Source organism: Tinamus guttatus, unplaced genomic scaffold (assembly GCF_059628265.1).
Source record: "Tinamus guttatus ecotype Peru unplaced genomic scaffold, ASM5962826v1 Tinamus_guttatus_pri_ptg000710l, whole genome shotgun sequence".
NCBI classification, from domain to species: domain Eukaryota; kingdom Metazoa; phylum Chordata; class Aves; order Tinamiformes; family Tinamidae; genus Tinamus; species Tinamus guttatus.
This window is the reverse complement of record NW_028289244.1, coordinates 6,428,490-6,500,578: the sequence shown is the minus strand read 5'-3', so window position 1 is coordinate 6,500,578 and position 72,089 is coordinate 6,428,490.

The window sequence follows — 72,089 nt, the reverse complement described above, 5'->3', positions numbered from 1 at the left end:
AGGATTGCTGTCTGCAACAAGAAGCCAAACATCTCAGGAAAACACTAAATGTATGCTTGAAGTGTAATCCCTTTCAGTATAGCAATTAAGCTGTTTAAATGATTTGTTCAATGGGGGTGGACATCCAATTACCATACAAAAACCTGGGGAGTTGTGATTTTCAGTTAAAAATAAAATCAACAACAAGGGATTTTTCCTTCTATGCTTCACATAAAAATACAAATTTATTAGGTCTCGTTTAAAGTTATTGAAGACTATCAAAAGAACATTATTCCAGCATTGATTCAAAACCACGGGGTGCACTATCAGCATAATTAAAATGAAACTATCTTGAACTATTTTCCTATCTTGCTTCCATATTATTGTCTAATTGTACAGAATGTCTGTTTGTTGCAGAGGCAAAGTAATTAAGCACAGCACGTTGCAACTATGGGGATCATAAAGGCAGAGCTGGCTACGTTACCAACACAGATACCAGCACAGGAAAACATCGGAGAAAGGATCGTAATTGTAATTGAAAATAATTGAATGATCCAGTTCGTTTGGCTGACAGAGCCATTTGCACACTTCAGTGCTTTTAAGCCCTGAATGTTCCCGGTTCACCTGTGCTTTTAAAATGCACGTTTTCAAGGGAAACTCTGGAACAACATTAGAGATCTGTTTGCATTATCCATGGCAGAAGGCCTGCACATTGATTTCAGTGTGATTATCAAGTCCACCAATATTTAAAGCTGCTACTTACAAAAAAGAACAGGTCAGAGTGAAAGCATTGAAAAAAAAAAAAAAAAAGGCAGCTTTTGATAAGGCCCAGTCCAGCATCTCTTGACATCAATGCAGGGATTTCCTTTCTCATTAGCAGATGTGGAGCAAGATCCCTCCCTAGAAGGTTCAGAAAGCTCATCACCTCATCCCCTAAAGTGGGAACATACTTTTTTTCCCTCCTCCTCCTCCTCCTCTAACGTAGTAATTACGCTGAGGTCTGTTTGGGAAGCAGTTACGAGAGCTTCCATAGGAAGCTGATGCCTGTCTCTCCAAAGCACCTCAGCTATCTCCATCTCTCAGCAAGTTGCAACTTCATAACCCGGTAATTTTGTAGACCATGACTCAGCAAAACCAAAACTCACTTCTCAGCACAACCCAAAGTTGCAAGTCAGCAATATGGAAATAGCCGAGTCACGACTTCCAGAACTGCTGAGTCGCACAGTAGCTCTGGCCTCTTAAGGAGCCTGTCACTTGCTAATCACCATTTCCCAAGACCTGCACTTGGGCACGCTGGGGGTCACGCTTGTTTGCTTCAAACCCTTTACAAGAACTCTATCGCTCTCAGAGTGCCACCACCAGCCAAAACTGCAACAAATGTGCAAGTAAAATGGGAATTTAAGTACAGGAATTGGGCACAGAGGAGATTTTAAAGGGCCATGCAAGCCTCTCTTGCAATGCAAATAATTGTTTCTCTAGTAGACGTTTTTGCTCAAAACATAACAAAAAGCTATCAAGACAAGTGCTGATATGAAATAACTACTCTGGGATATGATCAAGTCAGGGTGTATGAAGGGGAAAAAGGTAAAAGAGAAGGGGAAAAAGGAAAGTTAAAATTTTGAATCAAGTTGTGTTTACAACCTGGACTTGTGCTTCACATGGCCTGCACAAGAGTTGTTAGGGGGCATTTTTTAAGATTAAAGTGACAACTTGAGGTTCACAGTTCTTACGGGCTGTTAAGTGATGAAGTTCAGAGGTCCAACCTCACACAACGAGTTTCAGCAGCACGGGCATGTCTGCGTCTGCAGGACGCTCCTGCTTCTGCTCACAGGCCTTGCTCCCTCGACGGCACCATCTGCGAGAGCAGAGCTGGGTGCACACGAGAGAACATTGGTGCGGGCCCTTGGCTCAGTCATGGCTGCTGACCTTCCCAAAGTCAGCTTGTCAATCTGCAGCACTCAAAATTGCAAGTACTGTTTACTGCTAAATAATTTAAGTAGTCTCCTAAATTGTCTTCACAGTTTTATAGAATGAGCTCTCCCACATGGACAGTTTTAACACCCCTCTGGGATCCCTTCAAGCCAGCAGCCTTCTACAGTCATGCAAAGGTTAAAACAAGGTTAAGTCGGAGCATTTACATTAAGCGAGCTCCTTGGAAGGAGCTGGAGATGTCCCTTGCAGCGAGGCAGCATGAACTCCCGCTGCACTAGGCAGGACAAGCACTTCTGGTCTACTCCAACAGTCCTGAAGCCAGAACTGAACTGCTGGGAGCTGCTCAGACTTCATCAGCTGATACAGAAAGGAGTCATAAAGCATCAGGCATTTTAATGTGTTCTATCAATTTTGTTAGAGGATAAAGAGGGTTATAGAGCATGGGGCAGGGAGGACCTTGGGGCCAGAGAGATGCAGTGAGCCTGGATCAGGGCAGGAAGGAGGATCCAAACAGTGAATGAGGCCAATGAGGCAGCTCCAGGTCACAACAGAGATGGAAGAAGGAAAGCCACCATCCATGAGGGTGGTGAGGGCCACCGCCAGCTGCCTGAGCCCAGCCATGTCAATGAGTGACATTCCAGCTCTCCTTGAAGTACTGAAGAGCACCTTGCCAGGATGCCATAGTGACAGCAGCATGTCTGGAAACAAGTCGTCCTGTGATAACCCCAATGGGAAGGATCACGACTCATTGCAATGGCTTAGCTTCAAGTGCTACATGAGCCAATTCCTTTTTGTCACTCTCCAGAGATATTTACTATTGACCTTCAGGTTCAGCAAACTCCCAATCACTCAATCAGAGTCAACACACCAAGAGCAGGACACCAAGGTCAGCAAAGCACCAAGGTCAGGGTTTATATCCTCTCCAGGCTGTAAAACAAGCGCGACCTTGGAGAAGTCGCACATGCTTCTCATATGTTACAAGCTGTACTGCTGTACAAGTTCTAGTTCAGAAAGGAATGGTAGAAAAACAAAAAATGAAGGTTGAATTTAACAACTTCCTGAGACATCACTTGTTCAGACATGCTGAAAAGTGGCACGGTGCTGCTCTACCGTGCTGTTCTTCATTTCCCCAGATATAATATCTCAGCTACCACATTTCTACTCCCAACTCTGCACCTCTTACCAAGAGCTCAGGCCAGCTGTGAGGCACCTCCTCAAAGCTGGGGGAGCAGGACACCGGCTTCCAATTACATTATGCTGAACAGCATCTCTACACAGATAACATGCCCCAAAACCCATAGAAGGCAAACAGAACATTCGCTTTACTCAAGCACCTGAGTGTTCTGAAGTTTAAGAAATGTGACTAATTTTATAGCTTTGCCCTCTTTAATTTTAAAAAATGCCTTTGAGAGTCTCTAATTTTTTGTGGGAAACCCAGTCAGTTATTGCTTAGCATTTTTTGTCACCATTGCTGCTACTTTATCAATGTAAATTCTATTGAGCTTTAAACAGATGATACATCCCTAGGCCTTGGCTGTGTTATCCATCAGACAAAATACAGTTTGTTTTTCAATTATTTCTTACATTGTATCCATTTTTTTCAGTCCTAGAAAGATATGAAGTACTCCTTCACTTTAACCTTTTTTCTTTTTTAGGTAGTATTTTAAAAATATGTTTAAACAAAATAACCATTCATTTTGTGTTATAGAAAAATACATTCATTATAATCCTGCATAAACCAGCTTATTTATGTAGTTGTTATTAAAAGGAAGGATCTGTTTTTTTCTCTCTCTCTTTTAGCCTTTGTTAGTGTCATTGCTTGAAATCAAAGGTGAGAAGGCTGGAAAGGGGCAAGCTGTGGTTCATGTCTGCAGGGAAGGTTGTCTCTCCTTCACACTGTGGAGTAAATTCCCCAGGATACCTGTGTAAGGTGCAGCTCTTGGGTGAGGGTGCCAGAGCCCTGGAACAGGCTGCCCAGAGAGGTTGTGGAGTCTCCTTCTCTGGAGATCTTCAAACCCGCTTGGACGCAGTCCTGTGCCACGTGCTCTAGGTGACCCTGCGTGTGCAGGTGTTGGACTAGGTGACCTCGAGAGGTCCCTTCCAACCTTAACCATTCTGTGATCCTCATTTTCCTTTCACTTAAGCCAAGACAGTCACTACATATGGCACAAACTTTTTAAGATCATACAAATACATAAAATTGTCTCATTTCCTGTGCTCTGCATACCTGAGTCATTGCATGGGATCCTGAGAAAGGTAGGAACAGTCTCCCTGTCCATATTCCTGCTACCATGGAATTGTTTCTTAGCATACATTTTTCAATATCATGTCTGGTCTAGCTTTAAATGTGCCAACACTGAAATACTGGCATGTTTGTAGGGAGACCATTTCATAATACAATATATCTCACTATCAGAGTTTTGGCTGATATTTAAACCATGTTTTTCTTTACTTTCATGACCTTACCCCCCTTCCTACTTTCTACCTGTAAATAATTATTTCTCCTAGAAGCCAATATCTTAGAAGTACTTGGAATACCTTCTTTACTGACTGCTACCACTTAATCATTGCACCACATTACAGATACAATATTAATCTTTTTAAACAAGTACTTCTGTTTGGGCTCATAACTAATTTGTCACTCTCCTGTAAACTCTTTACCAAGAATATGTTAACCAGCATGGATGGAGAGGGCTGAAATTAGCCACACATTCCACCTAACAGGGCTTTATGGGGGAGTACAGTAAAACTCAAAAAGTTGTGAGAGTTGAGAATAAAGGAAGTTCTAAGGAATCTGTTTTAAATAAAATTGTGTGTTTTTTTATTCTGACTTTGAATGTAAATTTGTTTGAGTTTCCTAAGTTTAGACAACTCTTCAGGTAAGAAAGATTTACCACGTTTGGTATTGAGACTATTGGTGAAATCCAGCATTCTGGGGTGGTTGGATCTGTCAAAGATCAAAAGTCTGCCTTCTACATTTAAAACCCTGCTTCAGATCAGCACTCAACTCAAATCTGTCATGCGATGTGCACTGAAAGTATCTCTATATCTCCCAACAAGATTTTTTACTTGGTGTAAATTACTATTCCTTGTTCCAGTGAAGGGGAAGTGCTCAAGCTACTCAGGCAATAGAAAATTCAGTTTTCTGTTCTGCATCAAGCACACCTGGGACCTGGGTCCAGACGTGAAACAAGCGCCAGAACTATCTACATTCCTCACTATTTTGGAGCAAGTCTGAGTACACAACAAGAAAGTGCAAAAAGACTAAGCATAAAACACTAGTATCAGTGTCTACTGGACAAGACTGCTGCCCATAGTTGACTGCACTTGGAATTCTGCTAATAACGGCACGGAAAGAGAACACTCTTAAAACCAAAGTTAATGCACAGCCACTTTGAAGAGTCACTTGTGCTATTGTCTCCCAAGAGCTGCTGGAATTAACACAAAATTCTTGTTGAAAGCCTTCCTGAGGGCCTTTTTCTGATAGTTTCAAACACGACAGGTCCTGACTGTTTCCTTAGGAGGAAGCTTGCAATTAGTAAAAAACCTCCCCAGATCCTATTTGCTTATTGTTCATTTTCATCTGACCAAGGTGCAGAAATGCTAACACATGCCATCAGTGACCAATTGCCAAAAACAGCAAGTAAAATGAATATTTAAGAACAAATTGTAAGCTAAACAGCATTTGCAGAAGCCACTGCCAAATACTTTCAAATAATAAAACAATTTCTGGATAGGTTTTGATCATGTTTTTCCCACTGTGATCCCCTCACTAAAAAATGTAAACACCTCTACTTTGACTAAATCCTGCATGGGCAAAATGAGTGAGTTCCCCCACCCCCTCAAAAAAAAGGATACCTTTTGCTTTCTTTACTCTTTTTCACCCTCTTGACTTCAGTTCAAGTAATAACTCAAGCAATCACAGCCACTTTAGCTATATTATCTCACTCATGTTATGTCCCCTCCTGTTAGCACCATGCAGTGAAAAACCCATGATGTTACGTGACACTACAGGGTCTTGCTGGATGCAATGCACGTCACCAGAGCATTGCAGTGCCAGGCTTTAAGGGACCTAGCTGCATTTGTGAATGTAGCTAGCGAGGAGCATGCCTTGAGATGCATGATTTTATCCTCCAATAATCCCCAAGAAAACTGATTCTTCATTGTCTGTATGAAACATTTATGACCTTCATTCCTCTCATCTTCCCTATTCTCTTTTGCTCTGGCCAAATCAAACACGGCTTTTCCTGTTCTCAACCCGTCCATCATCTTTTCATAAGAAATAAAAGCAAGCTCCTCTTTCTTCACAGGATTTCTTTCAATCCAGTAAGACTACACTAGGAAAAAAGTTCTGTTCAAAAAAACCTGTTTCCTAATTTGAGGCTGATCACTTATGGAAAGGGCAGTTTAATTCATGGTGAGTAAATGAGGCATGGTGAAGACACAGAAGAGAAAGATTTTAAAAAGCTTGAGACCACTCCAAGCTAACCAACACCTGCAATGTACAGTTTGTGATGGTGAGATTCAAATAACATTTGGATAGATGGACTAGGAAAGAAAAAAAATAGAAGGTCTTTAAATGGTAAGCTTAATTGTGCATTTATGGATCTTATCAAAATCAGATGCCAAATAGATAAGCTACCATTGTAAATTTTCATACATCACTTTTGAAATAGTATGAGATTATCACTTTGCAGACCAAACATGTTCTGCTCCTCATGTGCAAACCCAGTGAAGTCTTCTGGCCATGAACAGATACTGGTAATGGTGAGAAGCACTAACACCACATACCTTTTTTCTTCACTAGAGGGATTGCATCCTTTGCTCCGAGACAATTCCAAGCCTACAGTGCACACTCGGTCTCCTGGTTTTGACACGAATCCTCTGCTCCATCCGACTAGTGGTTCACACCTTGTGTTGATCTGCAAATCTGTAAAGCAGAAATGGAAAAGGAGATTAAATAACAGCCCAGTCCTGAAATTGCTTCAAGCTGGAAGCACATTCTGGAGAGAGAATGATGCATGATTACTTTCTATACTCTTCTCCCTTTCCAACTGTAGGAAGGGGAGCAAAAAATCTATTTGAACTGTTCTCACAAAAGTTTCTTCATTGTCAAAAGGAATTAGATACATGTAAGAGCTTCAGAAGCTCTCTCCTGTTCAATAGGTTTTCAACCACATGAGTACTTTTGTACTGTAATCATCAGTCCATAGTGATGCCAACCTATCTTGTACAGCCAAGGCTCTGAGATCAAGATAACAATCGTGGGAGAATATCAGACCAGCTCATAGAGTTGGGAGCAGCACACATGGTCCTAGGCACAAAGAGCTAAGACAACAGCACAAGTCAAAAGCAATTGGTCTCGCTAGAGATATTGATCAAACCCCAAAAAAAGGAGTTGGGTAGCTGAGAAATAGTGACCTGATGTTACTAAAGGATGTCTCCCAAGGAAAGGGAACAAGAGGTAATTTATCATTCACTAAAAATGGAGAGATGAGCAGAGCGAAGGAGAGAAGTGGTTATAACTGACAGACATCCAGCTTGCTCACTATTAACTCTTCTGGCTTTTACCCAAATGCCTCATCCTGACACTTCACCAGGTTCATCCTCTTGGTGACAACTCCTAAAAAGACTATTTGTGTAAAGAAAAAAAAAAAAAAAAAGGAAATAGCTATACACTAGCACTCCAGTTAATGATACAATACCAACTGGTATCTATTTCCAATCATAATTTTAAATTAAATAGCTCTTGTATCACCAATGAAGTTGATATTAACTGAAATGCTACGTTTTTAGGTCTTTAGTACTTTCACTTCATAGCCCAGTAACTAAGATCCAACATTATCTGGTAACGATATCAGCTTTAGTAGGATTATGCTAAAGGCTGAGCTTTCCAAGATCACATCCCATCACCACATTCGCTACAAATATGGGGTTGTTAGTGACTAGAGGATATTGTGGTGATCCCTGTTTCGCTTTTGTTTGCACTTCTGTGCAAATATACGAGGTGAGTACTTGCAAGTCATTTTTATATTGAAGGTTGGTCAAGGAAACTCTCATATTACAGTAAGTTTCCTCACACAACAATGTGAATCTGAAATAGTGAACATCATCTCTAATGAACAAGTCCAAATTAAGCTATCTGGTTACATGCACCTCACTATGTACATATACAAAATCATTCATCACTGCCTCAGTAAGGGTCATCTACAAGTGTCACAACATAATACCCTTCCAACAGAGCAAGTCACTTTGAAAGTATTTTTTTTAATCATAGAATAAAATATGATTTACATTTGTCTGCATCTCAGCCGTGTTGTTAAGAGTGGCTAGGATTTTTTTTAAGAGAATAGATAATTCTGGATGCTCAGTAGGAGTCCCTCAAAGAGGCAAATGATTTTCATGTGGTGCAATTCCCTACTCTGTAACTTGAGTCTGTTATAAAAGCAACTTGGGTCGCCCATCACCTTTCAAAAACCTAGCTGTTCATCATCAGTGTGCTTTTCCATAAAGGGAAGAAAAACTATAGCTAAAGAACATGCAAATAATGTCAATAAACTTGGTCCTAAGATTTGTTTTTGAACTCAGAAAACTGTTACTGCCAGTCACTTTGCAGGAGCTGTAAGAGATGATAATTTTCCCTTGTAATGGTCCTAACATAAAGTGTGCGTCAAAAACTGCACACTCTTCATATCCATCCAGCTGTGTTGAGCAATAAACATGATAATTATGCAGATAAGGCTTAAATAAATTCCTATACCTAAGGGCAGCTGAATGCTTTTTTAAGCAAAACAGTAATTAACCCTCCATAGGGCTGAATGAGCACAGCCCTTTGCTCCTTCCCAAGGTGGAACTTGCATCTTGGCACCTTGTGGGCATCTGTCTGTCACGGATGTGAACAGGTCAGCATACTTAGAGAAAACAACTCCAGGACTCTTCCTTGGGAGATTCCAAGAAAGGTCAAGAACAACAAGATCTGCTAGTTTCTATACCTTGACACTAGGGCTTGAAGTTTGTTTCAAACAAATGTCAAAGGAATTACGGGTAAAGAAAGGAAAGGACATAAACCACCAGTAAAATTGCTAGCTGAAAAACAAAGAGGAGGTATAGGCTTGGCAGGAAAAGAGGAGCCTTGCAGTAAACTAAGAAGCCCAGAGGCTCAGAATGATGAAGAAACTACTGCAGCTTAATGAGTTATCACACATGGGCTGATCTGGAGTAACTGCTCATACATGCATGGGGTGCTCTTAGCTCCAACAAAGATGAAGATGTGCTTATCTTCACCTCTTCCATTAGGCTGAGGCCGATGTGTTTTACGCTGGGTTTGTGACAAGCCAAGCACATGGACGAGCTATTAGGAGCTCGTGACCAGGCTGACAGCAGCTCTGCTCCGGTGGGATAAGCGGGACCGGCACTTTTCCTACGCGGCCAGGAAGCCTATTGCAATACCTGCACGGCTCTCCTTGCCATCATTCCTGTTTTAGTTATTAATCTATTACTGCAGACGACATGTCTGTACAGTAGGAAAATTCTCCATGTTATTTTTACAAATGAAGCAAAGAACTGGAGAGTTTTGCCAAGTTAGATTATCCCATAGCAGATAAAGTAATAAATCCTGCATGCATTTACCTGTGCTTTTTTTCCAACATTCTTGATCAACCTTTGGGCTGAGAGTGAACACCAAAATGAAAACAAAATAATCCCTGTCCATATAGTTACCCCTTTAATGGCAACATAAGAAACCCAAGAAACATCATACTGGCTTATATGGATCTTACATGTAACCCAGTACCTGTCAGTCACCAGTTACAGACGTGCAGGGAAAAGGTTCAAGTCTAAAATGAACATTACCCTGGGAAGAGCGAGAAAACCCAGAAATTTCTGCAGTGTCATGCTTACTAGCGAGCACATTTTCATTCCATGTTTCCCAAAGGCTTTTGGAAATCACCCAAACGTTCTATCCTCCCACCCTCCATATCATATAGCCACAAACTGCATATTTCAGTTACATATTGTGTAGAAAAAGTGCTTCTCCTAAGTTTTACATCTGCTGTGTTATGCAGGTGGAAGCATCCAATGTTCCCCAATTCCCTTATTGTGAAAACTAGTGAGTAATCATCATTTTGCATTTCTACCCCACGTACAGTATTATTGGTCTCTGCAGGAGCCGTCTGAGAGAGCTGCCTCACCACAACTTTGCCCAAACAGAGAGGTTTTGCCAACAACGTGATGGACAGCAGGAGCCCTAAGCTGAAACTGTCCTTAAATCATCAGGAACATGGAGCCACGGCTCACATTCAGTGCTGTGACACGGGTGTTGGTGTCCAGAAAGCACTAGCAGTTCCCCTGTATTACAGCTGTTTGCAGCACAGCTTTAGAAGTCCCTGGTAAAGTGTGAAATGTGTTCGTTACACATGTAGAAACAAATTTTACTCTCCAAAGTAGAAGCCAGAACCTACTGTAACTTAATAACACAACAGAAAGCTGAGAGCAGCCAAGGAAAGCCCCAAGACCCACCTACTCCCTTGTTGCTCTTAATACTTTACAACTATGTTATTTACTGATAACCAAAGCAAACAATGCATTACAATGACCCATGTTTCACATTTATTCACTGATTTTATTGTTGATAAAGCTCTGTATACGCAAGTGAAAGTTGATAAGATCAGTAATACCATCTGCCAACTGAGTTAATATAACCAACCTGCTAATTACATGAAAAATACTAAGAAGCAAAAGTCACACATTTGCTTTAAAAGAAATTAATTCCCTATAATTAAATCTGCATGGCTCTAGCGGTCTAAACATTTCCTTTTATAGATCTGTAAAGAAATAACACAAAGATGGTTTATGCACAGTTACATATGAAGTCTGGAGAAAGAGGGAGTCAGCACAGCAATTCTCTTTTGTGCATTAATTAATCATTATGTCTCTCAAAAAAAATAAAAAAAATAAAAGAGAGAGAACTACCTCTCCTGCTGACTCTTGCACTTTTAGGATACAGAAACTATCTACATCCCTTTAAAAAATATGACTTGAAAGACAGACTTCAAAAAGAGATTTTGCTTTTCGCCTTGATTTGTAACAAAAACATTACAAGTTTAAGTTAAAAAAAAACAATAAAACCAGCGGGCACACACGTAAGTGCAGAGTTAGGTGTTGAATATCTGGATTTAGCCTCCACCCACCCACTTTTTTGTTTTTTTTTTTTTTTGTAATCCTTTACCTTAAAAAATGGCCAACTTGGACACACTTTTACAATTAATCTGTTCTTTCTATTTGCTCTCAGCCAAGTCATCAGGCTGCTTTGTTCCTGAGCTAACAACCTACTCTGAAAACTGAAGAACTTCATGGAAATGAGCTGGAATCCTGGGAAGTTTTGCATTTACAGCACTTCCTTTTCCTTTGGCCTCTCTTCACTATTTTCTTGACATTCTCCAACAATAACAAATCCTACCGATCTCTGAGCAGCAATTTCCATGCCTCAGCTTCCAGAGAGAAGGGCTGCAGGGAGGGAACGCTACAGCAGCCAAGAAAACAATTTGCAGTAAAACTTCTTTTCTGATAGCCATGTACTGCCTTACCTTCTTCTAGTCTTTAAGTTAATCCTCCCAAAAAGCAAACTATAATCGTCTCTTAGAGCGCAAGTAACCACACTAACGGAAATCCAAAAAACGCTCCTGCCTTGAAGCGTCACTGCTTACCGAGTGCCTCAAAACACACGTGTTGGGCAGCCCAGAGCTCTAAGTTGTGTTAGCTGAGAGGAAGGCTTGGCCTGGGGCAGAGAGGGGCAGAGATCCCTCTTCTGGTGCCAGTTCTGCATATCCAGTGTTTCCATAGCTCTCCCGCCTCCCTGAGAAAACCTAGAGGCAAATTCATTGCCTCTGTGTCATGGGAGCACGTGCATGGGATCTTTACTCTGAGCTGTTTTCACTTGCACTTTACACACACAAAAAATAAAGTTCTCCTCTTCTAATGGAGCTTAAAACCTTCTTAACTCCAAGAGCCAGTTTCAGCCCTGCCATCAGAGAATGGCAGGTACACAGCAGGGACAATACCTTCTAATAACCAGAAGCTTACTATCGCAGAAAAAATGATTTTCAGTAATTAAAACTTGCAAATAGGCTTCATATATCAATGGGTACTGACTAGTAAACAGTATCAATCTGCATTTTAACCATTCACTCATTAAAATACCCCGTGTTCTCCTACAAATGCAAAAATACACAGTTTAATCGGCAAGCTATGCTGCAGTGCTCTTTCCTAATTCTGCTTTCCTCTCCCCACCAAGGACACCCAAGTGCTGCACAGCAGAAAGGATCCTGCACCTCAGCAGAGAACATGCATCTATCTTGCCTTAATTTGTACTGCTTGTATCAGGAAGGCATTGCTAAGATTTAGACGAGGAGATATAAATGTAATCTCTCTGGAGAGAAGCTAAGATACCTGTGGGCCTGAAGTTCTCATAGTTTGCTTGAGGAAGACAAATGTTTCATCCTTATCTATGTATTTCTTGGCTAATTAAAATGCATGGACTACTTTAAACAGTATTCACCCAAGAGGGCTTCGGTAGTGCTCTTTCAGCATTAAAAGACAAAAGAAAAAAAACCACCACAGTAGCAGGTTTTAAAGGTGTCGCATCCAGAAGCCATTCGTTAATATTCCTGAAGAGTAACATCATCAAAGCGGGATATTAACACGGCAGGTCTATCTACACAGAAGAATTGCCAATCTAAACACATGGCAACAAATGAAATCAGAAGAGATACAGAGAGCGTACCAAGATCTTGTTGGCTGTTGTGGATAGCTAAGTAATTCCATGTCACAATTTGCTTTTTCCCCTGGGTAGTCCCTATAGCACACAGAAACCCCTGCCACAGGGAGACAAAATTATCCAAAGCAAACCAGGGAGCTTTGCAATGCTGCTAGGGATGATTCTGTTGTATTCTGGATTCAATTAGAAAGGTAGACAACTAAAAAAAGCAGCACCTTACTGATCAGGCCTAGCTTTCGCAGGCTGAAGGATAAAACAGTATTTCTGAAGCCTCTCCATGGAAAAATTTTACAAAGCCTGGCTACAACAAACTAAAGTACAACAAATTCTCCTAAAATGCTTTTCTTATGAGGACCCCAGGTCAGCCCAGAAACATTAATTTTGAGTGTGGAACAGTAATTACAAACAGTTAGGTTCGATCTTTCTGATTTTCTGTTTATCATCCAATGTGCCTTCCTTGTGCTCCATGATAACACAACTTCATTATTTGCAATAGTCTAAAGCTATACATAGGGTCAGTTAATTCAGTACAGCTAACAAGCAGAAAATTAGGAAGTGCAATAAATCATCTGCTTACACTTTCAGTTCCAGCAACTCTACAAGATGGTGAGGGCTAGAAAAAGTTAGCTCTTCTTCCTTAATTCTTACTTTAAGTAACATATCCCTTTTATTGGTAGGCAGACTGAGATGACAACGGGTTATCACATCAAGGTTGCACATCATGGCAGCAGAGAAGGGGAGACCAGAAAACTGCAATCCCGGCATCTGCTCCTGAGCTGCTCTCTGCAAACACAAACGCTCCTGCTTATTTTAGCAAATCACACTTTTAGCAGACTTATTTTTTTCAGTCAATCAGTTAGGAATTCTGCCTTTCAGAAACAACTGTGCTTGAAAACAAGACACTAACTTGTTCTGAAAGTGTCAGCGTTTAAGTCAGAAGGACATGTGTTTTTCTGGAAGATAAAAGCTTCTCTGGGATAGACAGTTTCTACCTGAAAGGCTCTACATGAGTGATAAGACAGCATCCTTATATTCTAGCAAGCTTGTGCGTTTCTCTCAGACGCTGAACAAATGCATTTCAAGAAGCCAAATCCTGTTTCCAGGGTTTGTGTTCCACGAATATTCAGCAAACACAGGGAACACATCAGTATCCCAACACCTCACTGAAGTGCTGTGGGATGCTCTCCTGCTGAAAGGAAAACAACCGTGAATAACCTTGGGATCCTGCAAATATAAAACAAAGCAAACAGCAACAAAAACCTTCTACCTGGACAGAGAGAACACCTGCCATGTGCAAGCAAGAGAAGACCCGACATCTGAAAGGGCTTCACTTTAAGAAGAAGAAAAAAAAAAAGAATCCCTTTCCGCAGCCAGAATTAACTGACAGCATATATGTAACCACTCCAGTTGTTTACCGAGTGAATGGTGCATACAAATCAAGGTCATTCAATGTCTAAACGCTAATGTCTTCATAGACTATGCAAGCACAAATTTGCACCTACAAGAACGGGAAGACACTTCCTCTAAACTTTAACAAACGTGGTTGAATAAAAGGAAAGAGAGCAAGGCAACATGAATATTTCAGGGCTTGCATCTTGAAAGCTTCAGTGCAGCTACACAACTCCAATTAAATTCAACAAGAGCCTCACATCTAAAACCCTGACAGTATTTTGATAAGTCCACAGTTCTTATGTCAGAGTGTGGCTTCAGAGTCAACTGCTTTTGTTCATCAAATGTTGACATAGGAGAAGCAGCACAGTCTCATCTAGAACAGAAGCATAAGGCTGAAGAGATGTAAGGAGAGGAAGAAGGTTCAGAGTCTATCCTGACATAAAAACCTGTCCAGCAGAGCTGCCAAGGGGCCAGCGCTGATGTTATCTATAACAGAAATTCCATTTTCTTTGAAACACCGAGGCCCAATAGAATGGAGAAAACTAGATAAGGGGAACCTCCACTGAACCAGTTTTAATTAACATGGTGATAAGTCTCTCCTGCCAGATCAGATTTATCTGAATGTCTGAATAAACAACTTTATTCATCTTTCAGAGAACCCAGATATCTTTGGGCATATCCGCAATAGTGCTTAAATGCAGATGAAGAGCATGTTTTTGACGACATTTGCCTAATGGTCTCCACTTGCTGGGCTTTGGTTCCCATCACAGAATGAAGCTGGAGCTCCTGACTTTGATTCAGGATAAAATTAGACTAGAAGACACACTCAAGCTGCTTGCTTAATGTCCTCCAACAACTGGGGAACAAACCACAGCTATTCAGAGTAAAACCCTCTGAAATGTGTGTAGCAGAGAGGCTGGACCTTCAGCACCGTTTTGCTCTACAAATTTGCGTCTGTGGAGATGCATTATTGACGTAGACGTAGCCTTCATGGCCTCTCCAACCTAGTGGTGCACATAAGCATAGCCATAAGCAGTTCATTTTAAAGGGTGCTACAGACTATGCAATCATCTTTTGTATATGACACATTAGAGTCTATTGATGATTGGGTTGATTTAAAAGTTCAATTATAAAACATCAGTTATACTAAATTGTTTCCAGCAGAAATCACACTGACATATTCCTTTCAATCCTAAATCTTCAAGTGACAACTTTTTGTCTGAGTATTTTTTCTCTGAAGATGTTTTCTTTCCCAAGAAATAATTTCCAGTAAATTATGTTATTTAACATAATGCCCATGGCATTGTGTCTACATATCGTTCTTTCAAGTTGTCATGTCACATTCTGCAAGTTTACTACTGCCATGTCCTAGTATCACACAGCAGAGCTCTCCTTTATCATTAAGGGCAGCTGTTACTCTGTGCAAATTGAAACATCAATACACTTCGAAAAGGGTCCAGGCTGCTGAAAACAGTTGCTCCTGAAATTAGTACACCAAATCTTATCTTTTTTTCATGTTTCAAGTGCTAACCTGTCCTGTTTCAACATAAAGAAGAGACATTTTGTTCAAAATGAAAGTTTTTCATGTACCCAGAGTCTGCACTATGATTGTCCAACCAGACCAAAATAACGTGAGAAAAAGGTCACAGTTTTAGATACTTTTTACAAGTTGAGGTTACGAAGCTATTAAATGTTGTCAGGGAGGAAGCTTTTAATGTAGCTGGGAATTTAAATTTGCATCATCTGCATCCTCCAATGCTTAAACCAAAAGCCCCCCATCCTGGCCAGCAATGGACTAGATGAAGAACAGAGAAAGAAACAGCCAAAGAAAGAAGTTGGTAAGATTCCAACATGCTGGGCACATTGTTTAAATATTACCAGCCTTTTCTCTAACAAATGCTTAAAGTGGGGTTGAAGAAAGAAGGATTAAGAAAATAAATTTCTTCTTAGATATTATTAAAAGGGTAATAAATTCACAATTTTGTTTGAGACCTTAGTCTTGAGTCTTAATTCAGAAGGAAAGACAGGCAAATTGCTGCCAAGGAAAGACAGAAATGGAGAACAGCTGCTGAAAGGAGATGCTGGGATGCACATGCAGGTAGTTTCCATATCCTTTTGAAAGTCATGGGTGGCCAGATAAAGTCTTGCACTCCCTGATATTATTGCTTATGTTGTCTGTCAGAGCCTACAGGAATATGCAGACACTGAACGCTGTAGACTATTCCCCTTTCGCTTCCTGAGCGAATAAAAATGCCAGAAGAGATGAAGTATGTTGTACCATGCTGCAGAGGTAATGGTTCTTGATCTGAAGTGGCCAAGAGTCACTGTGGAGCAGGAGCAGTGCAGGTCCCGCACGAAGCACGTGCTGGCTGTGGCTCTGATCCCAACACCATGTGCTTCAGGGCACATACACAGCTCTGCAGAAGTATTGGAGGCTTCGGTGCAGCTAAAGGATGGAGCAAGGACTAAAACTTTCCTCTCCATGCACAATCCATGCAAAATCCAAGCAATAAGAGCACTTGTAACAGGAAGAAAAGAAACACCAAAAGTGTGAGGCTGAAAAAACCATATATATATATATATATATATATATGAAGTTGCTTCTCTTTAAAGGAGAAAACAGGCAGTGAATATAGAGCTCGAGCTTATTTTTGCTTCCCTTTTTTCATACCAAAGCTATGCAGAAAATGTAGGATGAGGAAAATCAAATTTATGACCCATAATCTCCTCCCAACAGCTTCTTGAAAGGATTCAAATTTAGTTTTACATAAAGTGCATTGCAAAACTTTGATGGTAAGTTCACAAGGGCATGGAGACAGTTTGCATAAAAAACAAACAGCAAACAAAGCAAAAGGAAACTCAAGGAAAGAGACTTGCAAAAGAAAGTAGTATAATAAAGTAGAAGAGTAGCTTTCATCAAACAGGTTGACCTCTCTCTTTTCCCCTGCCCCAATCCAAGTTCAAAATGTAGGCCAAGCACTCACCAAAATAAGAGAGACTAAAACTGTATGGTTGCAGACTTCCTGCAGGAAACGATGGATTCGCACCTTCCTGCTCCGAACCCGCATCCAAGCGGGGAGCTCCGCAGCATTGCCCACCCTAGGGCTGCCTGGGTACCAGCTCCCTCGTGCCCAGGCGCTGGCGCATCCCATCGCATCCCAAGTATGTGCTGGCATTCTCAAACGGGGACACTTGCCAACCCGTCCGAGCCCTAAAACGCCTGCAAAGCATTTAGAAACCTCAGCAACATGTTGGGAAATTCCCAAGAAATTCTGTGCTGGAAAAATAAAATAAAATAAAAACAAGTGTTACACTAGCTGAGCAGCAAGAGAGATGATGAGATGACCCTGCCTTTTTTTTTTTTTTTTTTTTTTTTTTTTTACTGATTAAAAGTCAGCTCTACACACTGGCTTAAAGCAACCCGCTTTTGGAATCCTTTCCTCAGCAAAGAGCAATACTACCTTTGAAGATAACCATTCATGCATAAAATTACTAATAGAGACCATCTATCTGACAAATGTCTGTTCCTTAATAATTTATATCACTCGATCTATTTTCAAAGGTTAGCCTTACATTAAAATTAGAGTTCTGAATAGGTCAGCCTGTTACTTAAAGATAAATTACTCCACCTCTTCACGTTATAGTGTTGAGTTTTGATAACGACATACTTTTTATTGGCATGCTCTCCTCTCCCTTCTCAGGAGCAGCATAGCAAAGTGTAATCACAACCTACATTGCCCGTATTTTCCTGTAGTTCCATTTTGATTCTTTTGGACTCGGGCAATGCAAACATCTCCAATTTAGAATCTTTTACCTGCTTTTAACAGAGTCTTAGGAAAGACTCAGCCCTCCAAAATGAAAAGAGGAATCAATGATGCCTGGTGGGACAACACTAAGCTCTAAGCTTTGTCATGCTGCGTGTGAGCTAAAACACAGTATAACCTATGTTATTTAATTCATTGTTAATTAAAGGATAATTCTGTTTTCCTCTAAATAGATGAAGCAATAAAACAGCAATATTTAAACAGGAAATGCCAGAGTAATGCTCACGCATTTAACAGCTACTCTGGAGACACATATTGCAAATATATTTATAACACAGAAGTTCCTCCTGTTTTATGTATGGAAGCGTTCTGTGGTGGCAATTTCATATAACTGAAGTAGCCTGAATAGTTATTAGACTGCCTCTTCTGTTTGTTTGCATGTTTTTAAACATCTGGTATAGTTATTTTGTTACAACTGTGAAGAATTACCATATTTCTCATATGTCTTTGTAGAAAAGGCATCTCTGAATTACCGACAGTGAAAAGCTCTTCTCAGACTACACGGACATCTGTACAATGAATCAGCACACCAGTCTACAGAAGCAGGATAAAGGCAAACAAAAATTAATAATGTTAGGAGTCTGTGGCCCCTCCATCTTGTATTAGCTGTATAAGTGCAGGACTCCAGGGACAGTGTCCTGGGCTGGAAAGAGAACCAAAAAAGCAATGAATTCCTCCCAGGGCAAAGACAACATCAGGTAAGACGCTGTGTGAGGAAAGGAGAGTCCCGTTCTGCACCGAGACCACCCTGACAGGGAAATGGAGAGGGAAAGTCTCTCACTTTCTGATAACTGTAGAGTCTTAACGCAGTGTAGGGCAATTCTGAGGGATTTCTGTAAATTGTGCTCCTGACACTCAAGCACAATAGCTAGACGTCGCTTTTCAGGTAAAATTGAAATCATCACCATGTATTGGAAACCGATCCAGGGATCCATCATGCCTCCCGAAATCAGTGCAGTTCATGAAACCATCTTTATTGTTCCTAGCCAAAGTACCATCTTCTCCCCAAGCTAAATCAGGACAAGGTTGGATATGAATCCCAAGCATGGCCACCAGATTTATTTAAATAGTCATAATAGCTATGACAAGGCAGCTTTAGTTTTAAAAGCTTATGATCTTAGGAAACTTTGAACAACTTACTCGTTGAGGAACCAAGCCAAAGAGGACAAGTAAGTTCATCAGGTTGCTCTGAAAATGCCATTAGCACAGTGTTCATGGCAACTGACCTAGTGCTTGCGTGTGCTGAAATGAGTTTGATTATTGGACTCTATTCAGTTGTTTATGAGTGCACTACCATCTACAAGCACTGTGGATAAAGAAATAACCCATATCCTTCAAATGGAGCTTCCTCAGGCCCTTTCTGAAGTAAAGGCACACATAGAATGTACGCATGAATAGTAAGAATCCAGCAACTGCAACATAAATACACATACAACCATCCCCACCAACCAGCCCTAGATTCAATTATCAGCGTGTACCCAGAGACCAATTGCAACTATGCAGATTCAAAATTCCTTTTGCAGACGCTAACCCGTAGAAAAGAGCCCAATTCACATATGCAGACATTGCTCAGGGTCTCGGGACAGAGGAGCTTTGTTGGCCTATTCCATAGGCCAAGGCCACTTGGGATTCTTAGGAAATGTTGATATTACAAAGTGCAACAACAGGGTGTAAGACATGTTTTTGCAGCATTTAGCACCTACACAAGTGTTCACATGCAGATCCACGTGATACATGAGACAGGAGGAGGGGGGAAAACAAAACCCTGCAACAGGAAGGCTGCCTCTCCCCGCGACGCTCTCCCTTGGACCGTCGCGTTGCTCTGAGCGCAGGGATTCCTGGAACAAAGTGCTCCACAGTTCACACATCCCACTTCACCTGAGTTACAGAGGTGAGCAAGGTTAATGGCATAACTACAGCTCTTCTATTGCTAACCCTGGGCAACAAATGATTCACAAAGAAACTCAGCAAGCTTCAGATAGCCCCAAGGGAGGCTGATAAAGGAAGACCAAGAGGAAAAGAAAAAAAAGGGATGGGGGAAAAGGATGGAACCCTGCACATGTACCACTTTTTACTGACTCGGGGAGCTCAGAAGAATCAAGAATGAGATAGGGCAGCTCAGAGCATGACTGCACAGGACAGGATATTCCTTTACTCCGTCAGTAAGTTTGAAGTGTCACGTTTACTGCACTCATTATTATTTCCACATAGATAGTTGTAACATCTACTTGATTCAGGGTTTGCAAAGCATAGAAAAGCCTGTACTATATCGTGTCTTCACCACAAGTCAGGCGGAGCCAAATGAGAAGTTTTAAATTAATTGGATTACCCCAGATCACCTTTCCCAGCACTCAACTAATTCAACACTTCCTTAAGTTCAGCTGTCCTGGCAAACTATGACTTACACCTCACCCTTCCTCACTCCAGTATTTAGGCCCCCTTGCTGCCATAGACGGCTGAAGCAGCTACAGTAAAAAACACAACAGAAGAAGAAAAGAAATCCAAGTATTACATAGCATCTCTAGCATATGCCAGAGCCTCCCCTTGCTATTAAATTCTGATAAAAATTTGACAAGATCAATTCCAATGTCTGCAATTCTCCCAAGATTGGACAGAGTCCCAGTCCTCTGCCAGCAATCCTGTTTCTTGGATCTAGAGCTTCTTCTCATTCCCTCTCCTTGGGGGCTCTTTGGCTTCCCCTTTGCCATGGCTCTTGCTGGGTGATTTTATGCATTTGTCCCCTTGTTCTGTGATCAACCAGCAGCCACACAGTGGGATCAATGTTGCCTTAATATGCATCAAATCAAATCAGTTTTAGTGCTCTAACCAGCAGGGCCAAGGCAGTAAGATGCCAGCATTGTCTGTATGCACTGAGCCAATTACATTATCCTTCTGCCAAACTGGGTTTGCTCCCAGCTGTTAATTCTTATATTGGTGAAAAAAAAAGTTTCAAGTTTTTTGTCTGATTTACTGTAATTAGACTTTCTGGGATTTTTGTTGTTTTCTTTACAATTATCCTTTAATGCCTGGAGTTCTAGGCACTGCTCTCACCACTTCTCCAGTTGCCTTATTTTGATGCAGATGTAAATACAAACCATGCTCTCTTTGCAGGAGGGATGACATGGGCTAACTGCAGCAATTGCTGCAGCGATGCATGTGGCGACAGTCTGGCCTGGAAGGTGGGAGATAAACTGGAAAGCTGACCACGCAGCTACATTGGTTTCTTCACTTTGGAACATTTACTTGCAATAGCTCTCATTGGACTGAATCACCATTACTTGTTTGACCATCCCTTTTCTGTTTGTCATCTAAGCAGCTCAGTGCTATACCATTCCGTTCTGCAGAGCAGCTAGGAAAGCAACCATACACCATTCCCCCGTAGTGCTTGCCAAATCCTGCCTGACTGCTCTTGCGTGGAAAATCCTTTCTGAAATACAGACCCAGTGTGGAAGAGGGCCAGCCCTCACCATGAGACAAAACAACTCACCAAACACTTCTACTCAAGTCTACTGGCTTGTAGAAATACCTTCTATGAAAAGTCGTGGGAAGAGCAATACTCAGGGCAGGTACTCAGACCCCTTGAAAGACCTCCGTAAAGGACAGATTTACAGAGAATCTGAAAAGAAGGAAGAAGGCTTCATGTGAGGTTTCATTTGGGGTAGGCTGCCTCAGGACTGCAGTTTAATGACTCGTGAGGACAAAGTTTCTTCACCTCACAGGTGAGCAATCCCCTTTTGTTTCTTTGCAGAAAAAGAGGAATAAATAAATACATAAAAAATCCAACCCAGATTACTTCTGAGGTGAACCTCAGCAGAATCTCCCTGGTAGACAGCAAGGCCAACACAAGCCTACTGCCCCAAAGACGAGTTGGTGAAATCTGCTTTCCCTGAAGCTGCACCAGAAGATGATGTACTAGACCATACAATATCCTGCTGCTGGACTAGTTTATCAAGGACAGAACTCATTGCCTCTGGCTCAGACGTATTATTCCCTAAATAACCTAAAGTCAAAATAGGAGTACCACCAAAAGTGCTCTGAGGAAATGCTAATCACTGAATTTTCATTAAGCATAAGATAGAAAGGGTTATAGTATTTTTGGCTATATATATATTTTTGCTTCATTTTTTTTTCCAGTGTCCAGCTAAGCCTCTCAGTTACCATCCAGCTCAAAGTTATTCCATGACTTCAATCATAATACTTATTTCAGCTGTTGCACTTGGGAGCTCCAGGTGTAACACCATTAAACCTGCAGTTATCCCAAGCAGTTTTGCAGAGAACTTTATGGCCCTGACACCCAAGGGATCCTCAAAGCCCTCAGACAAGCAGTGTGCCTCATGCCACATCGCTTTTACTTCCTCGTACACTTCATTTCATTGCTGTATGTCCCATACAAGGTGTTGGGGAAAAGAGCCGTGTTCATACTCACAATTTGTTTCTCTGAGGCATTTTGATGCAACTGTCTCAGTCATTTCTCCTTCAAATGGCCCCCTTTCCACAGATGACTGGTCATCCAAAACACCAGAGAGATTTTCAGCCTCCTTGATCTAAAGGAGGTGGATGAGAAAAGACATGATGCAGGCAAATGTCACATTTGTGTCACTGGCTGAAACATTGCTGCCAGGATACATTATTCAACATCTAGCAGATCTACAGATATAACCCTGAGCTGAACCCTGCTCAAGAGATCAGCCATCCGCGGTTTTCCCACAGCAGATAGGTAGATTTATTCCTGCAGCACTGAAATAAGAAAAAGGGGTATCCATCCCACAAGCCCACGCAATGAGTGAAAGTCTCTGTTTTGTGCACCAGCAGAAAACACTGGACAAAGTGAAGTCTTCTCCCACCAACACCAGCAGCAGTGGTAAGCACCTAACACTAACACAAGAGACAGCAGAAGCAACAGCACCACCTTCCATTCCAGCATTACTGTGTGTCGTCATCTGGAGCTGGAAAGAGCATTGGGACCATCACAGCCATGACCAGCTGTCCCCTGGGTTGTGAACCTGGGAGAGCAGATCCCGCAGGATGATCCCGCAGGATGATCCCGCAGGATGATCCCGCAGGATGATCCCGCAGGATGATCCCGCAGGATGCACGTGTGTCTCCTGCCACCCACAGCCTCACTGCCCACCCGACCGGGAGAAAAGCTGCCGGCAGGTTCTGCACTCCTTACTGCTCTTAACTGCCTTCATACCCATTTTGAGGGTAATGGGAAGGAAAATTGAGTTAGACTTCTTTAGAGGTTTTGTTAATGAATTTATTCATGAAAAACTTCAAGACCTGAGTTTTCCATCAAACACCAGCATAGACTTTGTTAAACAATATTCACCTGCAGTCTTTTCCTACAAGAGTAAAGATGCTACTTCCTTGTTTCTTCAGGATTCTTTATACATCCTAGCCTTGTGCTGCCCCCAAAGAGCTTCAGTGGCGAACAGAAGGTGCCCTTTGTTTTACGGGATGCCAGCAGAGAGGTCCCCTCCTCTCAAAAGGCCGCAGCAAAACCCTTAGAAGGGTCCCTCAGAAGGGACTGAATCCACATATCCTGCCTATACAGAAGCGATGAAGAGTGCAAGGAGCAGCTACAGCAAGCAAGAGGACTCAGAGGAGAGTCACGCACCACCTCTTCACCATGTAATGTCAGCTTCTGAGATCCGGGAATTTAGCATCCTGCCACCTGAAGAAGATTCCGGGAACACACAGGGTGCTCTGGCAGCTGTGAATATCAGAGATGCCAAACAGGGAAAACAACTTCTCCTTGCATCAACCTAAAAGTTATAGAAGTACCAGGAAGTTATGTCTGCAATTATGAGGGGCAAAGCTGTCTGCCTATTAAAACCCAGAGCTAGAAACCAGACCTAAGTTACCTTTCCTACTGTCCTCCTTATTCACTGTCTGATCAGAATAGATCCTATGACACACACAGATAACTAATGAGAGCAGTAATTCAGAAGGTGCACAGTGTTCACACGTGGAGCCCTTGCCGCTCTCCCGCGGTCAGGTAACACCTCACGATCTCTGCAGAAGCGATTTATGTTTCCTTCAGCAAACGCGTTGGAGGCCTCACTCCTCCCTGCCAGGGAGTGCAGCCCTTCGCTCAACCAAGGACTTAGAGGGCAGCGTGTGCTTGGATTCAGCGTCTGGAAAAGGGTGGGACAGAGGGCAGGAAGCTCAGGGGAGGTTGAACTGAAGTTTCTCAAACTTATTGCTTGTTAAAAGAGATGGAGAGAATATAGCAAATATGTAAGGTTTTTACCAGTCCAAATCATCATCTTTAAGCACAGTAAGTTGCTTTATTCAGGGGCTGTTTAACACTTTTGGTGTAATCCTTCAACATGAAAAGACAATGTTTCAAACGTACCCAAAATTTACATTAAACATATGAGAAATAAAGCAGATTTAAGAAGTTGCTGAAAACAACAGGGAAGTGGAAAACGATATTATATTAACAGTCCAGAAATGCAGTCCTGCCAGGAGGGCTAGGGCGGGTGGCTGGAGATGGCAGGAGGTCTGTAGCAATATTAAGTGCGATGGCGCTTGCAGTCCGTTGTTCTCCAAACTAATAGATTCAGCTGCCTCAAATTCTTCCCAGGGATTCATCCATAAAATTCCCAACAACAGAGAGGTAAGACAAATCGGGAACAGGGAGTAAAGCAGTGAGCTAATGCCTCAAAGTTATCCAAACCTGAGAAAGGCCTGAATGGGATGCAAGATCTCACGACACGTCAGATACAATCACGGAGACCTCACGTGAAAGATGTAAAGGCAAATCTGAAGCTTCAGCAATCTCCCCTCCTCCAAAGTGGTATTGGCATCTGCTCAGACTTTACATGGCATTTCCATGTGTTTTTATTCAAAAGTGACTTTGAAGTTCCAATCTCCAATATTTGCTGATATTCTTAAAGATTAGAAGTTGGTAATAGTGACTTTTAATCAACAAAGAGTCACAATAGCAGAGACTTGGAGAAAGAAAAGGAAAATGACCGAGAGAGAATGAAAGGAAAAACACAGGCAACTCTAATAACTGTTGCAGGAACTAGCCAGACATTTCCTTCACACTGAGCTGTCAGCAAGTAAAAACATATTGTGGCAGGCTGTAATTTACCTATGCTTGCATGCAGACATTGGAGACTCAGGGGGACTAATTATGAAAATATGATTAAAATGGATTAGTAATTCTGGCAGAGACATGCATCTGGTAACAAAAACGCAACGGGTAAAAGTGCCACAGGACGGGAGAACTCAGTGCTATGGGCTAGTACCAAATACCTGTCTGGCAGGAGAGAAGTGATTTGAAGGATGGTGAGGGTGGTTTGCTGGGACTGCACGTTACTAAGAACGCATGTTTTCCAAGCATGGCTTTCAAAAGAAAGAGCTGTAAACCCATTTTTCCCATTCTCTCTACTTTAACTCACTTAAAGGGTAAGATTTCAAGCCATGCTAGAAGTCTGCAGGCAGAGCTGGCAAACATCAGCGTTAAACAGGCTTGTTCTGTCAAAGGAAAGAGTTGGGAATTTCCAAAGAAATTTATCTTTAAAACCATGTTCTAGAATCCAAGAACAAGAAAACCTGAGAAAGACGCTGAGATTTTGGACAAGCAGCATTGTTTTAAAACTTAAAAAGAAGATATCTTTGAATCCATTTTCTCATTGATGTCTGTTTTGCTACTTCAGGCCTCTGCAGCAGTGCTGGATTATGGTCAAGATGCTTTGGGAGAGATAGTTTAGGGTCTGTTTCCCCCCATGTCCCTTCTCAGTATAAAAACACCATAAAGTCATTTATTTTGTAAAACAATGCAAAGCTTGTAAATAACTGCAAGCATTGGGAACTTCATTCTCTGCTTTATGCTCTGCCAATTTGTTTCCTAATAACCTGGCCAACTCTTAGCATATTAATACATTTTATTACAATTTTTATTTCTCATTTGCTTGGAAGGCTGAGGCAATGCATACACTTATGGGCAGGTGTGGAAGCATTCCTCCAGAGGAAGATGCCACCTCCTGGCTCAGCCTCTGTAGCTGAGCAGCTGGGATCAGATCCCTCTGGGATCCCTCTGGGATCCCTCACCATTCACCGGGTGGCTTGGAGCTCTTTTAGCTCTAAAGTTAGGATGCTACAGCCTCCATCTCGCTCCTTTTTGTTGAGGAGTGAGCATTGTAGGCAACTAAGGATGACTAGTTTCCCAGTACATAAGGTAAATGTTGAAGAATTACTGTTGACCTGTCAACAAAAATACGACCTCTTTCTTGCAGTTAATGCAAAAGTCAGCTAGTTAAATTTCTCCTAATCCTAGATAGTGCCTCAGGTACTGTCACCAAAGCACAAAGACAAAGAATTTACGCAGAAAAGTTGACTGAAAGCAATGACCATGGAGCAGGGCTGTGACAAGACAGTGGAAATGATCAAATAGAGACAAAACTATCTGTGTATTCATGGCCTTTGCTTTGACCTGTCATTGTTGCCTCTTCTTTGCAGACCCCTCAGGCTAAGTCTTGGAGGCATCTCACTGGCAACCGATGGGACAGCAAAGGGAAACTAAACCATAAACTGAAACAGAGACTAATTCAGAAAAAAACCGCACTCAGAGGGAAGAAGGCAAATATGCAGAGAGCCTCCTGCTGTCAACATTGCTCTTCCTCAAGCACAGGAGTTTGTTCATTGAAGTGTCTCTGAATTTATTCTGTTTTAAGACCAGCACCAGGCCTTGAGCACGAGCCGGTGGCCCCTCTGCTAGTGCAGAGCTGTGGAGCAAACACCTGAGCCAGGGCCAGGCACCCCTGGAACCGCCGCTCCGGCCGGGAACGCCGCAGCGCCGAGCTGTGACCTGCTGGCACCTGTCCTGCGCGCAGCATTGTCACCACTAAAATCAATGAGGAACCTTCACCAGCCTCCAAAGCCTCTGAACCCTCAATGCGATCATTGCATCTACTGCTGTGGTAGAAACCAGCATTCACCTGGAGCCAGATTGTACCAGGCACAATGGGAAAACGCACCCAAGTACAACCGAGCTGATGGCCAAAGCCAGACTCGAGGGGCTCAGCTGCACCAGGAATACTGCTGCTCACAGCTGCAGGAGCGGCTGAAATGCTGGCATGTTTTTAGGGAAAAAAGGCAGTTTTAAGAACATTTTATTTTGGTACTTCTTAAAGGAAAATGGCAATATCTTAAAAAGAAATAATTTAATACAGAGATAACACAGCAAACATCACAAAGGAAAATTACTGAAAATCAAGAATGAAATCCTACTCCATCTCCCTGTTTTGTTTACTTTTATTATTTTTCCTATGCATCATATTTTTCTACATCAGCAAACCAAAGCTTCACTAATATTTCATTACCCCTGCAAACACAGCTACAAATAAAAATAATACTGTTTCTCAAGGACAAACTAATACATTTTGATCATACCTGAAAGGAAAGGGGCGAGGGGAAATTGCCTCTGGGCTCAGTCAAAGCAAAGGAAATCTCAATCTAAAAGATGCATAATTATCAACTACACAGGCAGATGAGCAAGTGCCATTACACAAGTGGCTTGCCATTCTTGAAGAGTGAAGGTGCCCAAACATGGTCTGTTTTTCCAGCATGATGCAGTTTACTCAACCATATTCCTTTCTCTATAATCTTTCCTAATATCTACCATACTCAGACAAGCTGCTAATATTTACCTCCCTATTGCATTGTTTTCAGATTGCAGTATTCTCTGTTAAAAGATAATGTTCCCAGTTGCTCATTCATAAGACGTATTTTCATTAGATAATATCTTTCATTTCCTGTCTCTGTCTCTTTCCCATGTAACTAATCCCTCCAGAGCTTGCGGAGACTATTTGGTTCAAATCCTGACTCTTCCAAGCTCAAAGATACTCTATGCTCAGCAGTGCTGGATGGCAATTCTTTCTCACCACAAAAAATAAGAGACAAGAAAAACTATTTTTTGCCTCATTTAAAAAAAAAAAAAAAAACACTGTTCAGCCAGGGCTCTGCTTACCACTTTACAAAGGACAGAAACTGGTTATTGAAGGGGGGGAGAAAAAATAAAAAAGAAAGGAAAAAAAGACAAAAAGAAAAAAAAAAAAAAAGAGAGAGAGAGAAAGAGAGAGGGGAGAAGAGCTTATGACCAGTTAAGCAGCTAGGGCTGCAACTTCTGCTATATTCCTTCCCACCACAAGCAAGGCTCAGCACTTCCCTTTTTTCTCCTCAGAAAACGGGACTGCTCACAAACTAAAGGAGAATCCAGCACAAGAATGCATGGCAGATTTTCCCCACAGTTTGTCAAGGCGAGACAAGCAAAAGATTTTATTAGTATCATTTTATTTCCAGTTAAGTTCCATAAAATCAATCTCTGGGAAGTTCCAGGAGCTGATGTCTGCATTTGCAGGCTAATGCAGCGAGTGGGCATAGCTTGAAATAGATAGCTGTAAAAAGAGATAGCAGCAATGCAAATTGGACTGAATAAGAAAATTATATCCCAAATCGTGTGACTGTAAAAACAGCAAAGACACAGCAAGAGAGGCTGAGCCATCTCCGCTTAAAATGTGGCCTGAAAATCTGAAGAAATCAGGTAGACTGACAATGTATGATAGGAAAAGCAACAGGATTCATTCTAGGAAGTTCTTACAGTTCTTACATTTATAACTTAATTTGTATCCAGAGACAACATAAGTCCCAAACTACATAAAAATGCATATGTATGCATAGCTCAATAATTGCATATAAAAATTTAAGTTTCTAATTTTTATATAAGTCTGTTTTTGAAGTGTTGAAAAAAATCAAGTCTTTTCAAGTCTCTAGGTACAATGTATTATGTATTCTACAAATTTACTCATATAGTTTAAATTGAATCTAAAAATCTTTTGCTTTCTTTGCAAATACAGACGAGCTTCCAAACCTAGCGCAAGTTTGAGCGCGCCCTCCCTGCTGAGTAGGCAGCAGTACAAAGCGTTGATAACTCAACCTTTCCTTTTAAACATGAAACAGCTTTGAGTCAGGACCTGGGGGCTTTTTAAATAGTTTAGATCCCATTTTAGCTACCGCCTAAAGCAGAATGCCTGCAGGATAAACGAGAGGGTGAAAAACTAAGTCAGAGGGACTCTGCTAACTCTAATTGTGTTTGTATTTCAAATAACTCGATTCAAGCCCCTGGGGATCCGCAAATAAACGCAGCGATTCCCGGGCCGCTCCGCGAGCGCCGCAGGGATGTCCCGGCAGGATGGCGCCTGCGGCCTGCACGGCCCTGGGCAGGCGCTCGATCCGGCTGCCTGCGGTACCAGCACGCGCTGGAGCCCTGAAGAATCTCCTCCTTGGTAGATTCCTTCTGACTTAATGCTCAGCAAAATTGTTTGTGCAGATAGCTACCAGTTCTAGGGGCAATGGGGGAAACGGGCCGGTAGTGCGGAGCAGGGGGTGCAGCGGGCATGAGCGGCAGGGCCCGAGGGGCTGCGAGGAGGCGGCCAGGCCAACCACAGGGGGCAGAGACTGGTCCGGCTGGTTCCGTAACGGCAGGAACCAGGAATGGACCCACCACAGCCACCCACGGCCCATTCCAGGCTGCTCCGGAACAGCAGGAAGCCAGAGCCATCCAGCTGGTTCCATACAGCTCCGGGGAACAGCTGCCCCATCAAAACCTCGGCCAAGGGGCCCACAGCACCCACAGCCTCTCTGTGGTTAAAAACAGGCAGCAGCCCATTGTGGTGCTTATCATTTCACAATACTTAAAATCAGTAATTAAGGCGCTTTTTAAAATTATTATTCTCACTGTTTTCAATGGCGACAAATTCAGTGAAATTTCCCAAAGGGGAGAGCAGGAAGGAGAAAGAAGAAAACACCCTCATGACCCTTCACTTGGAGGCTGTTCCTCACCAGGGTCAGTTATCCACATTTCTGTTGGAAGAGGCAGAAGGCATCACAACTGGTCTTCAGGCAAAGCTTTTAATGATTGCTAGGAGGCCTAGGCAAGAACAAGCTGAGAAAGCACCTGGGGAATGGACCTGTAAGTGTGCTCCAAAATGCAGCGATCAGTCCCTCTACGTGTGCTGCATTTTCCATCCTGGGCAGAAAGGAAGAACTCCCATTTAGCTATGCCACTTCCTAAGAGCGGGAGAGGAGGATTATGACCATGTAATTCCTAAGGATTCCCGATCCAGGACACTCATTTCCGCTGACTGCAGTGCAAGTTGTAGGTAGAAAACAGGCAGATACCATTCTCAGCTAAATTTAGATACTGCCTTTGAGATCTTGTATCCCTCACCCAGAGATATTCCTCTAAAGCTCCCTTCAGTTCTTGCTTTTATCCCCTTAGTCTGTCACATAGTTTGAGTGACATCTCAGTTCCTTATGCATTTAAGTCATGTCCTCTCTATACTGCCCCTGCTCTTAACAGGAGCAATTTAATTTTCAAACAGCTCCATTTCTTAAGATCCTCCCAATTGTATTGGCCTTCATTAGTTTTATTTATTTCTCTAGTATCTCTCCAGTACTGTAGCATGCAGAATGACAATCTTTCTTTTAGCTCTTTCCATAATAGCCTATCAATCTCTCTTAACCCTGTTGCATTTGCTAATTTAATGATTTAAAAATTTCAGTTAAAAATGATCATCATGTTCAGGAATGGTGTTCTGGAAGCACCTTTTTTAATTCTCTTTCTCTTTCCCCCCTTTTTCTTTTTAATGGCTACAGGTTTTTGAAAGCATCTAGCAGAGGAGGAGGTAGCAGCAAATGCTTCCGGCCCTTCTTTAACAAAAGACAGGAAGTGTTGGTAATACCATTATTTCTGTCTACACAGAATATAATGAGATAAATCCCCATTTGCTGCATTTGTATATGCTAATCGGTAAATGTATTTTTGTCAACAAGACAAAGGTTCTCTGTCTTTGGAGATGGACCTGATACAAGTTGTCTAGACGGCCTGAAAGAAATGCCAGGAGGTAACGAGGTTGAGTCCTGGTACCTCCTGCAGTGCTGGCACAGCCGCTTTGCCATTGCAGCAAAAAAGGAAAAGCAACCTTCTGGCTGAGCTTGCAAGTGCTAGGCTAAGGCTTTCCTTGGGTTGCTAAAACAGGCTGCTATCGCACAGGAAACCTTTCTTTCAAAACCCTTCTACTAAATCCTAGGTCCCTCTCCAAGTTCTGTTGCTATTAACAGGCTAACTTCAAATATTTCAGTTCCTTAATTGCCCATGACAGCTTAGATTTTAAAGAAGAGATAGAAAAGATCTCAACTCTGTGGTGAGCATATTTTGTAAAGCTGGACAAAGTTGATTCCCTGTGGCTACTGAGAAGCTTTATCAGTGTATTTTCTTTTGCAACATTTAGCAGGATTAATTTTTCAACAACAGAAAACTGTCCTTACAAAATGAGTCTATCCCTAATGACTCACAAATTGCAGAGGTGAGCAGAGAGCAATCTTTTACTACTAAAATTTTAACATTCCTTCAGGGGATTCACAAGAAATTGTTTTCCAGGTCAATCTGGACTCCCAACCTGTCTCATTGATGGTGTCCCATCTCATAACAGATGACTGCATTAAAATTACCGTGTTAATCAGGTCAGAGGAGGCAAGATGATCCCTTTAAAAGTAACCACCAGCAAAAAAAAAAAAAAAAAAAAAAAAAAAAAAAACACACACCACCAACACACACACATAACCACAACACTATAAATCTGCCCAGGGGTTTCAAACATACACCAGGAAGAAAGTCATCAGTATTAGAGAATAAAAAAATATTCTAAGCAATCCTTGAGTATTATAAGCCACACTTTCCTCCTCTCATTAGCCAAGACCTTGCCATAGTATCAGCTGATAAACCTGATAATGGGACTTGCCTTAGATATCTAAAGTACAAAAGGAAGGACAGCTAAATGACCTGTGGATTTCTCTAAAAATTTGTATTAAGTAGACAGCAGATTCCAGCAGTTTCCCTTTTTTGGGAAGCAAGGTAGAGGCGAAGCAAGAAAATAAGGAAGAATGGACATGTTGGTTTGCCTGACGTGTTCCTAGCAGACATAATGCAAACCTGCATCGTCACTGCAACCACAACGCAGCTGCAAACAGGCTTGGGGGAATTCCCGAGTGCAACCACCGGAGCAGCCTTTAGTCACCACAGACAAGATAAAGCCCTCGCCACACGGTCTGCTTATGTCCCGTTAAAGCAAATACACGTCTTAGAACCAAACACCATCTTACAGAGAACGGTCACAGAGAAGTGTGCACAACTACATATATATACACACACACACGTCCTTAATGTGACCTATTTACTTTCATTGCACCATTCCAAAAAATTGCATCGGTCCAGTCCAGATGATCTGTCTGGTCTATATCTGGGCATATAACCCACCAAAAGACTTGTCTTATACAAGCAACACGTCAAATAAATAGTTGCCTAAAAAGGCAAGAGCATTCTGAGGTTTTACATGACAAACAATACAAATCTACAAATGCTGTAAAAAAATAGTTATGTGATCAGTTTGCTTGGGTCCCAACATCTCTCTAGAAGTCTGCAATAAAATGAAATAGCCTCACCTTAGGCTACCTTTAGCTTTCTAGCACTCTGAGAAAAACATTTTTATTTTATTTACTATTAATATTCTTTATTCCTGCTTTGCATAGGGACTTCCCCATTGGGCTGACTAGCTTCCATCAGTGACATATGAAAGAAATAGTCCTTGTTTAAAGTCCTGGTAATTTTGATTTAAGAGGCTATTCTTGTGCCAAGATGGGCAAACAACAGTCTGAGCTGGTACCACTGTCAGCAAGAAGCAACTCCTAGTCATATTAAGATGTTTCTGCTCCTCCAATGACATGTTGAAAGGACATGATTAAGAGGATGCTGTCAAGGATTCTGCTCAAATGTTGATCAAGAGATGCCCAAGGAATTGCCAGAGGTAACTGGCATTGCAAACCCTCTGGAGCGAGCGGCCTCCAGCTCTGCAGCTCGAGCAGGTACGTCCTGCTGCTAGGGGCCCATCCTGACACAGTGTGGGTGCTGCAGAGCCCCGGGTCGGAGCTCGCCCCGCGGCTGCACGCTGGATGCTGCAAACACAACGGGCAGCTGGGAAACGCTCTTCTCCAGGCTGAGCAGAACGCAGCCATGCAAGTTCCTGCTCGATGACACCCCATTAACAGCCTTTATTTCAGTCACCCAGTGCCACAATGGATTTTTGTTCCATTAAACTCAGTGCACTCTACCCACCCCTAGGAAGTGTAGCATGAGTTAGTGTTTAGAAGAACAACAGCACACTTCTGGAATTGCTCTGGAGAGCTGAACAGCAAAGATCACCGCCACGTACACAGTGATTGCCTTAAGCTCACAGCACAGCCAGTTGCAGTAGTTTTTGTGGGTTTTGGCTGGGTTAATTCTTATTTGCTGTGCCTAACGTTCACTTTCCTGGCTTCTAAAACTGCAGTTGTAAGCAGCAGGGGCCACATGATAACCAGCCCTCGTCTGCTGTTGTCTCTCTGCAACATTATACAGTAAAGCCTCGGGCATGTAGATATAGCACTGCTAAATCAGAGAGGCTCCTTTGCTGGCTGTGAGCAAGGACTGCCAAACCTCAGCTGAAAGTATCCAACGTGGCTTCTTAGTCTACATGTCAGAAACAAAGATATATGAACAAATGAAGAAGCAAACCAAGGGAGATGATGTTAGGTAGGTGACTCATCCAGCCAACAGCCCTTTAGCTACACAGAAGACCTCTCTGTAAAATGAATTCCCTTCTGGATTATTGCTTCCCAAAGCAATAACGTAAATCCACCTAACATTTAAGCAAAGGGATATTGCATTTGACAGATCAACAGTGATCATGTTTGTCTACAGCGTTATAAGGTCACTACTGAGGACTCTGCTGAGCAAAGCGGGTGCATATGGAAAGGGGACAGATATAGTGTAGCTAGAGGAGAATAACACTTGAAGAACACAAGAGATATTAAGAAATCACCAAGGCAGAAGCAGCCTCACAGGAACCAGCAGTTAATTCACTTTTCGTTGTTAGAGTTCTAGTAGATGCCTGCGTTCTTCTGTTTTTTTTTTTTTTTTTTTTTTTTTAAAAAAAAAAAAATCACTTTATAGATCAACACAATCCAGACACCATGGAGCAAGAAATACAGAACAGAACCTCCTTTGAAGCAGAACAAGCAAAGGGTCCATGTTCAGAGACTTCCAAACCCTCTTCTCCAACCCTGCTCTCTACCCAGCACTTCCAGATCCCAGATATTCCCATTACAACTTCTTAATCATAGAAAAACAAACATCTGAGAGTGTCTGCTATTTAAGATCTCGAAGAGGAGAAACAAGTTTCCCTTTCAAAGGTCTGAAATTGTGAATTCTGTGAGCAGCAGCAGATGGTCCTTGGCCTCTGCTGCTTCCACCCGCGACGCTCCGGCGCGGATCCTCCACCACCCTGCAGCAGCGCCCGACAGCGCCGGCACCCACCGCGGATCCCAAACCAATATTGCCACGATTGCCCAGCGCTTCACAAGCCGTACGCAAACATTCCTTCACCTTCTCAGGGACAGGTAACTGCAGGACCTCCTGCTGACTCGGGAAAATTAATTATCTAGCACTGTACAGAGCCAGGAGTAAAGCTCCTGCATCACTGGCTGCTATTCAGATTCCTCTTCCAGCACAGGACTGAATCAAGAGGTGCGACAGCAGCCTAATCTCTCTAAAAGTGATCAAAAACAACTGAAAGAAGGCAGCAGGCAGGGATTAGTTGTGCAGATTGCCCTCAATCTTGAGAAAAGGTAGCAGAGAATCAGACAATAGAGAAAAAAAATGCAATTCTGACACATAAAGAGCACCTCTTGCCCACAAACAGCCTAGTCCAACATGATTCCAATAAGCTGTTTTCCGCTCAAATTCTGCTTTTCTCCTCTCTTCAGTCATGGGCCTTTGGCATGGTGTTGGCTGCCTTCATTTTTTATTTATTGCACTTCACCCCATTATGATTTTCGCAGGTTTAGTTCTGAGTCGATTGGAGCAATCTCACCTCGCTCCTGACCTGCTGCTCTGAATTGATGGACAGCAGTGCTCATTATTTTCCAGTTGTCCTCCATTTGGAGGAGCTACCATTTGAGGGAGGATGTGTGGTGGGAAAAGGAATTTTTTGGTCTGAGGGAGAATCTGTTACTAAACTCCTCAATATTTAATCCACTCCATCTGTGTGGGATGACCAGGAGCGATCTTGTACACATGCTTGCACCCATGCAAAAACATCAGGTCATGATCTCTGCCTGTGTAAGTGGACACAGTTCCATCACACCCATGATTTCTGCTCCAGAATCACCTCTGAATGTAGACAGATGCTTTAATTGGGCTACAGCAGCATGAATTTAAGTCCACAGTTTTATAGCTGGAATGTATCGAGCCCTGGTGGCAGCATTTCCAAAGAGGTTTTGAGCCAGTTCATAAAACCCTGGACTTTATTCTGTATATCTGCACGTTTTTCTTATAACGTCGCGTCACCTGCTTTCATTCCTGCAAAACCCTGCGCTTCAGAGCATGAGATGCATCTGCACACACCAAATGGGGAGCAGTTCCAGCCTAGCTGGAACCAGAGGAATGTGGCACTCAGTGTTGTTCCCAGAGTGCTGCAAGATTTCAGAACCAAACTTGGTGCATTTTAGAGATAGAAGCAAATTTTAAGAAAAAAATAATAAAAACAAACCCCCCCCACACACAGAGCATACCACACTTCACTTCTTGGACAGAAACCTGGAATTCACTGCAGAGGAAAGCATGAAAAAATAACTCAATGGAGGCAGATCCTCAGGATTTGCATGAATGACATACTGGCTTTGGAGCCCAAAACCTGTATGATACAATAATTTCCTAAATGAGCAAACAGCAAGTAAAACACTACATGGTACCTTTATTCACATTTAGTTGGGGCTTTCAGGAAAATGCTATCTGCATGCACACAGTGACAAGTAAAAGGAGCACTGGGAGATATTTAAAAAATAAAATAAAATAATCCTAAAACTAAGTCCAGCTGCACCACACAAGGGAGCACAGTGAGATACCCGTTTGAGGCCTGACTGTCTCCTAGACAGGCACAAAACATGGTGTCATGCACCAATATTCCAGAACTAGTTGTTATTAAGCACACAGGGCATTAAACATACATTTCTGTGCCCCAGCAGAAAAGCGCAGGTAAAGACCATGGTAGTCCTTCCTCGTGCTGTCCAAAAGCCTAAAAGGAACCCATTAGGTGTTTATTTTCCACAGGTAGCCAAGCCAACAGCCCTGAGCAGATGGCTGCCTTCAGCATAAAACGAGCACCCGAGGAGGGAAGGGGAAGCGAGCAGCTCCAACAGGCCCATCTGCTTCTTGATTTTAAAGCAAAGGGCACAAAGAACTTCGAGGCGCTCCCAACTACATCCACGCTGTGCTATATCCTCCCAATGACTCCACTGTCAGCACCAGTTAATTCCCCTATTGCTGTGATGGGATATTTCCCCACATGATGCCTAGGAGCCATAAGCGATTATGCCACGTGTCCTTGCTAACTTCTTCACAGAAAACGTTCCCCCAAGCCGGAATGCTGATTTTACTCATCTGCAATCACATCTGAGCACAGGTTGCTATGAAAAGCGGCTCCGTCTGTAGAACAGGGTCTCTTTGGCTTCAGTAGGACACAAGCAAGTACTTAAATTCTTCCAGGCAGGCCCTTGGAACAACTTGCTGTACACTTCTTTCAAACAAATATGTGTTCACTTTGTTTTAGATGATATTTATATATTATTAGTTATTATATAAAACAATCTTTAAGGGCAAAACCAAACTGTTTGTTTGCAAGCTACAGAGTTCCTTTTCCTTCCGAAATATGAAGGCCTCCTTTAGTAGAGGATCACACATCAAATGTGGGCTCTGCCCACAATCCATGCTGTTTAATGAGAGAGAAAAAAAAAGTGATTTTGCAGATTTCCTGCATTAGCAGTTGTTTCTTAAAAGATATATGAAAATCACAGCAATGCCATGGCACGTCAGTCCAGGCTAAGCCCGGAGGGCTTCACAAATCATGTGCTGCACGCACTGGGGTCTGACCATTCTGTGGTGGTACCCATGCCACTTCTCTTAGCAGAAACTCAAAACAACAAAATAAAACCACAAAGAGCTGTCTGCAAGTCTGCAAGTCTTTCCACTTTAACTCTTTCAGTAGAATTACATCTACTCGCTGATATAATTACACCAGCTCAGCAATATAAGTGTAAATACAATTTTACTGGCATAAAGGCATAATAGTGGCATAAATATTCTTCTACAGGAATAGAAATGGATAAGACTAGCAGAAAGCTCCTTCATACTCATGTAATTGCCTCCATACTAGGCATGGCTTCAGTATAGCCTGTTTGGTTTAGAAAACATTTATACATATATATATAGGGCTGAAAGATAGACTTAGGATAAAAGTACCTATTCCAAGCAGTTCTGTGGAGCTTCAACAGAAGCAAGAGCACTGAGTATATTCTAAATAAGATAGGCAATCTGTTCAGTAGCCAGTGAAAAAGTCAGTGAAAAAGTACAAAAAGATATTAGAGTACTGTGAGACTATTGGAAAGAAAACGATATTATTTTCAATTCCTTGTTGAAGTAAAAGACTGAGAACAAGAAACCCACACAAATAAAGTAAAATCAAAGTAATGTAACTTCCAATTAAGGGGGAGGTTATCTCAGGTAGCCTGAACAATATCAGGTGCAATTTATAACAAGTGGAGACACACACAATGCATGTGAAATTCGTGAAAATCTGACAACAGATATCAAACATGCAACAATTTGAATGACAGAGATTCCCTTGTTCAACTCCCCACCGTCTCCTTGTCATTATCCATCTGACAAGAAGATAAGAAAGGAAAAACAGAGTGACCTAAGGGGGCCTTTTTCACCTGCTGTCAAGCTAAATGTGCCTCAGAGAATCTATCAAAACATTAAATTTATCTTTAATCTCCCGGAAAAAAAAAAAAAAAGATTGGCAAGAAGGAAAACAAAAAAGCTGAATTTTAACTAAGTCATTTCTCCTTTTCTCTGGCAAAAGATCCTGTTGTCCGTGGATTATTTAACTGATGGATTGTTTTATCAAAGTCTTGTCTACAGGAAAAGAAAAGAATAATGCAACTTTAAGTGCTGCTAACTGCAAGAAGGTCATAAAGATTTATGGTTTACCCTCTTGTAAATACCATTCTTTATAACCGATTCCCAGGAGATTTACTGAATGCTCAATAACCTTTTCTCTGGTGGATTCGAGCAAAATCATCAGCACCATCTCACAAACCAGTTTCTCAAGCAAGCCAAGAGCACTGTGCCTGCAATAACCTCTGCAACGTTGCTCCTTCCCTGCCTCATCCGCGAGCTGGTGGTAATGAAGATGCTGTCGGGATGGAGGATCCGTCCAGCCAAGATTGAACTTTGAATGTGCTTGGAAGGAATTCTCAGACAAGGGTCCCTGGACTGGCCCTGTTGGCCCAGCGGGGAAGATGGAGCGTGTACACTGGGCTCTGCGGGATGACTGCGAGAGTCTTTCACCTTCAGCTAAAAGAAGAATGAAATGTTTGCACTGAACTAGGAAATGAGCTGGGAAATGGATACAGGAGCCACATCTGCTATTACATTTTTTGTGATTTCTCAAACTAAGTGTTACCAAGGATCCCATTTCTAGAAAGAGTCGGGGCAGCTAACAGCCAAGTGTGTGTGGGATGTGACAGGTCCCCGGCTGCGTTGTCACTGCAGGGAGAGCCCGTGAGCACCGCGGCCAATGCGCACGTGTGTGCAGGGACCCCGGGCCCACGAGCACTGCGGCCAATGCACACGTGTGTGCAGGGACCCAGAGCCCACGAGCACCACGGCCAATGCACACGTGTGCGCAGGGACCAAGAGCCCGCGAGCACCGCGGCCAACGCACACGTGTGTGCAGGGACCCCGGGCCCGCGAGCACCGCGGTCAATGCACACGTGTGTGCAGGGACCCAGGGCCCGCGAGCACCGCGGCCGACACGCGCGCAGGGACCCAGAGCCCGGGCTGCTCCCTTAGGAAAACGCACGCGGAGAGCGGGATCATTCACTGGTCACTGTTGAAACTTCATTTAAAGCCCATGGGGCTGCTGCTGGGTACAGTTCTGCTTCTCAGTTACCGTTAACTTCTACAGGAAACACAGAAAGCTCCGCGGGTCTTTTTGTACCACTACCTTCCTAGGGAGTTAATCTCACCCTGCAGCAGCCACCCAGGCGCAGGGGGGTGCACAGAGCTGCATCCAGCTACGGGCCACAGCCTCTTCTCCCCCCCTCCTTCTTGCAAGGAAAGGAAGGACATTGGCATGGCTGATGGATGAGGATATCGTGCAAACCTCTGGATCCTAAAGGTGTTTGCAGCCACTGCTGAGCCTTTCCTCCCTCTCTGCAGCGAGGCCGACCTGCACACAGAGCCAGAACTGCAATAAACCTGCGAGTGAGCTTTAAATCTCCGACTTGTCTGATCTGTACTGTGATTTTTGGGCCCCCTCCTTATCTCCAGGGTTATTGTTTTCTGTGGGTTCCTGGAAGAGGCAGGAATCAGCTGTGCTCTGCTATTTAAATAACTCAACACTTTCACAGCAGCTTTAAACAGAAAGTTGGAAACAGTCCCCCAGGCTTGGCCCTAACCTGCCTCAAGGTGTAAAGTGACTCTGACCCAGGGTTACAGTTTTTACCTGTTTAATGCAGCTCTTATGCTTCACAAAGATCCCAAGACTGGTGCAAAAAGACCCAAAGCTTTAGGGGGTAAGATGCAGTGTACTGGTTTCTAATGCATGGCTAACTTGCAGCAAAAATTAAATCCCACCTGTAAGCATCCATCTGTTATTTCTAGTCACCCAGCACCAAATAGAATATTCAAGTGATTTATGATTCCATTTATTTTACATACCTCGAAATGAAGCATGCAAATAGCTAAATATTTTAAACTAACCAGCAAACAGTTCCCATGTGTCTGAAAACATCTGCATCTCCCTCACACACACAAGAGAGGCTTCAAGTTTTTAAGTAAGAAAATTGGGCTTTAAATAATTCTATTTTCAGGGAAATTATGTCTTGAAGGAGATAACTTGGCCTTTGCAAAAACCCAGCTCCCGGGTAACTCTCAGGAAGGCTGATAGAACTGTTGTGTTCTCCTCCTCACTTGGCCCCTTTCCCCCAACTCCAAAAAAATAAAAAAAGAAGAAACCCCCGAAATTGTTTGCAGTTTAGTCAAGCATAAATGCCATCTAAGATAAGGAGCCCCCATGGAGTGGGGATACCACTGACCTTTTAGCACACAAGAGCCAATAAACAGCACTCAAAACTAGGGAAGATGTTGAAAAGGTTTCCAAGCATAAGAAAAACACTTATGCACTAATAGCCTCACACTTGTTTATCCAAGCGTTTTATCCGCTGATCTCTCCACACTAGATAAGGAGTAATCCCTTGTGCTGCTAATGATCTACTTCATGCACTGAATAAGTCAATCTACATCAGGGCAGCAGTGATTAATGGAGTCTTTGCTGTGGGAATTTTGCCTGTGTTCATAGGAAATATTGGAAATATTCTCAGCAGTGGTTTCATGCAAAAAAATTATTCCTATCAACCCAAGCTGTGGTGATAAAGAGAAAACCATTCACAAAGGGACCAAGAAGCTTAGAAACTCACTCTGTGCCAATTATGAAAACTTACTGTGAATTTTTGTTAAATGAGAGAGTTTTTTTCTTTGAGGTACTTTGGGTTTTTCTTATTCCTGTCTTTCCAAGGAAAAGCACACGGGAAGGTCACTGGAGAACCAGAGGGTCTGTTTGCTTTCAACCGGCAGAAGAGGTCACAGCAGTACATAAATGCTAACCCTCATGGAGCCCAGACGGTAACAGGGAAGGCCATAAGAAGGTCTATAAATAAGCAGCACATGTGCCCTTGCTTGGCACGCTTCCTAGAATAAAATGTTGAAAATGCTCTGAAAGACCCTCTGGAAGGAGCGCGTCAGTGCTGCTCGCTCCTGCGGCACTGCACGGAGAGGGACCTTCCAGCCACCCCGCTCCAGAAGTCGGCACCCTCAGACCGTGCCCTGGAGCAGGGCCCCGGGTCCTCCATCTCCAGCGGAGCCCTGGAGCCAGCAGGCTCCTCGGCACAGCCTCATCCTCCAGAATTCCCAGCCAGTGCTGAAATGCAGTGATCCCATGTGCTTCACTACACCTGGTAGCTACCAGCGGGGGATGAGTTCTGAGAAAAGGATGCTCAGCCTTCCTGTTACATGTCCTACAATGCTCAACATAACTTTGGAGTAGAGGAGGGGGAAGGCATTGATTCCATGTTAAGAGGACAGGGGGGAAAAAAAAGAAAGAAAGAAAAAAGTTACAAGAACTTTCCTAGAAAGCCAAAAGAATTGAGAAGCAATCACAGGCCAGGAACACAGCTTGCTTTCTTCTCAGTTTTCCAGAGCTTGAAAGAAATGAAAAGAATCATTTTGCATTCCACCAAGAGCAAGCCTTCACAAAGCTAAATTATTTCATTCTGCTACACCAGTTGTTACCAAAGAACCAGCCTGTTCAAAGACATGGAACAGAAAGCATGAAAAAGGCAACAAGGAGATGCTAGAGAACACCAGTGAATGCTTAAGAGACAGCATTTATATTTGCTCAATATTGGCTCTAGCACCGACACACCACATTCCAGAGGGTCAGTTCTGATCTTCATGAAATGCACCAAAACGTAGCCATTTGTATGGATCAAGACATAACCTCAGGCGAGAGATTAATACCTTAATCTTTGGTACTACCAGTGAGACAGCAATAAGTAACTTTCTGTGGGTTATGGTTGGCTACAGACCAAGCTGTGGATGCTACCAATTAGAAAGGAGGAAAGTACAACAGAAGACTGTGTTTCAGTTTGAATCACAACTGTCAGTGTTAAATAGGAAATGGAGTCCGGGTGGATTCTCAGGATAACCATATGGAGCATACATCTGGAAGGAAGTTAACCAGTGGCTGCTCGCCACTGTAATCATTCCTCCCTCAAGTATAGCAAATGGAGCATCAAAGCAGAAAGCAGGTGGTTCTTCCAGGAGGTAAATGAACCACAGAGAAGGGTCAGAAAGAGTGACATACATTTGATGATTTTTTTCCCATTGCATAAAAATTGTCAGAACAAATTATGCATTGCATATTATACCAGGTTATTGCATGCTCAACACCAGGCTTTTTGCTTTGCAGAGAGTGAAAGTTCAGTGAAAAGTTTCCTCAGATAGGCATTAACTTAATAATAGCACACGAGCCAGCATCAGAGTCTCAGCAGAGAACAAATGTCATGCAAGTACAGGAGATCTATCTTACTCCAATATTAACAAACTTCTCAAATCATGGACATTACTGCTAATTTGGGGAGAAGAAATTCAGAGGCTCAAGAAACCTCCCAATAGTTTCATTTTTCCCATTCTGCACCATGATCATCCTGGAACCCTTTGTAGAAAGGGAGGACACTTGCCCAGGATATGATGTAAATTAAGGTCCTGCTCTCTCTTCTGCATACACAAGTGCCAGACTCTGGCCTGTTTTAGGCTGGACTCCTATAGCAGCAGTGGTTTCACAATGAGTAATGGTGTAATGCAGAGCAGGAACCCCAGCTGCATCAAACCAAGTGAGAGCCCTAAGAAACTTTTCCCAGGAAAACTGGAAGTTTTGCCCAAGCTGAAGTTGTTCCTCTTTGTTCTTCCCTCCACCCCATGCTATCAGCAGAGTGACATATTTTCTCATTAAATTGTAGACGGAGCTTCAGTATTTTGCAGCACACCATTCATTCATGGATTCCAGACAGCTGTAACCAAAATTCTTGCATTTGTCCCAGGAATTCTTGGGGAAGGCAACAACTCTGCCCTAGCAATTGTGCTAAAAGAAAAGGCTCCTTTTCTCAAATCCTCCCCTGCAATTTGAGTCTGTGAGAGCATCCCTCAAATTTCAGTCTTGATATTAGGCCTGGATCCGAGGGAACAGAACACATACCAATATTACTATTTGGGAACCATGAAAAGGTTGGATCAATCTAGAGTTCATCCTGGCATGAGCAAAGACTTGAAAAAACAGCGCCCTGAAGACTTTGACAGGTTGGTGACCTTTTAGCTTATACCGTAAATGATTTCAGCCCAGAGAGTTCGCTCCTCAGAAGAGCCTCTGTCTATTTTATACTGAAATAAACTGCAGCCTTATCTACTCCACTGGCCCAACATTTACAGAAACCACTACTGGACACACACAGAATATATAAGTCAAAGTTGCAACTGGAAGCTCTGAATTTTTAAAGGGAACATTGCCTTGGAGGCACACAGAAATCAGAAAGGGATGGCCCATGTCCTTAAATTGTATGCAGCTGATGTTAAAAATGCAACAGTGGGAGTCTGAGGATTGGCAACAAGATAGAAAGTTTCTCCCTTATTGATTCAGGCCTGACCTGACCCAAGAGAGTTTTATTACCATTTGATGCCTGATGCAAAAGAGGAAAGTGAAGCCTTCACATGCTTCTCACCGAGTAGACTCCACTCAACTTAAGGAATAAAACCAGTAAGCTGTGGCTAGAGTTTGCGTTCAACAGCAGCATCAGGAACACGCAAGTCCAAGCAGGGGAGCTGGAGTGGGCTGATGAGTGTTCTCATACCAATCTGTTCTCCCTAGAGGAAATACTGGTGTATTTCCTTGGCCAACAGAAGAAAAAAGTAGTTATTCCCTCCTTCCTGATCAAGATCATGAAAATGTTTTAAGAACCAAAGTGTTGGAAGATTGAAGAGGGGCCAGACTGCTGCTTGCACCATGATTCACAGAGCCCGCACAAGCCAAAAATAACCAGTGATGCAGCTTATTATTGAGAACTCAGGGTTACAGGGCCTCCGGTGTTTTGAGAAGAAAAACTCTTTTTCAAGCATTTTCCTCCCTCCTCTGCCTCCTCTTCCCCCCTCAACAGATGGGACGGGGTGACCTGCACAGTCACGGGGCGCAGGGCACAGCCTCTGCATCAACAGTCCATTCAGGCACCAAGTCTACCCAGTGCTTCCAGGACCTCACACACCACACAGCTTCCTCATCCTGCTATTCCATGGCATTTATGAGTATTACACAGCAGCAGGCTCTTCGAGGCACGATCAAGGTCCCATTCTGCTGGGTGGCACTTGCTCACAAAATGGTTTGTCTTAAATCAAAATGAATGGTGATGGGAAATTGTTTTCCATATTTTATGAACGGAAAATGAAGCACAGCAAGATTAACTACAGTCAGATTTTCAAAACAACTCACCTCAAGCTATGATATATATATATATAGAACTTGCCAGATATGTCCTGTTCTTCTACTTGGAAGTCTTTTAACTTTGATAATATTGAGTAATTCCAATTATGCCACTGTGCAATCAATCCTGCAGTGCACACATAATAGAGCCAACATCTTGGTCACATCAGACTAATTACACATGTGTTTCACCTGCCACCTGCTCCTGTATCTTCACATATCTCCTGTTGAGGAAGGAAAGATCACCAAACTAATATCTCGTGTGGGTTTCTGGAATTGTTTTGGCTGCTCTGAGAAGCTGTATGAATATGAGACAAGTTTCATAAAAAACTGCTCTTGCAATATTCATATGAGGTCGCACAGAGAACCAAATTCAGTTCTCAGTTCTGAGAACTAAACTCAACTCCCCAGAGCATTTTCCTTCCAAGTGCTAAACCAACCTTTCTTTTCCCAAAATTCGCCTCTTTTAAAAGTCATTCCCTAAGGCATCTACTGTAACACATAAAACACTCTGACAAACACCATCAATTTAATTCTTATTAATGGTAATGAAAGTTAAATAGATGCTACCCACAGTACTTGCACATCTGTGCATTCTGCCACATTGCTAGGCAAAAAAAAAAAAAGCTTTTTTTTAGCCCAAAGAGATGGACAATTAGCTCTGAAACAAAAATCTCCCTCCGTTGACCAGAAACAGTGTCATTTGTTGACAGTTATCTAGCACAGTTCTCTAGAGCAGGATAACAAACTTCGCAGCAAACCGGCTGCTCGTGCACAGATAGGAACCCACGTGGGCACAGCCGGTTCCCAGGGCCATAGGGGACATTGCAGGTGACAGCAGCTCCCGGAGGACAGACCAGGGACACCTCCACATCTCATGGTACCTCCCATGTGTTGTGATCCCTCCTGCTGCGTGTCACACTGACGGGACAGAACACCCGTGCAGAGTGTTCCCTGCCCGGTGCCGAGCAGGCGGATGGAGCGGCAGTGACACGGGCAAGGCCTGGCCAGCATCACACTGTAGGTCCTGCTGGGCATCCTCTGTGCTGAGGTGCTCTGCAGAAGACCAAAGGCAGAGCAACAGCACTAACACAGACACCAGGGCCAGGAAACCCATTGACATGGCTTAGAAAACACTTGTTTCTAATGTTGGGTCCCAGATTTGTGAAGGAAGAGATCAGCTCTAGGGAGAGGCAGGTTGTATCCAGCTTTGCCCCTTGGCCAAGCTGCTCAGGCTGGTTCTCCAGCTGGGAGGCAGCTGCTGCCACGACCGCAAGAGAGCTCCATCCCCTTGTACACACAGGGGTGGAGGAGCTGTTTGCAGAGCTAAGAAAAATTCCAGCAGAAAGAGCCTTCTTGGCCCCTGGATTTCCAGCTTTCACAGGTGACTCCCTAGACAGGAACAGCATTGGGATTGCAGAGCCGTACGTTGTGTGTACATTGAGCGAAGCAGCAACACCAATTCATCACCACAGGGTTGTCCAAACCCTCTCCCTGTCACCAGGGCCGGAGCTCGGTGTTCTGGGGAAAGTGCCAGCAGCCCAAAGGTTAACAGCGCTGGGACTGCAGATCCAGCGTCTCCAGATAAATGAAGGTAGAGCGCAGAGGGGGGAGAGGATCCTTGCTATGATTCCATGACAGTCTTCAGCTCCCATCATCATCATCTGAAAAGCGTGCTTATCAAATAGCCTCGCCAGCAGGCCCATCATGGTGAGAGCAGAAGACAAAGTGTCCCTGAAACCCTCCCAGCATGGTAAGAAGTGACACTAGGTCTGGAGCTATAAAAAAAAAAAAAAAAAAAGCAGCAGCCCCAGATAGATCCTTAGCTGAGCCCTGTAGCACTGAAAGGGCTTCACTGCAAAAACAAAACCGCTCATTGCACACTGGAGTCCACACGCATCACTCCCAATGCTCCAGATATTGGAAACGGTGCTGCTACGAACCTGACCTGGGTTTAACCGGGCTCAGAGCGGTGCAGAGGCACGTCCTGAAACCTGGGACAGGAGCAAGAGTTCCTCGGAATAACCTCCGAGTCAAACTAGTAAGGAAAGGCTGCAGGACGTGCTTTAAACAGTCAAATAGAGTATTTTAGCACAAACTTAAGGAGCACTTTAAAACCTGAAGAATAAAAATCTCTCTCTAGTTGCTGCTATTAAGAGGAACTATTTTTAACTTTTGTTTTCATATAATCATTTCACAGCTGATATTCACACTTATATAAAACAAAATATTTTTTGTTTTGATAAACTCCCACAGCTAAGACACGCAGTCAAAGCTAGCAGTGAAAAATAAGAGAAATGTGGGGGGAAGAAAAATGCAATGCCAAAAAGAATAAAGGAGAATGAAATTTCATGTAATACTTGCAAAATCCAGAAAGCTTTTAATATATTTAATTTTACAAAAAATGTTTTATCAAAATCTAATGTATCTAATGTAAGAATTAGGATTAGCTCTACTTCAGTTATTAGGAAATAAATTGAGAAGGAATGTATTTAGACCCCATTTTTCTAGATTTTACTATCTGAGAAACAATTCGACCAAATATTTTAAGACTATAGTATGAAGCACATGACCAAGTCTAAATTTCAGGTCAAGATATTTTGTCAGCTATCCCCAGATTTTCTTCCATTTGTTTCTCATTTTTAAAAGCAGCAGTTTCTTGCTGGAGGCAAGGATGAAAGGAAAGAGTGCAAATAATTTTTTGAATTTTGCAAAGGAATTATGCAAGCAGCTCTGACTCTCCTCATAGTTAGAATTAAGAAGTGTGTTTTTAGATAACTCTGGAAAGCTCTTCAAAAGTCTTTGAAACATTTTTTTTGTAAGTAATGATGAACTATACTAAGTGAAGTATTTATGCTGTCCTAGGCATAAGGAGCCAACTTGGTGCTTCACTCATTTCAAAATCTGCCCTGCGCCCTGTATCCTATAGATCACATTTCTTCCTACAGCCCCTGCCAAAAGATTTATATGGCAAGTTTCTCATTTTCATGCAGTAAACAAATTCTAAAGTAAAATTTGTTTTAAAAACATTTCACACCTCTACTAGGAAAGAGGAGGTAACACCTGAATGACATTTTGGAACATAGGCAGTTTTTAAATGCAAAGTATATGAATATAAAGAGAGTGATGAGTCTACAAAGAGTACCGCACAGCTCAGTCATAAATGTTATTGCACTATCATAAGCCAAAAAGGCTCCTTTCCACCTCCCCCCACACTATTCATGTCATTTCTTTTCAAAAAATTCATATACCACCCTTCAAACATCTATTTGCAGCATTTCTTATAGCAACTTGCAAACATGAATGAGAGCATATAACTCATTTCTATTCCATTTCATTAAGGGGGGGCATTATAAGAGTGAGCTGTAAGCAGGAAATATAATAGCATTTAGCATTTTATTGAATAGTGAACTAAGGTATTAAAACTATTTGAAAGTGTAAGTAGAAGAGAAGCATAAGGGAAAGAAGCTTCATAAAACAGAAAGAATTAGAAAAGGATGTAGGCACCAAATATCAAGTCTATTTAAATAACCCCCAATAAGCTAATTCTGGAAAAAAAAGAAACACACACTCAGTGGCTTTGTGACACTCCAAAAATCAAGATTCAAGAGGGTGGGATCCCAAGACACACACAAGTGCTCCCAGGGCCTTGAGAAGCTCAAATTCAGTAAGCAGAGCTTTTCTCTGCCTTATAAAGCTGGAAAATGAAGTGGGTCACAAAACAGTTCCACAATGTGGTCTAGAGAAGTAAGCAAAGGAGAAGAGGAGAATTCTCACCCTCCTTTTCACTGCAATTCTTTTGTGCCTGTCTACCCTTTGTGTCTGCAGAACTGCTCACCTGAATAACACAGAACTGCAATGGGCTCCGCGGTGCCTTCAGGTAAGTATTAGCCACGTACACTCCAAATAAAACCAGAAATCCTCGGGGCTACGTATGCTGGGCTACTCTTGGGATGCTGCTCAAGTACTTAGGCCTAAGCTGAGCAATCACTACCATTCCCCAACAGCAAAAGTTAAGTTGTTGCAAGAAATAATCAACTTTGCTTCAATTCAGAGCAAGAGATGAGTGCTCAGGATCAGGCCCACCTGTGACAAAGCAGCTGCAAAAATTATAATTACCCCTACTCTATTTAAATGCTTTGGAGAAAACGATGACTCTCAAACCTCCGTGAGTCTATTCATTTTAATAGAGTTGCTGTACGTGTCATACACAGCAAAATATAATGAATATTGCCCTTCTCTCCTCAGGTAGGCTTAACCATGGTCCAGAAGAGCCACTTTCTTCACGGGCTAAGCAAACCTGCACAGACACAAATCTAATTTCACCTACTTCAGATTTCTGTCTCTTTTCAGGAAGGGTCAGAAACAGAACCTTTGCAGTCGAGAACCAGGAAGCATCATTTCCTGGTATCTCTGTCGAAGACAAAAGTGGACAACAAGCATCACGGCGAGCGTGTCACAACATGCAGGAGATGGCAGCTAAGGGACAGGTAGGGAGAACGTAACTGCAGCTCCTACATGAGCAGGACCCAGAGCAACCCTTGGACATGAAGCCGATGCAGGAAAGGGGCAGGTTTCTGCCTGTCCTCAGCATTTGGGGTTAACCATTTAGGTTCCTCATGCCTCAGTTTACCTGTTACATTGGCTACCACTAGCACAGCAGCAGGGACACACAGTCTGCAGCAATCCTGCTCCCAGGCCCATGACAGGCCTCTTCCCATATCCATGCAGATGGGCTCCTGCCTACACGCATTACTAGGACTAAGCGAACACAATACGCACAGTAGAACCACAGCTCTGAAGACCTTGCAGACAAAGAAAAGCTCACTTATTTAAGAACCATTTGAACTTTTTTTGATTTGCTTTTTGAAATGCAGATCCGGAATTCAGCATTCCTACTGCAGGCAAGGCATAAAACAATTGCAGAAACAGGGAAGGCAGCTGACCACAGCAGTAAATACACATCAGTATACTGCAGAAGAAATTGGAGGAAATGCATGTAATGCTGCAAGTCACTGCGGCAATGACTCTTGAAAGTCAGATCCCAGTCTTATATCCATCTTCTTTATATCCACTGAGATAAGAAAGAGTTAAAACTCATTGCAATTTATATTTCTCTTTTTACACTTATATTCCAGGATATTGAGAGAAAGGAGTGCGAGGAAGTTGCACTTCATTTAAAGCATCCTTGAGCTTTACTTCACAGTTTGTCTCATTTCTTTTAAAAGCAGTTTCTGGTTTCCCAAGGCAGTTACAGCATCCAGGAGAAGGCAGCAAAAAGCAGAGAAAGGACTAAAAGCTTTGCACCGACTTCCAGGGCAGTGTCTCCTCTCCAGGAGCTGCAGTTACAATATACAATACAGTTTATCCCCAGAGAGGCAACCCACACTCCTGTGATAGAGCTAAAGCAGCTTTCCATTCCTGTAAAGCTCACAGCTTAAGCTTGCGGCAGACAAAGAGGGTCTGCGCTTTCCTTCAGACAACCTGCTTTGAAAACACAAAATACTGAAAACCAGCGCAGAGTTGAATCCTTGTTATTACCCTTTTCCCTAAAGATCCAGAATGACCAACTGCAAGAACTCAAGTATAGGCCAGAAAAATCAGGAGATTAGTTAAAGAAAGGGTATTTTGGAACTGTTTTTAAAAGAGGAAGATCCACACAAGGTTTTTTTATTCCCTTTGGTTTGAATTTTAAGGACACTGCAATGCTTTGCTGTTCAAATACAGCACTCTTTTCTCTTCGCAAAGAATAGCCTTGTGTAACCACAGGGCTCTAATAAACCATCCCAAACATGTCAAGACATTTGATGAAGTCATGGTGGTAATTACTGGTGTAATTACAGGTGATTTCATACCAACTCCCTGAATTCTTGCCTTATATCCATCACGCATTCTCTATGTTAGGTATCACACAAGTACAACAGCTGCTAAGATTGATCCAGATGCCTTTCCAAGAGCCCACACTGAATCCTTTATGTGGAAGAAGTGGCTAATGTACCACTTTGTGCAGTACTGAAGCTTCCTGCTGTCTTCGCCCTCTCTGAAAAACCGTAACTACAGCATCTCTTTGCACAGTGCAACTCGGAGCGATAGGAGGGATTGCAGGAATGGCACAGGCTCTGCTTTTGCACTCCTATAACCCATCAAGGGGACTAGGACCAGTTCTTTGGGGATGACTAGTGAAGTCTGCTGTTTACTTTGTGCTGCAAAAGCCTAAAGATGCAGCCAAGGATTAGCCTTGTATTTGCAGTATTGGTTTATTTCCTTGATTCCTTTCACCATATCTGCTTTTCCCCATTTCTTCTTTTGGAGGAAGAACATTCACCAGAGCTAATACTTAATTCTGACACTGGGAAGCACTTGGGGGTGACTTACACCATAATTTGGGCCAAATTGCATCTGCAATGCAGGTAACAACAGTTGTGCCATCTGGTCCCTAGTACGCACAGTAGCATATAAACATTGATATAATCAAAAATAATTATAGTGGAAGTTTTCAAAGCTGGCTAGCAGTGGCTGGGAATGCTCAATAAAAACAAACTCCTGGGTTCCTCACCAGAGCCCAAGTTTCCCCAAAATGTGAATCTGATTACTGAAGACCAGACGAGATTTGCACAAGGTTAGGACTTTCGCAGGAGACCTCCACATGAAAATGCCTCAACAGCAGCACATCAGATTCCCAAAAGGCTTCAGACAGAGCTCCTGTTACCTCCAAGCAGAGAGAGGCCACCACATTTCTGTGGTCGCAGGTCAGGAACAGCAGCCTAGGGATACACTTCTCCCAAATGTGAGGAGAGTACAAAGCCCATGAAATCCAATGCCATCTCCCCAGAGATACTGCCACAGGGCAGAGAAACAGCCTCATAGCTCGAAGCAGAGCCAGGCTTTGCAAAGGAGCTGCAGTAAGTGCACACACGACACCTCCCGTAACCTGGGCTGGTGCTGCTGAATCCCAGCTGAGGTGTTCAGAGCTGAGTTCATCATCAGGAGAGCAGGAAAAGGGCTCTAACTGTTCCTTCCTTTGTATATCGCAGTGCAGAAGTTTCCCTTCCAGACAGCAAAGGAGGCTAGAATCACTCCCTGGACTCTCCTAAAAATTCTGCCTGCTTCAAACTGATGCTGCACTTTGTTTTGCCATGCAGAATCCTTCCCTCAACATCCTCCATTCATTCCTCTGCTTTTTCCTGTCCCCTACAGACCAACAAGCTGCACTGATCCTTCCTTCAGGGAAGGCTGTTAGACAGAAGCTTAGGGAGGTACCTGCTGACCCATGGTGGTTACCTGACCCCATCCAGTCCATTTCTTTGGCTTCAGAACCAGGACAAGCTAGACTAGTTCGGCAGAGCTCAGAGCAGGGGCAAGTCTGGGGCTGGGGCTTCAGGTTATTGAGAAGCATCTGGAAACCCGTTGCAAAAGCTGTGGTGCAAACTGCAAGATGACAGTTCAGGGTTTAGTTTTAAGGCAGCCTCTGCCTCCAGCAGTGATCCCACCTGCATTGCCAGCATCTCTGCAGGCCAGATCTGTGCTAGCAATGAGCCCACCACTCCACTGCTTTCAGCAAGTACCCGAGATGCTGAATGAGAGGGAAAAGCCTCCCCAAAACTGCTGAGCTAGGACCTACTAGATTATCATGTTTGCCCCCTGATTTGAGATAGTCTTTCATGCTCTGCACACCTCTGCTTAGGACAACCTTGCACCTACCTCCACTTTTTGCAGGTAGCAGAAGGGGCTGAGTCCCATCACTAGGGGGAAAATGTCCCCAGTTTGTATTTGGGCAGGGAGCACAGATCTGCCCTACTGTCAGTTCTACTTGGTGTAACTGGCAGCCAGATCAGAAGTCATACAAAGAAGGCCAAGTCGTAAATAGTTTTCTAGTGATTTACTGGAGAATCCACGAGCCAAATTCATTGGCAGGGTGGAGCTGGGGAAGACACCTATTCACTCAACTATATACTAGCACAGTGATGCAAAGCATCAAGAATTCTCTCCACTGCTTTGAGAAAGAGCTGCTATGAAGCACTAACTATGGCACAAATCATCTTCTAGCCCTTCACTAGCGGGAATATGCAGTGCGCAGCCTGGCAGGACAAAGGAGCTGCAAACACAAACTATAAATGTGTTTCTATGGTGCAGTTGACATTTTTTTCCCCCCTATTCAGAGCTCCAAGTTTTCCTTTTCAGCTCTACCAGCAGGCACGGGATGAGGAAAACAAAAAAGAAATAAACTGAAATCTTGCAGAGTCCCAGAGAATAAAACTAACTCTGGACTTAGCCATAAAAAAAAAGGTACCTAGAGGGCCAGATTTTTAACTGCCTCATGCTCAATGGAGTAACAGATGCAAACACGTGCCCCAGTGCCAAGGAGATGCAAAATGCTGCCAGAGGAGATGCAAAGGAACCTTTTAAGCCTGCCTGGCAATGGTGAGTGATAAACCAGGGTGCACAGCAGTGAAAAAAATCAGGCTTTAGAAGCCTGGGAACTCAGTAGAAGGGAAAAGGTTTAAAACTTTAGCTCAGAGCTCCTGGGAATGTAGTTGTTTTGTCTATAGAAGACCAGAGCTGTCAGCAGCTAATATGTTTTCAATTTGTGAAATCCATGCTACTGGAGCAATCCTCTCTGGGCACCTTTTATTTACCTCTTTCTTGGCAAAGTCCAATTACTGAGACACTCCATGAGCGATGCTCCTGGCCATCCCAGGTGACAGGGAGCTCCACTGGTGAAAGCAGCAGCTTTTGTAGCTCTTGTGAATGGATCCATTTTATCCTTCAGTGTTTGTCCAAAGGAAAGAAAAGCACTAAATGTCCTGGGAGAAATCATGTTTAAGTAAGCTTTCTACATGGAAAGACTGCAACACTCCTTTAGCAATACATCTACAAACAACACCGAGATGGTTCATCTGCCTCAGGATGGCTATGGCTCATGCCCTAGTGCAGTCTCCCAGGTTTTAGAGGAGGTTCCTCCTACCTCACTTTCTCCTCTTGCTTATTCTCTCTTTTAATGCAGCAGGAATGACTGACACTGAAAGGGAGTCCTGGCTCTCTCAAAGTTACACAGAGCGCTAGTTATTTGTCTGTGGAAAACACAGTGGCTCATTGTCCCCCACAGTAATGGTTAGGCCACTTTGGCACTAACAGCTTTGTTTGGTAATTTGAGGTGCTTAGAAAGAGGAGTCAGGAAAAAAAAGTAGGAAATAGAAAACAAACCCCGGTGCCTTCCCAGGCCAACGAGGCGGTTCCTTCTCCCGCCCCAGCCCCTCGCTCTGTTCACAGCTCATCCTGCAACAGGGACATGGTCAGAAACGGAACCGAGTCCCCGCGAGGCACCACGGCAGCAGCGACACGCACGATCCACAGCCTGAGCGGAAACGCCTCCCGCCGCAGCCCCTGCGATCCCAGCGAGGTCACAGTTAACACAGTTTAACAGTTAAACAGTTTACGGTGGGAACTGCTGGTGCAGGCATTAGCTCTTGTCCCAGAGACACCCAGGTCGTGTCTGTGGATTCCCCCTGGCCTCAGCTCTCTGCTCAAGAAGGTGCGTTGTTCCCTGCTCACGCTGGATGCGTTAGCTCAGGGGAAACCAAGAGCTGCTGCACTGCCTTAGTAGGGAGCAGGAAGAACAGGAAGGGGCTTTGGGACTGGCTTGTTTTGCTTTAGCTCTTAACGCCTGAACGGAACAGCTACCTGTGGACGTTCTCCCCTCCGCCAAGAGCAGAGGATTTACAGGTCTGGCCGCAGCACGGGAGAGGGCAGAAAACCACCATGTCTCAAGAGCAAACAAAGAAAACACCTGCAAGAGCTTGTCCTTTTGCGAGGGTCTGTGTAGCTCTTACCTTCCTGTCAGACCGATGACATTTTATAGCACCAATTCTTTCCGTGGTGCAGAAGTCGCTGAAGGAGTAGAACCATCTGTTGTGCTCAAACATCAGCCTTTGGATTGCACAGAGACCAACCCTCACTCTGTTGAAGCCCTGAACATGTATAGGCAGGCCTTCTGCAAACCAGGATTTACACAGATGACTGTGGCGATCGCTCCCTTCCCAAACCTGGGGAGTCCCAGCACGACAGCTGCTCGGTGGGAAGGGGAAGAACTGGCTGAACATCATTTTTTCCTCTTTGCTGGGCAAGTCTAGAGATCTGCCCTCCAGATCTGCCCTCTTCAAGCAGATATGAAGCACTCCCAACACACAGGAGAAAGCAATCGCAGGCCAGAGCAGATGCTAAAGGCATCTCCTTACTGTTTAAGGAGAAATATTGTTTCAGTTTAAGTGTCCATTGTCAACTAGCCACATCTGCTCTGGCCCAGAGATCAGTGAGCTGAAATGTTCATCTCCTCCCTGACAAGCAGAAAGTACAGAGAGGAGCATTCGGTCTTCAACTCATCTTCTCCCACCTGCCCTCCATCTCCTTTTCTAAGAATAGCCAACTTTATCACTCCACTGATAGACAAAGTTACATTAAACATATGCACATATACAACATCTGGTCTCTTTTTCAGAGCAGTTACACTTCAGAAGAATACTTTGAGAAACACAATATTGGCTTTATTCCCAGCTATCTTTTATCCTCTTTTCACTTCTTTCAATAGCCCTGTCATATATACAGCTTTTTTGATCTTTAGATGCAAGAACAGCTGCATGCTAACAGTGACCAACAAGAAACAAGGATGAGGAAAAAACAAATACTCCTAGAAGGCGAGAAAGGCACCGAACTCCAGCATCCCGAGAGGTTTGCAAATGAACTGCAGTTGAACCCAAATATTTGATTTCTCCAAATGCAGTGTACTATATCAAAGACTACTCCTCAAAGGCACTTTCATCCAGGACACGAACCCGTTTCAATGGCTGCAGCTCACTTGGAAAGGTCCTTCCCACCAGAGGCTCCTAACTCGGATGGAAGGGAACAGAGGGTTGCTTTTAAATCAGCCTCCTGAACAGCTGCTGCTGTCCCCCTTGCTCTCCAGAGCTCATCAGCATTTTCTCCTCTACTGCTGTGTTCCACTTGGCTACTTTAGTGATGAAGATCTTTCAGCATTCCCTTACACAGGGAACATAGGAAATACAGGAGTGCGGCCCCAGCCCTGCTGTCTGCACCACCTGCATGCACAGAGCTCACTCCTGTTGAACTCCAGTGCATTCAAAAATGTCTGTTTACCTCTCTTGAAACACAAAGAAGAATTTGGTGAAAGAGAAATTTGAATCCAGAAAGGCAAACATTTACACCGAAATTTCTCTATTGAGAGCTATTTCCTCCTTCCTAAGGACCAAGAGGACAGCACATAACCTATAAATCTACAAAAAAATGAGTCAACACAGTTCAGACTGTGAATACAAAGTACTGCTCGTAGCCAATAAGACTTTATTTCAAGAAATTATTTAAGGCCAGATTTTGCTGCAGCATGCATTCAGAGTTAGAAGCTTATGTTGGAGATCATTCCACTGGCATAAAACATGAAGACTAAGGAGTGAACAACAGATTGCACCTTCAATTCTAAAATATTATCTGTGCATTTAAATATACATATTTTTAAAAAAATCATTTTAGCAAATCTACTGAAGATAAAGTAACAATTGTGAAATCATTTACTAGATTTTGGAATAAAATTCAACTTGAAATGCCAGTGTGATTACAACTGCTTAAGTCACCCACTGAACAGAAGTCACACAGCACAACGCAGTTCCCAGATCCCACTCACCCTTGCTATTAAGGGGAGGTACTGCTATTTAGAACTGAATTTAGAAACTTCTAAAATTGTTGGCTCTTATGCTAAGAGAGAAGAGATAATATGGGCAAGTTCTTTTTGTGCAAGTCCAGCAATCCAAAAGAAACAGGACAGACAAGAAGGCAAGAGAGGAAGGAGTGACAAAAGGGCAAGTGACTTCCCTAAGTCAGCAACAGCCTAGTGGTCAGCACCCATCTGCTGAGGCATCAGTTACAGGTCACAGGCAAAAGTTCTAATCTGCTTTTTATATTCTCTTCATACACATGCAGCAATCCACTTGAGGGAAAGAAAAGTTAGGACATTTTGCTGAACTCACGATTAGTTCCTTTAATTGTGCACCCAATTCTGGGTACTGGGAATCTCTGCAAGAAAGACAGTAATTTATAAAACTTTTAGTGTTTTAGTATCAAGTGTTATTTTTGTTGCACAGACTGATGGGAAAGCCATTAACAATCCTGCATACACCGTATTAGACAGGCTGCCCACATCTCAGCTCAGACAAAGTGTAGCCTGATAAAAAGGTTTAATACATAAATGCTTGTTTGTTTGGTAAGTTCCTGGAGCTTAGCCAAACAGTCAGTGCGCCGAGGAAATACAGAAAGACAAGGGCCTGCTTTTAAAGCAATGCTCGTCTGCAGCTCCGTATTATCCCGAGTGACATTTTGTCCAAGTACAGTAATAATACACGTCCTTGCCTGCTGCTGAAAGCAAAAGCTAAATTTTAATACCTGATGGAAATGGTCTTGCTTTTGGGGGCATCTGACCCGGAGAAGGTATTCTCTTCATAAAAATTCTGGTTTCTTCTCATATAAACAAGCCAGTTTCCAACAACAAACCTCTCAAATGCGAGGTGTAATTTCCTAGTTGCTACTCTCATGGCCTCTTTTAGAAATGCCTGTGACTTATGCAGGGACATTTGGCAACAGATTTCAATAATTTTTACAAGGCAGGCAGAGGTTATTACACCAGTTTAGGAAACAAGGAGCTTAGAAGCACTGAGGAAGGAAGCAATTTTACCCAGGGTCATCTAGCAAATTGGGACCAGGAACATCTCCAGCCTCTCCAGTCCCCATGGGCCCGAGGCACCGGGTCACAACAGAGGCAGCTGCAAGGCTGATGCAGGGAGAAGCCCTAAGCATGTCAATGAACACAAACACAGGACGAAGGCCAAACATTCTTGACTCATGTGTTGAGCTAAATACACATGCACATCTCAACAACATCCTAGGCAATCTCATTGGGAATAGTGAAACATGACATCTATTCTTATCCTTTGCTCCTCTGGTCAGAGGATGCTAAACGATGGGGATGAGTCAAGGGATGATCCAGTGAGAAACAAGTCTCAAAGAGAAACCCAGGGCTGAATTAGATATCAATCAAAGCTCTGCAATCAATAAACTCCCACAGAGTAATGATTTTCTCTCTAGTGATGGGCAAGAGTTTCTGGTGAGCTGGGAAGCGACAGCAAACTCTCATTGTGAGAAAATTCACCCTAAAAACACACCTATACCTGTGTGAGTAGTTGCGTATGCGCATTGCTGGTATGTACCGTGGAGTTGTACATATGAAAGGCTGCAGTAAGGGCCTCTAAACACAAAGGGCCTCTTGCAATATCATAGGTTAAACTGCTACACCTGGCAAGCACTCCCCGAGATCCACAGCGCTGCTTGATGGATCTGACCATGAGTTGATCAATCTCATTTAACAGGGGATGTCCTTAACAGTTCTGCAGGGCTATAGCATCATAGAAGAGGGGACAGAGGGGAAGTATAAGATCCATAAAGCAGGAATGATTAAGTTGGTGAGAGGACACATTCACAACTTAATAAAGCAGGGAAGGAGGAATTTGATGAAATGAGCAGGAATAATTAACTCAAAGTGTTTTTACACAGCTAATTTACAGAACCTTTGGACAACAGTTACTACAGAAGAGAACAGATTTCAAAAAGATTCAAGAGGCAACAACACAAAATCATGAAGACAAGGAACATAAGGGTGCGGGGATGCCAGGCCTGGCTTGAAAATCTCTCAACTGGTCATGGCTAGAGATGGAAGCGGCCATCTGGGGCACATTTACCATCTATCTGTTTCTCAAGCCTTTTGCTATGGCCTGAGCAGGTGGTTGCTGTTGCTGTGTCCTCCTTGGCCATGAGCTGGCGCTGGGGACAGGGTGGAGAAGCTGCTGCGAGGAGAGACCTTTGGAGCAGCCCTCATGCACAGAGGGCCCCAGGCAGCAGGGCAGGCAGGGCCAGTGACCCTTTCTCTCCTAATCACCATTACATCCTTCTTCCTATACAGGAGAGTTTTGTGCTTTAATATGAGGTTTTTGTGCCTCTCGTTTTGCCTGCCCATGGGGTCATCATCTGTCCTGTACATGCCAAGAGCCCAAAGCACAGCTTGTAACATGACAGACAAAGGTCAACGCTGTCCTCTGCTGATCTTCTTACCACTTCTTAGATTACACTTATTAAACGAAATAAGATATTTCAGGGCTTTTTCTCATTAAAATCTTTGTCATAAGAATTACTTGTCACCAGAAGTTTAATCTTCCACAGAGTCCAGCTCTCACGTGTTTGCATTCATGAGATGAGGGACAGAACAGGAGGAGGAAATTGGACCAAATTAACCTGCTCCCATGACAATCCAGAATAATAACAAAAGGGAAAAATGGCAGAGAATTAAACCGTTCTTGACAAAAACTGTAATGACCTCCAAGAAGGCCTCTAAAGTAACTGTCCAAGTAATAGTTTCCAAGTATAATTTCAAGGATATGCTATGCAAACTCCCCTTGCTGAATTTAAAGCTGCTGGTTAACAAGCCTGAGGAGGAAAAAAAAATGAATGGGAGGAAGAGGTAATCAATAGTATAATTAGCAACACAGTAATCTGAAACAAGCTGATCTGGTTGAATAAGGACAGGTAGATTGGATCTGGGCAAACTCTAAAGTGAAATAGAAGAACGTTAATCTGATTTATTTTGAGCTCTGGGAAAGAGATCACCTTAAATAAGTTCTACAATGGAGATGCACTGCTACATTTCAAGTTCAAAATAATAATAGAATATTTTTTAAAAAAGCAAAGCAAACAGATTTCAGAAAGAATAGCCTTAATTAGGCAGTCCCCAGATAGAGTGATAGCATCAAAATCAGGACAGAATTAGAATGAAAGGCCATCTGAGGCCAAGGCAATCCCCTGAACAAAAAGGATGTCCAAAAGAAACATATTCCTCCCCAAGTAAAACAGAGGCTGCATTGCCCTGTTTAAGCTGACTGAGGCAGCCCGGCCTATGTTTTCCAGGGATTAATAAAAGAAACTGAAAGAAAAACCTTGTTATTGTCCTTGCAATGGTGGCTGTATCACTATTTAAGTGCTCCAGTTCAGAATCAATATTTCTGAAAGTGGCATCAGTTTCCATCGTGTTGGAGAAGAAATTCAAGAAGCTGTTCCCAAATGATAAGAGGAGACTGAAGTGTCATTTTTGGGATAGTGCTGTGCTCAGAATCACCAGACACGGGACACAGGGATAATTCAGGAATGCCCTGGTCACAGGAATACACAACTGATCGCAGTTTGGGGACAGTAGAAAGGTAAGTTATTCCTTCAGATAAAACCAAGCAGTCATCCAGAGCTGTCATTATACACCTCCTTAACCTAGCCAAACTTTGCAAGAAGGCAGAAGATAATCCTGATCGGACATCCGCTAAATACAAACAATACTATATTGCCTAAGGGTTTAATGCTCCTATACCAGCAAAACAAAACAACAACAAAATGCTCTTAGAGCAACTGAGAGCCCAAATTCCAGTTCAGTGCAAAAAGCTGGGATTCAGCTGCAAAAGGAGTGGGATTCATTCGTCCAACTTCAAAGCTGGACACCCAAGCGCATCGCCTAGAAGAATTTGGGCCAAACCTTTGTCTTTTCTTCAGATATATCTTAGTGCCCTGCACAGAGAATTAATCCCTATTTTAGGAGTCCAAAGATAGCTTTGATTACAAGCATACCGAATGAAAGCAGGGGATAGATGTCTTTATTAGATACCCGTTTTCCACTAATACTTTGAGGTAAAGGAAAAACTTGGCTAAAAAGGCAAATTTGGCAATGAGACAATCAGATTTTGGAAAGCATTTGGATCTTGGTGTTAGCACGCTAACCTCCCAGGACAAACGTGTGCACCCAAAGCAGGACAAATCGCAGCGTAAAACAAAGAGAAAGGCACAAAATGCAGTTAAGTCTTGGAAACCATATGCCTGTAGACAAGTCCACTATCCCAATGTGTTGAAGATGATTTGGTAAGAGTGCAAAGGAGAAAAGCCCTGTAATTTAAATGGACCTTTCTGACTGTCAGTTAGATTGATTACATTTTTCTGTAAACAATACATTTTTAAGTAGTTTTTTTTTTTTTTTTTAAATAGAGTTTATTTTACTCCTCTATTATAAAAACCTCATCACAAATGCAATCACACTTCTATTCACTGTGTCTCCAAAGTCTTCCTCCCTTCCTTTTCTCTGGCCACCTGTTAGTGCTTCCTTCTCTAAATTTAACTCCGTTTGCTTTGTTTGGGGACCTTTTCCTCATGCCCTCATTATCCAAATTCTGTTCCTGCTGTGGTAAAACCAAAGTGTGGGTGGAGGGACCGGATTTGGGTTGTTACTCTGGAAAACAGTAGCAGGATGGGTAATGAAACAGTCCATCAAATAAAACATATTTATCGATGTTGTTTCCTTCTGACAAAGCAAGACTTTTTTTTTTTTTTCCAAAAGTAAATAAATCATATTGTAAGGGAAATGTTGAAATATATTAAGAAACCTCAAAATATGACTCATTTCTAATACTTTGCCTAAGCACCAAAGTGATGGCCAGACACTGGATAGGGCATTAGTATGATTTTAAAGGGGGAACATTATGCCCAAGAACCCAACACCACTGTTGTCCTTCGTTGTCCTTCTCAGGCACAACAGTCCTCACAGTAGGATCTCAGCCTATCTTTGAACCAAAGATTAACTCCAAGAAAAAAATGGAGATACATGCTCGTATAAAAACTTAAGTTTTACAGAGTTAGTACTCTGTAATAGTCATAAGAAATAATTATTCCAGAAGAGCTATTTCAGTGGCCTCCCCCAGGTGAGGAAGTCCCAGGTAACTGATAATAAACACTTGCTCACCCTATTATCAGTAGAAAAGTCTCAAAGAAATTCAAGCTCTGGGGTTACAGGTAGCAGGAGCCTGATTAAGATAAACTACAACCTTTTCCCATGTCACCTGGTGCGCCTGTTCTGCTGCCCTTGCCAGGGCCCCTTCTACAAACCCCAACGCCCCAGTGAGTCTAACCTGCAGCTAACAAACCTGGTGACCTCTGTGGAGACATCTTGGGGCACAGAAAAGCCATGCAGATAGCACACCTTGCACCCAGATAGTGCTTACTGAATGAATTAGTTTGGTGGCAAGCAGAAAAATGAAAGCTATATTCATATTTTGCCTACAAAGTCTGTAAAACCCTGTTCCCACAAAGCTTATACTGATTTTTAAAATATAGTCAGCTTGTGGTTGAGACATAGAGGGGAGATATTTTTAAAATGCCAAAGTTGCTGGCATGATAGCGGGCAATGGTTTAATTTCATTCTCATACTTGCTCAGAGCCAAAATGAGTCATTTCCCCATGAAACACAAGTCTGCACACAACACGAGCTGTTAATCACCTCTCCTGTCTCCATCAGAGCAGAGTGACAGCGTCAGCCTCTCCCTGGGCAGTGTGGGGCTCTCGCCCGTCGCCAGCAAAGCTGCCCCTGCAGCTCCAGCCGCACTCAAGCCCCTCGCTGAAACACCCCACAGCAGTACAACAACCGATAATTGACAACAAGAAGCCGTCTTTAGGAAAACCTTAACCCGCTCATAACAGCGGTGAAAACAGGTAGAGATGTTTCCTCACCTGGGCTGTCTGCAGAGCAGCTCATTCGGTTACGGGCCGCATTGGGTGTTTCAAGGCTGAGCACAGGCATCTCCCACGCGTTGCCTTCTTGGTTCCACCAAAGCCTAGGGCTTTTTCTTTCATTATCCTATGCTTGATATTTTGAAAGTAACAGGGTGTGAAGAACATGACTACCTGGATGCATGACACCCACCTCACGGCAAGCGCCACCCTCAGCTCCCAGGAGGTCCCCTCGGAGACCAGGACACCCTCCTCTTGCCAGCCCTATCCCCAGCATCACCTCTCATCACCACAATGTCACAAGCTGTTCAGGTGCATTTTTACCTCTGGACAGTGCATTATCCAGAAGAGATGTGTGGGTTATAGCAATTGTCATGAATAAACATTCAAAAACCCGAAAGCCTCCTTATTTGCTGACTTAGAAGCTTCAGAAATGACAAAAAGAGCTTAGTTCAGCTGCTCGTTCACCAGGTTTAGGAGCTTTTGGGAGTTTCTGGTTGGTCTCATGAATTTTTGTGTAACCATGAGGCAGAAACATACTTTGTTAACTACAAAATAATGTTTTCTTGTATTTCTGAATAGCTCCATCTGAGAAGCTTTATTTATAAAACAAGCTATCATAAGATTTATAATATAAAAGTCAAGCAACGTGGAAGTTGCCTACTAAAATTTACAGTTTTAGCTGAAAGTCACTCCTGTACAAAGGCAAATCAAGTTTCATGCCAGACTTCGCCCTATAAGCCCTTGGACTTCAAGCAAATAAGTGTGTTAGTTCACAGCAATGCCCTTAACTACTGCAGTATCTGCTTGTACCGCACCATAGGTCCTTCTCTTAGCTCAGCTGTTGTCACAAGCACTTAAAAAAAAAAAAAAAAAAAAAAAAAAAAAAAAAAAAGCAGCACTTGATTTATTTACTTATTGTGCTAAATAAATAAGTACTAACATCAGGGTTGCTGGAATTTAGTAGCAGTTATTCCCACTCATCATCAGGCATACTCACGATACAGTGAGGGTTCTGGTTTCGTTTCTAATTGGGAATCCATTACTCCACCATGCTATTGAGCAGAGTAGGTCCAACAAACCAGCTGGTTACTCATTCACATTGTAGCTTGAGAGGGAAATTTCTAAGATTATTAAAAAAAATGGGAGGACTAGTTCTAAGAGGCAGGGAAATCCCACTTGCCACCTGTGTCTGATCTGGAGAACCAAAGAGTGCAAGGGTAAAACGAAGAACATTCCTAACAATAGAGCAATGCCCTGAGGATATTTTAAAAATGCAGAAAACTGAATTTTGCAAGATAATCATGGGATGAGAAGGGGAAATCCATCCGCAAGAAACACATGGACCAGTTTACATTCCCCACCCACCCCCCGCTAATTTTCCCCATAAAATAGTTTATTGTTAGTCAACTCATTTCATTGCAGTTTTCACAGGTTTTCCCATCACATTTTACCATGGTGGCTAGTGAGCAGTGTCCTTGAAAAAGGAAAGGAGACATATAAGGATAATATGTATTCCAGATTAAGAAGGAAATGCTTGACTTTCTCTCGGTGAGGCACATAGCCTGCTAGACAAAAAAAAACACACACACACAACCACACTTGGATGCTGCTATCTCTATATATCTCATTCCAGACACCTCATTTAGACAATAGGAATGTTCTCTTCCCAAAACCCTTTTCTTTCGGTGCTGCTCTGTAGCAAAGAGCTCCCTCAGACACACGAGCTGGGTTGGGGAGGGAGCCAAGCAAAACCAGAGCACCCTGTCCCGAAGGGAAGGATCCAACGTTCCCGTTCTCCCCAGCCACCCTCGGCTCCGGCTCGGCACAGGGAAAGCGCTGCCTGGTCCAAGCCCTCACACAACAACGTGCCAGGGAACCCGCAAAGCTTCGCTGTTCTCCTTGGGTAGGACTTCAGATCTGCTCAAGAATCCGAGAGGTTACTAGCTCACAGCCAGCCAAGACCACATTTTCTATTTTTCGGTTGCAATATCAAAACTGCCAGATCTAAAAGGAGTTATTGTAGGTAAAACCATTTTGATGGATGCAGGTTTAACTGTTATACCCTGAAATGCCTTTGGAAACATAAGACACAACACCAAGAGGTTGGCTGCATATAGATTACTGAGCTGGAAAATTATTTTGGACCTAAAGTATCTGTACTTCAATTTTATGGGTGATTAAACCTAATGTGTTGCCATTCAAAAGCAATTAAGTCCAATATCCAGAATGCAGTGTCCCCTTCCAATGAGTGATTGGGAGGAAGCAAAAGGATTCACTGTACTGATGGATCTTCTCTGGGAATCCCCTTGGCAACCTTAAGTCCCTTCATAAAACATAAGTCAAGCAAAAATGTAACAGTGGACAGAGAAGCCCCTTGGCTTACAGCTTGCACGTGGAGCCTCCTGCACGTCCAGGGCAGCCGCAGGAGCTGAGCGGGGGGATCTGGAAAGGGGATTCTCCCGGCAGCTTCGGCTGAACAGAGTTACTCCGGGCAGACAAACGGCCAAGGACAACGGGCTGGCCAGCGCTCTTGCAGCAAGAGCTCTCTGTTCTTTACAGGACTGGTGTAAAGCAAACCGAGAGCCCTGGAGGTCTTTACACTTCTAGCATTGTCAGGAGAGACCAAGTCAGACTGGCTGAAGGCATCAAATCCATCAGCAGAAATAACACAAATGTTGCAAAACCATCTTGGCCAGGAAACATGCTTTCTGTTAGGCTCTTAAACACCAGGAACAACCCAATCTCTGGCTCTTCTTTGCTCTGTCTACATACTTTGCTCCTCGGTCTGAACTGAGGATTGCAAAATTACTGCTGCCCAAGTTGCTTTAGGGTCTCCAGTTATTGCATCTTAATGGCAGCATGTTCACAAGAACATTTCCAAAAGTCTTCAGGAAAAAAAGCAGACAATTTTTTTCCAGTGTTGTGTCTAAAGTCTGCTGTAACACCTGGCTAGTTTCACACTCTGGCCCATCCACAAGAATATCAGCAATATATGAAACTTGTTAATGGACTGCATTTGTGCACGGGATCCTCCAAACCTTCTAAACAAACCAGCAGTGACATGTGACACATTATGAATTCCCCAATTCATTGACTATTACGGGTCTGCGTTCACCTTTGCAGAAAATCAGTCCCAGGAGTCAAAAGCCAGATTTTTGCTCTCAACCTCAAAAAGGTAACGGGAACACAGTGGATACACAATTGGAAAGCCTGGAAGGTTTTTGAAATTTCTGCCCTCCTTTAGAATACAAAGATTATAATCCACCACCTACAGAGTCCATTTAATCAGGTATAATTCTGGACATAGCAAAAGTAGTTGCACCATTTCCAGGGCACTGTGTAAGAGCCCTGCAGAGAGCACGTTCGAAACGTATTCCTAGCACTGAAGGTGGGTGGGCAGAACTTGGGGCCCCTTTGCACTGTTGGAGAGGAAGCTGCCCAGACACAGCCTGGTCAGGCCACGCTCTTGGGGTTAAACTGAAGCTCTGGAGCAGGTCGTGTCCCACAAGCAGCTCCTGCAAAGTCCATCTGGGACGAGGCGGCACTCGGCTCCCCGCGCGCTCCGCTGTTCAGCCAGCCTGGAACAGAGTAACTTGTGCACTGCTTGTATGCAGATTAATCAATCATTCATAACCTAATTTGTGTTGAGAAGTTCTCAGGGGCTCTTCTGCATATTGTCAGCCCTGCATTGCAACTGTCACGCTTGGTCCTGATGGCACCAGCTGGGTGATGTGCCCTATTGTAACTGTCACATCTGCTTTAAGGATCTGCCACCTGTGACATTGCTTGATTTTAGCTGGATTGAGAGAGATGTTTGCTTGCAGAAATCACACACTTGCCTCGGTGGGGAAACAACCCAAAGGGGAGAATGAAAAAAAGAAAAGGAGCTGGAGTAGAGAAGGAGATGCCAATACCCTTGGGTCATGCAGATCATGGGCTGTTCTCTGGCAATGGGGAAACTGGTGTTTTACACCCAAAAGTAGCTCCAGTTACACTGCTAAGACAGAACAGTTGGGACCTTCTGTGACATTGGGTCAAGAAACAGATGGGTCTGCAAATTTGTGTGGAATCAAACACTGTATGACACGGTGAGAGGTGCTCATGCCTGGTGCCACTCCAAGGGACAGAGGCAGCACAGTCTCGGGATGCTACTTGCTTGATTCAGGCTACAGGTATTTTTCCTCCCGTAATTTCACTATTCAGCAATTTTTTTGGGTTGGGGCGGGGGGGAATAATCATAATACTTTGCACACAAGTCCTTTACAAGATTTACAAGTCCTTACAAGAAGGCCTAAAGGGGAGATCACCTTTCCAGGTACATCACATCACAAGACGGATCCCCTTGCCCCTTACTGGCATGCAAGATCAGGCAACCACAGCAGCATCATTTTCTTCAGGCTGCTAAGTTAAAGCCTCAGTTTAGCACAGAGTGGATGACAGTTACCAGTTCCTTCATGCCAGTGCAGTGAACATAGGACAAAGATGCATGGCTCATAAGGACAAGTTCTACATAGCAAGAATTAAGCATCTGTTCCTAATGAGAACAGTAGAGTCACCAGTACCTATGTGCACCCCTTGTGACAAGGGGGCCAGGGCTGCTTCATGCTGTGGTTCAGACCCCGTCCTCACTGCAGCTACTGGTGTCCTGGTTGTGCCTTTGCAGCGCTCGGGATCCCGGGTTTGGCTTGCGAGACCCAACGCAGTGTCTGAGCCCCTGGACCACGGCCTGGCTCTGCAGAGCCAACGGCCTCTCATTCTCTTCCCTTATTGGGAAGCCCTGCCAAGCAAAGCTTCTATCTTCAAAATATTTCTTAAAAGGAAGAAAAAGAAAAAAAAAATCATCTCATCTCTCAACTTGCATGCCTTTCCTGCCCTGGATAACCACTTAAAAGCATTAGGTGACAAACGCTTTGTTGCCAAGCACAAAAAAAGCCCATGGGACTTGTCTTCCGACACCTCTGCTGGTTAATGAAAGAGTGACATAGCAACATGACAAGGGATTTAAAAAATTAAGTGTTCCCAGACATTCCCTGGGGGAGCTCCTACTATGATATGCAGCCTGGCAGGGCTGCTGCTCACGAGATGCCACATCCCCACATTTCCTTGTAAAACAAGGAACGGATTTCACTGGTTAGTGAATCTTTAATGTGACAAAAGGAAGGGACATGGCTGTGGTGTGTTTCTTTGACACCACTGCTCCAAGACACACGTTGTGGAGTGCAAGCTTGGAGGAGAGTTTTGCATTGCTCTCGGACCCGCCTCTGCATAACCAATCAGCCAGATTAAGGAATGGCTCTCAAAAGGAATAAACGGAGAGTGAAAGCCATGGCCTGGGGACTTTTTATGCTGGGAAGTACTAGGAGGGCAAATGGAGTGAGAGGGGATGGACAAGATAGGTCACCTGGTCAGGATGCGACAGGCAGGTCCCTGTGTCCCTCCTGCCTGCTCCAAACATGGTCACACTTCCCTCGGGAAGACACAGGAGCCCCTCGGTGACAACCCACGACCTGCTCCAGCCTCCACCAGCCAAGGCTGCGGCATCGTGGCTGCACCCGCACCTCCAGGACCTGCCACTGTAAATCATTCCCCAGAGCAACACTTAGAAGAAGGCATCTAAATCACAAAATAAAGCAGGTCAGAGCTGCAATTATGATCAGTGAAGCAGGCATCAGTATGTTGTGCATAATTAAAATGACTGTAGGACTTCTCTATAAATATCTGTCAGAAAAGTGTCTCTTTGTGTGTGGGCATAAAAATGAGATGCAGAAAGCAGCGTTCTCTGATGTGACAACATGACCTTGGAACAACTTCGTTGCCTTCACACCAGAGTAATTACCCTGCCAAAACATTTTATTGCCCCCCTCTTGCCACCAGTAGCAACCAAGCCTTTGCAGCAATAAATGTGTAACCACTAACAGTTCAATAAAGATCCTGAGATAGGTTCATTTTGCAATGCTGCTCCTCCTTCAAGTTCTCTAAAACCGCATCTCCAAGAGCAAATGTTCATTTTCTCCTTTAAAAGTCTGAACTGTGCCTGGAGATGAAATCCACTCAACATGATAAATGAGCACCATGCAAAGCTTGTCTTACACACGTCTTTAAATATTTTACTTACTGCTCATCAATCTTCCCCACCTATGTAGCATTCTCAACTACTTCCCAGCAACAAGTCAATTCTTAGGCACAGTTGAGGAGCAAGATCTTTCCCACTTTTCTCAACACCGATCATGGTGAACATAGGAATATTACGTAGCAGGTGGTTTCTCCTAATCTCAGATGGGATTTAATATTATTTTTAAAGTAGCAAAACTTATTTTCTCTCAAAGGTCTCACAAGTAGGATAGGTAAAATAGCGCTAACTCCAGCTACCCTTGCTGGTGCTGCATTTGTGGGCCCACCCAAACACCACATTTTGCATCTCATGAATTCCAGGATTTGCAATTTCACTGGAAGAAACACTCAGCTGACCAACAGCTCAAGTGAGAAACACTATGGGCAGGCAAATCTTAATAGGTGAATAACACCAGCGTTAGCAGGCGACCAAACAAAAGGAACATTAATGTTACCAGAGACTGTGCACAGACCTGGCAAACAGCAGCACACGTGGCATGTCTTTATTGAAAGACATTTCAAAAACAAAAACGATTCAACTTATAATCACTCACCTCCTGTTCGATAACCCAGTAATCTCCTTTTGTCCAGTGTAATGTCTGGACACATTTTTATTGATCTAGTAGTAAACTTGTAGGACTTACCATTATTTGACCACTAATGATTGGGTATATTTCTCCCTGTAGCCAAGTATTTAGCAGGCAGGAGGGAAATGCGTGATTCATTGACTTATTATACATTACGGATAAATAATAATGAAAGACCTATGCATCATTCTTGTCAATGTGCTAAAAAGATTTGCTGCACACACAGAGGTCAGGGAAGAGAAGTCAGAAGTGTTAGTCTAAAGGAAAGAAAAGAACAAACTGGAGCACAGGTTTATTAGGGGGCTAAGGGGACCCTGCCAGGAGGGCCCTTGCTGTCACCACCAGCCAATGAAGCCTACACTGGTCCTGAACTGTGGTGTCACTGCCCCTTCCAAATAAAATATCCCAAACTATCCCACAGAGCAGGACGGAGCTGCAAATAAGTTCCATTGTTTTTTCCTTAAGTGATATTAAGAAAAAACTTGGTGGCTCTTTCACAAGCCAAAAGAAGAAAAAAAATACTGAATAGATACATCTGTATAAGCGATCACTCTGGAAAAATATATATGTTAGTATGCTGGACAAGTTTTAACAGTCTCAAATTAAAATAGAAACTCATAATGAACTGAACTAGAAATTCAGAGAAATAAAAGGGAAAAAAAAGCATAACATTATTTTCAGTTGCTCAAGTATAGATCTTCTTTCTAAAGGAGAACAGCGCATCCAAAATGGTCATCCCTTTAAAATAAAGTATATAAAACACTAAAGAGAAGCACATAATACATGACTCACTGTTGCAGCATTGTCAGGTCACTTTTTAAGCTGTTATACTGCTTGAGCTTCTGTTGGGAATTCTCCCTAATAAATACCCTTTTTATGTTCTCTTGCAGCTCTGTCATTCAGCTGATGCTACCGGAGGCCTCGGAACAGCTGGGCACAGCTGGACGGTAACCCCCGTGCCTGCTGCCCGGCCTCAAGGACCACCAGCAGCGGTGGGAGAGCAGCCCAGCGACCCAGCCGCGTGCTAATAAACCCTGCTGGTGTTCCGGGAAACTCGGAAAGACCTTCCGGTATGCAGGATCTGGGAAAACTGGGGGAAAGGAGTCTCCAGCCCACTGCAGGGAGCGACACTCATCAGCATTTGTGCTCTGCAGAGGGAAGGTTCCTACTTGGGTCATTCCCCATTGCCCTGGGTTTAGCCTGAAGGAAACCTATTACTAAACAGCAACACAGAAAGAATTAACGCTACTATGTTTGAATTGCTTCTACTCAGATACACATACATAACATACACACACATGATATATACATACATATACACACATGTATTTATCTCACATAGCTTATGCCACTTTATGAGCCTGGATGCAAACGTGCTCTTGACCTTCAGCTTGGCACAGGATTCCTCCCATCTGGGAAGGAGGTAGATCAGCCAGACACATGCACAGCATTTAAACCCACTCACGGTGATAACAGAGATGCAACATCACAGGGAACAAATCAGTGCAAGTCTGCAGAATACGAGGCCAACACCAGCATAACCTAGTGCTGTGCTAAATAAAGTGGAAGAAATGCTCTTAAATCCGTCTCTATGAGGTGGTTTCCAGAGAGCCCGTGGGCACGGCTGGCACCGCAGGCTGGCCGGGACGGGCTGCACTTTACCAGGTCACCTGTCTCCTGTTGCCCAAACTCGGAGCCAAAATAAGATGTGCCTGTCGATGCATTCCTCTGTCCAAGCCTGTTAACTCCCCACCTGCCATCCTCCGTACCCCTCGTACCCCTCACCCTTGCTAGCATGAGGCAAGCTCCATCCACAGCAAGTAACAGAAAGAAACCTCATTTCCTTTGAACTTATTTACAAGTTTTATCATTAAACTTGCCCACATTATGCAAGCAGCTTGCAATCTTCCTTAATTCTCTGACTTTAATTATATAATTGAACAACCCAAAAACTCATTTTTTCCAGGAAACATTAAACATTACCATCTTAATGAAATTCTTAATGAAATGGTCCCCTCTGCATGCAAATGACTGGCAGTGGATTTGCTTATCACACTGCTAGACAAAGAGGACAAATGCCCTTCCTCATGTCAATCATCGGGAGTGACAGCCCTTCCTACTGATATTCCTTTTAGATGGATGGATAACATGGAGAGAGTCACAGATAGGAGGAAGACACCAGAGAACAGTGAGGAAGCAGTTGGGAAAGGTCAATGAGCAGGAAGAAAGAGGACAGTGGATCAAGAGTCAATGCAAACTTTTTCTGAACCTCACCTGGGTCCAGTGAGTCTCAGTTTTAGCTAAGTTTTAATGCACTGAGGAGCTGTGGCTGGGTGCGATGCAGGAGCTCGTAGCTCTCGCCAGCCTCATTGCGTGCAAACAGTTGATGCACAGGCTGGAGGATAACGCTGTGCACATTAGACCATTGACTTCTGTAAACTATCTCATGCGTCACTGGCCATCTCCCCCTTCTCCCAAGCACCCTGTGTGATGCCCTCATCTCAGCGACAGGCTGTGCAGGGGGGTCTCTGCTCCAGGCAAGGAGCCGCAGCAGGACTAGCACTGGCCGGGCACATCCCCGGGGTCAGCCCCGTGCTGCACGGCCTCCTGCTCCCTCGGAGGATGGACACGTGCCCAACGCACAGCCCAGCACACAAGGACGCGGGCCCGTCAAGCGGGCACATTGCGGTGAGCGAGCTGGCTGCAAGGGTGAAACCCCAGGACACAAACGGTACAAGACCATGGGCAAAATGGGGCTCAGCTGCTCCCATCACCTCTCTCTCCTCATCCACCCACCAACTCACCAGTCCTCTCCAGTGCATGAGCTGGAAGGGGGAGAAGCAGGACAAGTGACCCATCTGGTAACACATCGCCCTTTGGTGCCTGCCAGCACCTGCACATCAGACCGGAGGCATCTGCCCAACCAGCATTCCAAACAACCCTGGATTTGGATTCACACTGCAGTGCTGCTTCCCAAATACAGCCCCATCCTGCTCCCTCGTCCCGTTTTCTTGGTTAGCCAGTTCCCTGGGGCACCAAGCTCCCTTCAGCTGAAAGGATTTTTGTCACGAATCTTTCAGGTACAGCCATTCCTTCGCTGTACTCTGTGCCCTCTAGTTCTTGTTTTTGATACCAGTTCAGAGAAACCAGAAACATCTTTCATTTTTATTCCTATCAAAAACATCTGTAGTTCAAAGACATGACCTTGGAGTCCCTGCTTCTGCAAACAAGACAGGCCTGGCTTCTGCACCAAAACTCATGTCACTGAATCCGTTTGAGACTCTTCTAAAGTTAATTCTTTCCAAATCTAATTCGCACAAACCAAGAGCAGAAGAATTTTAGTCAATATGCATTAATTAGAAGAGTGAGGGAGCCGGGGGGTGAGGGGGGAAGAACACAAACCTGTTTCACTGCACTTAGTGTCTGCCCAAACTTGAGCCCCCGGTTCCTCTCCCCAGTTTACACTCTGATCCACAATTATGCAGCGTGTGGTCACAATGAACTTGACAATAAGCAGAGGGGGTAGTTGTGGCTAACAATTTAGAGGTGGGGAGAAACCCAAAGATGCAAGCGGCAGTGCTGTATG